At 45.6% G+C, this 72,089-nt stretch overlaps 1 protein-coding gene across 3 annotated transcripts; it reads right to left on the bottom strand.

The window, feature by feature from the left end:
* Positions 1-24,491: 24,491 nt before the first annotated feature.
* Positions 24,492-58,659, bottom strand: AXIN2 (axin 2). 3 transcript variants are annotated; one of them, XR_015297515.1, is made up of 12 exons: positions 58,467-58,659; positions 52,119-53,041; positions 46,777-46,917; positions 40,412-40,514; positions 37,255-37,395; positions 35,414-35,892; positions 31,898-32,080; positions 31,466-31,702; positions 31,250-31,339; positions 29,814-29,914; positions 28,830-28,997; positions 24,492-27,066 (listed from the first exon to the last, which is right to left on the bottom strand). XR_015297515.1 is itself a non-coding variant. In XM_086930943.1 (11 exons), the coding sequence occupies exons 2-11, from the start codon at positions 52,925-52,927 to the stop codon at positions 26,940-26,942; spliced, it is 2,478 nt and encodes an 825-aa protein (XP_086787069.1). In that variant the 5' UTR covers positions 52,928-53,041; positions 57,262-57,568; the 3' UTR covers positions 24,492-26,939. The 3 variants fall into 3 exon arrangements, 2 of the variants coding, with proteins under 2 accessions (XP_086787069.1, XP_086787070.1); XM_086930943.1 differs by lacking the exons at positions 29,814-29,914; positions 58,467-58,659 and adding an exon at positions 57,262-57,568; XM_086930944.1 differs by lacking the exons at positions 29,814-29,914; positions 58,467-58,659 and adding an exon at positions 57,262-57,396 and having other exon boundaries at positions 31,898-32,077.
* Between the last annotated feature and the right edge of the window lie 13,430 nt (positions 58,660-72,089).

The raw sequence follows: 72,089 nt of genomic DNA, 5'->3' as shown, positions 1-72,089 counted from the left end.
CAAAGGGATCTGTGTTACACATAGGGCTCTGGATTACACACTGGGCTCTGGAGTACACACAGGGTTCAGAACTATAAACAGGGCTCTGGGTTACACATTGGGCTCTGAGTTACACACAGGGCTCTGGAGTGCACACATGGCTCTGGAGTACACTCAGAGTTCTGAACTATACACAGGGCTCTGGGTTACACATTGGGCTCTGGAGAAAACACAAGGCGCTGGAATACACACAGGGTTCTGAACTATACACAGGGCTCTGGGTTACACATTGGACTATATATTACACACAGGGCTCTGGGTTACACACAGGGCTCTGGATTACATACAGGGCTCTAGAGTACACACAAGGCTCTGGAGTACACACAGGGCTGTGGAGTGCACACAAGGCTCTGGAGTACACACAGGGTTCTGAACTATACACAGGGCTCTGGGTTACACATTGGGCTCTGGGTTACACATTGGGCTCTGGGTTACACACAGGGCTCTTGGCTGCACACTGGGCTCTGGAGTACACACAGGGTTCTGAACTATACATAGGGCTCTGGGTTACACATTGGGCTCTGGAGAAAACACATGGCGCTGGAATACACACAGGGTTCTGAACTATACACAGGGCTCTGGGTTACACATTGGGCTCTGGAGAAAACACAAGGCGCTGGAATACACACAGGGTTCTGAACTATACACAGGGCTCTGGGTTACACATTGGACTATATATTACACACAGGGCTCTGGGTTACACACAGGGCTCTGGATTACATACAGGGCTCTAGAGTACACACAAGGCTCTGGAGTACACACAGGGCTGTGGAGTGCACACAAGGCTCTGGAGTACACACAGGGTTCTGAACTATACACAGGGCTCTGGGTTACACATTGGGCTCTGGGTTACACATTGGGCTCTGGGTTACACACAGGGCTCTTGGCTGCACACTGGGCTCTGGAGTACACACAGGGTTCTGAACTATACACAGGGCTCTGGGTTACACATTGGGCTCTGGAGAAAACACAAGGCGCTGGAATACACACAGGGTTCTGAACTATACACAGGGCTCTGGGTTACACATTGGGCTCTGGATTACACACAGGGCTCTGGGTTACACAGAGGGCTCTGGATTACACAAAGGGATCTGTGTTACACATAGGGCTCTGGATTACACACTGGGCTCTGGAGTACACACAGGGTTCGGAACTATAAACAGGGCTCTGGGATACACATTGGGCTCTGAGTTACACACAGGGCTCTGGAGTACACTCAGAGTTCTGAACTATACACAGGGCTCTGGGTTACACATTGGGCTCTGGAGAAAACACAAGGCGCTGGAATACACACAGGGTTCTGAACTATACACAGGGCTCTGGGTTACACATTGGACTAGATATTACACACAGGGCTCTGGGTTACACACAGGGCTCTGGATTACATACAGGGCTCTAGAGTACACACAAGGCTCTGGAGTACGCACGGGGCTGTGGAGTGCACACAAGGCTCTGGAGTACACACAGGGTTCTGAACTATACACAGGGCTCTGGGTTACACATTGGGCTCTGGGTTACACACGGGGCTCTGGGTTACACACAGGGCTGTGGAGTACACACAAGGCTCTGGAGAACACACAGGGCTCTGGATTACACACAGGGCTCTGTATTACACACAGGGCTCTGGAGTACACACAATGCTCAGGAGTACACGCAGGACTCTGGATTATACACTGGGCTCTGGATTACACACAGGACTCTGGATTACACCCAGGGCTCTGGATCACACACAGGGCTCTGTAGTTTGGGAGCTGTGACTTTTGCGGGTCTGTACAGGAGTTCACCCAAAGCAAGGCTGACATGAGGGACATTTAAGAACATCGGTTTACTTTAGCCCCTTGGTCTTTTAGAGCGAGGACACATAAGATATGAAACATACATTAAATGTGAAAAAGCCACACACACACACAAACAAATCGAAACCATAGCTTCCCCGCAGACAAAAGGGATTGAGGCATGTCCATTTATAGGGCATTACGCTCACATCACAACATGAAGCGCTACAATATAAAAACTTCGAAATCAAGGCTGATGGGAATTGGGACCCCCAGACACTGCACGTCCACTGGTTGCTGCCTGAATGGTACCAGAGCAAGGACAGAAGCGAGAAACATCAGAAGGCCAGGTCTGCAGGGACTGAGAGAGCTGGCCGCTTTGGAATCTGTGTCCAGAACAGATCACTTCCATTGCAAATATGATGGTGTGAGGCTGTTACTCTGACATCTACTATTGACACGAGGCTGGGAGAGGAAAGTGGTAGCTGATGCTGCATTGCTACGGGACTCGGAGACCCGGTTTGCTGAATGAAGCACGCCATAAATAAAGCAAGGACACCACAAAAAAGATGGCTCGCACTTCTAGCCGCTGCTGCTGCCGTTGAGTGGCTGGGGCCAGCGTGACAGAATCCAGAAGTGACTTACAAGGGTCAGCTGGGAGATAATGCACATGGGCTTAATTTTTAAGTTAGACTGCATGATTTTCACATTCACTGCCACACTCAAGCGAAAATTCAATGCCCATCCAGGACTTACGTGGGGACATGACCATGACATCATTGAACATATATTGCGGGATGTACCCTCTCCTTCCTCACCCCAGTCTCCCCACTATGATCCCCCGAATATATGCCCATGGCTACATTCTATGTCGACCTGAACCACAACACTACTCTCCCCCTGGATACTCAATCCTCAGAAAAAAACAGATCTTATACAATAGGGGGGGGGGGGTGGCCTGGCCATAATCTTCAAAAGCGAACTTCAGCTCTCCCTTGTTAGCCACTCTGGCCACTCCACCTTCGAATACCTTGAAGCTGAACTTAAAATTCAAGATACCCACCCTATTCATTTACATGAAGGGGAGAGGATCGCCCTCCTGGTGATCCTCTACCTTTTGTTGATGGACTTTCTGACTTGGTGATACAAGCCTCAATATCCATCTAAAGAAATCTTTTCCTTGGAGACCTCAACCTCCACTTGAATGACCTCACTGATCCCACTACCACCCACTTCACCAACCTTCTCGAGATCAACGACCTCAAACAAATATGTCAGTCCCCCACCCACACCAAAGGAGCCATCCTTGACGCTTCCATCATTATCAACAATGACTTGACATTCCTCACCAACATTATCCCCATTGACTGGTCCGACCACCACCTCATATTGTTCACCATTGCTATCACATCCCCTCCCCTCCCCACCAAACAAATTAAAACCATGAAATGGACCAGAAATCTAAAATGTATCCCTTCCGATGAGCTTGAATCCAAACTCCAAGCGCTCCTCATTCCTCCCTCACAAAACGCAAATGAGCTTACTGAGCACTTTAATAAAGCTGTCACGGATATTCCTAGACCAATTGGCACTCCTAAACGTAAAAGTCTAAGAAACATCCCTTCCAAATCATGGTTTAACCTAGAACTTAACAATGAAAGACATTCATTTAGAGTGATGGAAAGAACCTATCCCTCCCACTCCAACCTGACACTCCTCAGATCAGCTAGATCTTCATATAAAAAACAAATTTTTAATGAAAAAGCATCCTTCTTCTGTACACAACTCGATCGGGCCAAAAACAGACCTAGAGAACTGTTCAACATTATCCATCATCAAACCTCCTCTGCTCCCCCTAACCCGACAGCCTCTGCCGCTAGATGTAAAGAAATTGCCCTCTTATTCTCTGAAAAAATCACCAAAATAGATCAATCCTTTCCCGCAACGCTGATCCCAACCAACCCTCTACTTACTCCTGACATCTCCTCTAAATCACACTCCACACTCCTGACACCCCCTGTCCCCCTCGCACTCTCCCACTTCACTTCTCCCTAAGCCATCCTCACACATTCCTTCTCATATTACCACCCTAAACCAGCCCTCACACCCTTCCACCACTACTACTCTCATACCCATGACCCAAACATAACGATAAAAAAACAATGCCTCCTGGCAAAATGTCCTCCCTGTAATTGAACGTGAAGTCCACAGCATCATTGCTAAACTAAAACCATCCCCTCATACCAAAGACCCCATTCCTTCTAACCTTGTCCAAGACCTAAAGCACATCATTGTCCCATCCTGGACCACAATCATCATCACCTCCCTTGACACTGGAAATGTCCCTAGCTCCCTTCAACTGGGTCAAATCTCCCCCATTATTAAAACACTAATGCTGATCCTAATGATTTAAACAATCTCCGCCCCATCACAAACCTCCCCCTTCTTTCTAAGGCCCTCAAAAAATGTGTCTTGCTCCAATTAGACAAACACATCGAAAAATTCAACCTTCTGGACCCCTTACAATCTGGCTTCAGAAAAGGCTTCAGCACTGAAACTGCCATACTAAACATTGTTGACGACATCCACCACTCCCTTGATAATGGTGAGACATGTCTACTTATCCTCCTTGATCTCTCTGCAGCTTTTGACACTGTTAACCACTTTGCCCTACTTAATGTTCTCAAAGATCGTTCCGGCCTCAATGGTACTACCCACAAATGGTTTGTCTCATATCTTCAACATCGAACCCAGCAAATTAAAATTCAAGACTGTCTATCTAACCCCACTCCAGTCTCCCTAGGAGTCCCTCAGGGATCTATTCTCTTGCCCTCTTTCTTTAACCTCTTTATGGAACCCCTCACCCTCATTCTTAAACAAGCTGGAATCAACTACCACCTTTATGCTGACGACACCCAACTCTACTATAAGATCAAAACCCACTCCAATATCATTCACCTTAATAACACCCTCACTAAAATCCAATCCTAGTTCCACCTTAGTCATCTCAAACTCAACCCCCAAAAAACTGAAATCATTCTCTTCGCCCCTAAAAATAACCCTCTCCCCATTCAAACCTGGATCTCTGACCTCAATGCCCTCAACTGCTCTCTCTCATTGTCCAACTCAGTTCAGGACATCTAGCAACTACCTAGCTGTTATTAAGAGCAAACAACTTATGCTAGAACGCAATTTCATGATTTAGGTAGTGAGCGACAAAATAATTTTGATCACTTAAGATAATATGAAACAGAGGAACAAAACAAGCATTTGCAATGCAATTGGTCTCACCTTTGGGACCTTATATGTAGTTAGCTATGCAGCACATTAGCCTGGGTGCTGACACATCTACTGTTCTTTAACATGGAGGGAAAGTAAGCAAAAAGCTGAGAGACACACCAGGTATGAGAACACATGGAGAAAAATATTGCCTTTCAGCTGGAAATGGTATAGTCCAAAGCTTTGTTTTTAATATAAAATAAGGGCCTTCGGTGATCATATCACTGAAAATACAAGATTTGAAACAAATATTATTGTCTACGGGTGCTCCTGGAAGACAATTTCTATGGACTGGAAACTAGAGAATGCTAAAGTGATTCTGGTATTTTACTGACCTCCTTTTTCTATCAAGACAGTTAAATAGAGGCAGTTGAACAGAAAAAAAGATCCTACGCGGTAGCAGACAAGTCCTAGGGCTGATCTCTACGGCCCACATAGTACATACACATATAAGTATATACTAAAGTATATACAAGAGGTCTAGAATGCTTCACCTAAAAGGCATTGAATGTGCATGAAGAGACTCTTTTAAGATTAGAAAGCTATTTTGTCTCACTACCAAGTAGTTGTTGAAAGAAGTAAGTTTCTCGTAATATTAGCACATGCACAACTTTTTGCAACAAACTGGGAATATGAAAATTATGTTGCTCAAATGAGCAGAGACCACATTGTAAGTCTATGCTATACAAAGGAAGTACAAAAGTGCAGGCTTCTAGAAGAGTTTGAAGCAAAGTATATCCATAGTGAAGTGAATGGAATAGTGAATGGAGTCATATAAAGTCCTTAATCAACAGAATCTGGAAGCCAGTAGTAAAACTGTGAACTTGATATCGAAAGATAGTAAGAACGGGGGGAAACAGTATTTACATCGCGTCTCAAACCACGCTGTGCATAAACAACATGATCCGAACCACAAATGCGTCTTTGCAACGCACTCCTTTACCACGCAAGTCGTTGCAATGACTTGCCGTAAGGAAAGCATTGTTGGACTTATGTTGAACTTTAAGTCCAACACTTTCCCTACTGTTGCGGGGACTGAAGTTTGAATAGTAAATTATTCTGTTCCAAAGTCCAGCGCTTTCCCCGAGGCAAGTCATTCTAACGACTTGCGTGGTAATGGAATTCATTGTAAAGACGGATTTGTGGTTCGGGCTGCGTTGTTAAAGCAGGTGTGGTAAATGCCTGTGTGGTTCTGACATACAACCTAAGAAAAGTAATGGCAGTAAATTACTCACTCATAGTGCTCAATAAAGAGCAGGTGTTCCTTGGCTTTCCGCAGCTGCTGTGCCTCGTGGGAAAAAGCAGGGTGTGATATTGCATATTGATTAAAGGTCCCTAAACAGTAACATTTGAATTGATTGCCAGTCGGTATTGAAGATTAAAATACTCATGGCCACTCCTCAGGATGCAAAAATGGTTCGGCAAAATTGATTTAGAAATTCTCATTACCAAGCAGAATTTTAATAAATGAAAACCTACTCGTCTGTGGATCCAACGTAGAACCAGACAAAGCATTATAAAGTCCCCAGGCATTTTGGCAATACCCATTGATAGGCAAGCAGCATGCTTTGGTGGACCTTAGGTAACGGTATTACATTTTATAAAATATTATGATGGGGATGGCTTTTAATATGCGGCTTATCTTCATATCTCAACTGTATTTATTTCCTACCCACAAATTTTCTCGAATGTGTCTTAATCACAAAAATCCCGATTCATGCATTGACCTGTCCATCCCGTCTTGTGTTGTGGTCATGTCGATATATGCCTTCTATTGTGAACTCTCCTGTTGATAGAATGGGTTTGTTGGTTGTTACCTTATGTTCCTATTTGATATTTCAGCTGGTTGTTGAAGAGCTGCCACTGTTGATGATGTTCAACTTCAAAGTCTTCAAAGACTTCAGATTACTTGTTCTCCCCTGAGGCGGAAGCCGGGGGCATTTATCTGTGCTTAATCTTGGAATTTATTCTGTGTGAGAGTGTGTGAACCTAAAACCTTACAATTGTGTGTTTGGTGATTTTAATACCGCATGCAGTTACGCTGACCGGTAGTTCTTAAAAACTGTACATATTTTAACTGCCAGATTTTAATTAGTGGACACTGACCACCTGCTTGCTTTGACGAGATCGAGTCGTCACAGGGGTCCCGATCTTCTTTCCCTTTACCGGTGCAGCCGAGCACAGCGCTCTCGCCGGCTGGGTAAAACGGCACCGCCATCTTGGGGGGAGGCAGGGTAGCGTTCCAGCTCCTGGACGCCTCCCGCCCTCCCTCACTACATAAGGAGTCCCGGTAAACCCTTCTCTTAAGATTACTTGTTCTCCCCTGAGGCGGAAGCCGGGGGCATTTATCTGTGCTTAATCTTGGAATTTATTCTGTGTGAGAGTGTGTGAACCTAAAACCTTACAATTGTGTGTTTGGTGATTTTAATACCGCATGCAGTTACGCTGACCGGTAGTTCTTAAAAACTGTACATATTTTAACTGCCAGATTTTAATTAGTGGACACTGACCACCTGCTTGCTTTGACGAGATTGAGTCGTCACAGGGGTCCCTATCTTCTTTCCCTTTACCGGTGCAGCCGAGCACAGCGCTCTCGCCGGCTGGGTAAAACGGAACCGCCATCTTGGGGGGAGGCAGGGTAGCGTTCCAGCTCCTGGACGCCTCCCACCCCCAGCCAGTTATGGATATAAGGAAGGGACCCTCCCGTCCGCGCAGCGGGCGGGCGCAGCGGGCGCGCCGACGGCGCGCCGAAGGCGCGCCTAAGGCAAGCCCGTCTGGTACCATAGGTCTTTACCTATGGTACCTAAAGCTCCGCTTCTACTTTCAACCATTATTGAGCAGCCACCCACCATCTTCAATGCCGCTTTAGTCAATTGCAGATCTCTTCCTGCCCATGCCCATGACGTCTGGCTGTCACTTGATACCTACAAGTGGGATTTGTTGTTTCTCACTGAAACTTGGTTAAAGGACTCCTCTAAACCAGACATTACTTTAGCCACTCCCCCTGGTTACAGCCTCACTGCCATTAACCGTGAAAACTCTAAGACCGGTGGGGGGCTTGCGATTATTGCTAAAGCCCATCTCAAACTCAGTCTTACGAAAATTTCCAATCTGGGCCTTATTGAAGCCGCCCATTTCACTATTATGGATCCTGCTGGTACCATCTGCGCAGGCATACTAGTCTATAACCCCCCGAATGTGACCGCTTCCTCCCTTACTACCTTGCTGCATACCATCGCTGACTTCTCTCTCAAGCATCCCCACTTTACTGTTTTAGGTGATTTTAATATCCATATTGATAAGCCCTCCTGTACACTTGCTTCCTCTCTGCTTGAAACCCTACTTGGACTCACCCTGCCCCAATTAGTGACAGGCCCGACCCATTTAGCAGGTCATACACTTGACCTCATTTTCTCAAATCTCCCTTCCCTATCCACTTTCCCCCCCACTCCCCTGACATGGACCGATCATTTCCTTATTCCTTTTTCTTCTCCCTCCCCCCCCCCCCCTATCCCCCTCTTGCAAGCTAAAGGACGTAAATGGACCAAAATTACCTGTGACTCTATGGAAGATCTTTTTCATTTTCACCTCAATCTGCAACAAGACCTTAATTCTGAAACGGTGAGACTTACCACATCGCTTTCTGAGGCGCTTGACTTGGTCTCCCCCATGGCTCCAGTCACTTCCCACAGATCCCGACCCTCTGCTCCCTGGTTCTCTCCACGGTTGCGAGAGGAGAAGAGTAAGTGTAAGCAGCTAGAACGTAAATGGAGACTGAACTACGACCCCTTAGCCAAATTAGCCTACAAATCGGCCCTGAATAACTTCCACAAACTTAAACGCGCCTCAATGAAAGCCCATTTTTCCAATCTTATTCAGCAGGCTCAGAACTCCTCAAAAACTCTTTTTTCTATTGTAAAAGATTTTGTACATCCCCCTGCTTCAAAAACCCTTTGCACTCCCACTCAAGACCTTTGCAATGGATTGTCTGACTTCTTTCAAGAGAAGATAGTCAAACTGTCCTCCTCTTTTGCAGCGTCCACATCTGATCACTCTGATGATCACCTCGGTTCCCCCCACTGCTCTTTTGACTCTTTTAGTGAGCTCACTCCAGACCTAGCGTTAGCCTTACTACGCAATGTCAAGTCCGGTTCCCCCCTGGACCCAGTCCCGGCCAAAGTTATGGGCACGCTTGCCCCAATACTACTGAATCCTTATCTTTCCATCTGGAATGCCTCCCTGTCAGGTGGCCAATTCCCCTCAGTTTGGAAGCAGGCTAGGCTTGTCCCCTTACTGAAAAAACCTGGTGCCGACCCTTCACTTTTTAGTAATTATCGACCTATTTCGCTTCTGCCAAAACCTGCCAAGATATTGGAGAAAGTGGTACAAAAACAAATGGCACTTTACCTAGAGTCGAACCAGTTGCTACATGATTCTCAATCCGGCTTTAGGACCGGATATAGCACTGAGACTGCGTTGCTTGAAGTCTCTGAAATCATCAGGGAATCAGTGGATAGGGGCGAGGAGGCCATGCTGGTTCTCCTCGACCTATCCGCTGCTTTTGATACTGTATCCCATAAAATACTTATCACCCGCTTACAACAGCTTGGGGTTGGTGGGACGGTGCTTGCCTGGATCACTTCTTTCCTGACCAGTCGCTTCCAAAGGGTTACCATGCACCCTTTTGAATCCGAGGACAAACCCCTTCTGTGCGGAGTACCCCAGGGCTCCGCCTTAAGCCCTCTATTGTTCAACGCTTATGTGGCCCCCCTAGCCAAGGTAATTGAGTCTTGGGGTGTCAGGGTGGTCTCGTATGCTGATGATACTCAGCTTATCTTTTCCTTTCGAGACCATTCTGACTCCCTTTTCTCTAACTTTAGGAATTGCCTTGGTAACATCTGCTCCTGGATGTCCACTAATCATCTTGCCCTGAACACCGATAAAACGGAGGTCCTTTTCTTCAGCAAGAAATCTCCCCCCCCATCTATTCTATGGTGGCCTACTATCTTGAACCCTCCCCCTACGCCAGTACAGGCAGCTCGCAACTTGGGCTACACTTTTGATAATGCCCTGTCTGGTAAGGCTCAAGTTAATAAAGTGGTCGGAGCTTGCTTTTCCAAACTACGTATGATAAAGAAAATCCTCCCTTTTCTCCCTCAATCAGCACGTAAAACTGTGGTCCATGCGCTCATTACCTCCCACTTGGACTACGCCAACAGTCTTTATTCAGGTGCCCCACTTTTCCTTATTGACCGCCTGCAAATTGTGCAAAATGCAGCCGCCCGGCTCATTGGCAATATTCCTGCCCGCACCTCAGTCAGAGCCTTTCGAGAAGAACTTCATTGGCTCCCTATTTTACGACGCATTGATTTCAAGATTCTGACTTTGACATTCCGGGCTATCCATGGTACTGGCCCGTCATATCTGAAACAGCGTCTTAAAATCTCGGTTTCAGCCAGACACCTTAGATCTAACAACCTTCGCCTGTTGACAGTGCCCAGATTTAAGCTCTCTCGGACTGGCGGCAGATCTTTTACCATCACTGCCGCCAAGCTCTGGAACAGCCTCCCTCTTGACCTCAGGTTCTGCGAATCTGAGCCTGTTTTTCGCCGCAAACTCAAGACTTGGTTGTTCACTAAGCAGTAGGACCTGGTTGGGTCAGAACCCTGTATGAGATCTGTTTCTGTTTTCTTCCCCTGGGGACAATTCAGTAATCTTAGCGCCGGGACACTTCCTTCGGAGGTAGCTGTGCGCTCTACAAGCTTCATAAATAAATAAATAAGTCATTGTTGACACTGAGGGCTATTTTAGTGGCGACAGTGACTTGTTTAAATAATCTTGGAACTGAAGGTTCCTGCGGTGAATACCACCTCAATTGTTGGTAGTGTGTTAGCAGGTGCTTATTTGATGTCTTCATATATGAATTTGATTTCTATCTGTATGGTACAACACTTTAAAAGCGTGTATATGGCTGATATCTACCGTTTCAATGGTCGCGCACCTCTTGGGAATAAACAACACTTTACTGTTTTTGGAAACTCTGTGTGGCTAGTGAAGGCCTGTCTGTCTAAGTTACTTCCTCAGAATGATTTGTAATGGTGAATGAGGTCAAGAAAGTATGTCTGTCCAGAGAGGGAAGTTTTTGGGTGCACTATTTCTATGGATGTTGGAGCCAAAGGACTTTGCAATTTATTAAAGTCTCTGGTTGTCTACTACTTCTTTGTAATAGTGTATTTACACTCCTATATGAGGTTTTGGTAAAGTTTTTGATGTGCTGTTAGGTGGAAGTAGTTGTTCGCAAAGTTGTAATTCTCATGAATACTAGGATTACTACTTGCACTTCACAAGGATTTCCTGGCAAAATCACAGCTTTCAACCCCCTTTTAGCTTGGTTAGAGAAAAAAGTCAGCGTTTATTCAATGTCAAAAATACGGTGGAAACCGTTTTAAAGTTAACTCACAAGAAACTGTAGCATCCATTTTCAGTGTGAACTAGAGCTCACCAGGAAACTTTGCCAGTTAGCAAGGTGGAAACTATGGCAGGACATCAACCTAGGTAAAGAAAGAAACTCTGAAGTACAGGCATGCCTGCATTAGGGATTTTGCTAGACATTGTTGACACCGAACTCCAACCATACCCAGTATCTAACTGCATTTTATTCAATCACTTGTGGATTTCATTCATCGTGCCCTACAACAGAAGCCATTAGACTAATCACTTGGCACACTTACGTGTTAGATGTGGGTGTGTGCCATTCTAATTACACAACGATGGCACACAAGTAAAGCTGATCCACTTTACTTCACAGGCTTAGCTTGTATGTGTCACCAGCCAGTTCTGATTCGAATATACAATGAGAAGCAACCATACAGGATTCTGTGGGGATTCAACTGAGAATGTATAGAAAGGAGAAATGGAATGAGAGAGTATGCGGGAAAGCAATCTGGTTAAAGGATTACGACAAATGTGTTCCTTTTACTTCCTCAACTCGTTGGTTAAATGTCTGCTTTACCCTATCGGTTTTGCTGGATTTTATGACCCGTTTGCTTTCGTTTTGTTTAACCATTGTTTTGAGATGGTGTTTTACTGCTACTCCTTATCTAGGTGTTTCAGCCTTGCACTCAAGTGTTCTACCCTAACCGTTCATGTGTAAGCAATGATTTGATAATTATGTGAGGTTTTTTGCTTCGCTGGGCCTTATTTACAGTTTGGCGGATGTGACATTCCATCACAAACGTGACTGTAATCTTACAGGGGTTTCCTCTCTTTTCTGTACCATTTATCTTCCCAGGTCTTCTTTGTTACTAGCCGTCATTTACCCTTTTTACCGCCACCCTATTACCTTCTGCACTTACATTGGTCAAGACGTGGCTCCCTCTGAATGAGGGACTGGGCAGTCGAGATCCCCCTGAGGTAGATTTTTCTATAAGAGTCTTTCTATCCGCTTACAATGGTTGCACCACAAAGAATAAGGTGAAGGACAGGTCTCGTGGATGGGAACCATGTGGCAACTAGACATTGGTGGCCATCCTGAGGGTGGCCGTTGAGTAACAGGTGGGAGGACTGCAGGGTGTGTGGTCAAGAGTGGCATATCAGTCCAGCAGGACACCTGAACATGGGGCGGCCACCTCAACCAGAAGGGCAAGGCAAGTGGGGATTGCTAGCGGGACGATTCACTGCGGGAAAAGGAACTGTGAGTAAGGACTTGGCCACCTCACAAACTGTGGCATCACAGGGAAGCTGAGGGTCACAATTGTACCTAGACAGACCCCACTGTCTCCCAACAACAGCTTGCATGACAGCTTCAGGTTGCTCAGCATGCACAGATGGGAAGGGGATGTTTTCCTCTCACAGACATGGAGGGAGTAGTGAACAGGGGCAGAGAGCAGACTGCTTGAAACCTGGTAAAATGGAAGGGGATGAAGGTGGGCTATTCGATTAATGGTGGGGGTGCGTCCCCCCACAATAGTAACTGCTTCTTGTAACACGAATTTTGATGAAAAGTATCTGAACTCTGAACAGTCACACGGAATAAATTATTATGTGAATTTTAGTTATTTCTTGTAAAATTTCAATCTACAGCAAGGCCTTGAAATTACTCTAGAAATTACCTATCTCAAAAGATGTGTTCCTATTAGTAAACAGGAAATGTTTATTCGGCTTGCATAAGGAAGGGGGTGCAGACTTGTAATGGCAATCTGAACTCAAAAGAGTTGGAGATGCCAATTGAGGAGATGAGATCCAAGGGTGAATCATTCAAGAAAGATTGAGTTGGAAAACGGACTATAACTGAATTTTTGGTAATATTTCACAATTATTTTCATCAGTATGTTTGGTTACTGGTCAAGGTTTACAAAACATACTCTGAATTAGGGTGATCGTTAAACCCGAAATGCGTGTGATTATAACTCAAGTAAACAAATAGATGACCTTTATTATATAAAATAATACTTGACAATACACAAAACAAGTTATCAATCTGTGTTTCTGGTGCTCTTATTTCAGACTGCAGTGGCCCTATTATATGCACATTTGATGTGTTAAGCCCTTTATGAGATGAATTAAGGTGCTCATATGAATATAAAGGTAACTCAAAAATGTAATGTATGTGTAGTATGGATAATATCTTCTTTTAGGGTCTCCTGTGGGAACCTGGTTGAATGGGGTGCTAGAGCCCTAGCACTTTGCTCTTGTAATGAATACAAAGGACTGGGACTATCTCATTGGGAGGAGGCCTGGTCAAGGGGCTTTGCCCAGGGCCTGAAATGCGTGTGATTATAACTCAAGTAAACAAATAGATGACCTTTATTGGCTTGTTAGCCACTCTGGCCACTCCACCTTCGAATACCTTGAAGCTGAACTTAAAGTTCAAGATACCCACCCTATTCATTTACATGAAGGGGAGAGGATCGCCCTCCTGGTGATCCTCTACCTTTTGTTGATGGACTTTCTGACTTGGTGATACAAGCCTCAATATCCATCTAAAGAAATCTTTTCCTTGGAGACCTCAACCTCCACTTGAATGACCTCACTGATCCCACTACCACCCACTTCACCAACCTTCTCGAGATCAACGACCTCAAACAAATATGTCAGTCCCCCACCCACACCAAAGGAGCCATCCTTGACGCTTCCATCATTATCAACAATGACTTGACATTCCTCACCAACATTATCCCCATTGACTGGTCCGACCACCACCTCATATTGTTCACCATTGCTATCACATCCCCTCCCCTCCCCACCAAACAAATTAAAACCATGAAATGGACCAGAAATCTAAAATGTATCCCTTCCGATGAGCTTGAATCCAAACTCCAAGCGCTCCTCATTCCTCCCTCACAAAACGCAAATGAGCTTACTGAGCACTTTAATAAAGCTGTCACGGATATTCCTAGACCAATTGGCACTCCTAAACGTAAAAGTCTAAGAAACATCCCTTCCAAATCATGGTTTAACCTAGAACTTAACAATGAAAGACATTCATTTAGAATGATGGAAAGAACCTATCCCTCCCACTCCAACCTGACACTCCTCAGATCAGCTAGATCTTCATATAAAAAACAAATTTTTAATGAAAAAGCATCCTTCTTCTGTACACAACTCGATCGGGCCAAAAACAGACCTAGAGAACTGTTCAACATTATCCATCATCAAACCTCCTCTGCTCCCCCTAACCCGACAGCCTCTGCCGCTAGATGTAAAGAAATTGCCCTCTTATTCTCTGAAAAAATCACCAAAATAGATCAATCCTTTCCCGCAACGCTGATCCCAACCAACCCTCTACTTACTCCTGACATCTCCTCTAAATCACACTTCACACTCCTGACACCCCCTGTCCCCCTCGCACTCTCCCACTTCACTTCTCCCTAAGCCATCCTCACACATTCCTTCTCATATTACCACCCTAAACCAGCCCTCACACCCTTCCACCACTACTACTCTCATACCCATGACCCAAACATAACGATAAAAAAACAATGCCTCCTGGCAAAATGTCCTCCCTGTAATTGAACGTGAAGTCCACAGCATCATTGCTAAACTAAAACCATCCCCTCATACCAAAGACCCCATTCCTTCTAACCTTGTCCAAGACCTAAAGCACATCATTGTCCCATCCTGGACCACAATCATCATCACCTCCCTTGACACTGGAAATGTCCCTAGCTCCCTTCAACTGGGTCAAATCTCCCCCATTATTAAAACACTAATGCTGATCCTAATGATTTAAACAATCTCCGCCCCATCACAAACCTCCCCCTTCTTTCTAAGGCCCTCGAAAAATGTGTCTTGCTCCAATTAGACAAACACATCGAAAAATTCAACCTTCTGGACCCCTTACAATCTGGCTTCAGAAAAGGCTGCAGCACTGAAACTGCCATACTAAACATTGTTGACGACATCCACCACTCCCTAGATAATGGTGAGACATGTCTACTTATCCTCCTTGATCTCTCTGCAGCTTTTGACACTGTTAACCACTTTGCCCTACTTAATGTTCTCAAAGATCGTTCCGGCCTCAATGGTACTACCCACAAATGGTTTGTCTCATATCTTCAACATCGAACCCAGCAAATTAAAATTCAAGACTGTCTATCTAACCCCACTCCAGTCTCCCTAGGAGTCCCTCAGGGATCTATTCTCTTGCCCTCTTTCTTTAACCTCTTTATGGAACCCCTCACCCTCATTCTTAAACAAGCTGGAATCAACTACCACCTTTATGCTGACGACACCCAACTCTACTATAAGATCAAAACCCACTCCAATATCATTCACCTTAATAACACCCTCACTAAAATCCAATCCTAGTTCCACCTTAGTCATCTCAAACTCAACCCCCAAAAAACTGAAATCATTCTCTTCGCCCCTAAAAATAACCCTCTCCCCATTCAAACCTGGATCTCTGACCTCAATGCCCTCAACTGCTCTCTCTCATTGTCCAACTCAGTTCAGGACATCTAGCAACTACCTAGCTGTTATTAAGAGCAAACAACTTATGCTAGAACGCAATTTCATGGTTTAGGTAGTGAGCGACAAAATAATTTTGATCACTTAAGATAATATGAAACAGAGGAACAAAACAAGCATTTGCAATGCAATTGGTCTCACCTTTGGGACCTTATATGTAGTTAGCTATGCAGCACATTAGCCTGGGTGCTGACACATCTACTGTTCTTTAACATGGAGGGAAAGTAAGCAAAAAGCTGAGAGACACACCAGGTATGAGAACACATGGAGAAAAATATTGCCTTTCAGCTGGAAATGTTATAGTCCAAAGCTTTGTTTTTAATATAAAATAAGGGCCTTCGGTGGTCATATCACTGAAAATACAAGATTTGAAAAAAATATTATTGTCTACGGGTGCTCCTGGAAGACAATTTCTATGGACTGGAAACTAGAAAATGCTAAAGTGATTCTGGTATTTTACTGACCTCCTTTTTCTATCAAGACAGTTAAATAGAGGCAGTTGAACAGAAAAAAAGATCCTAAGCGGTAGCAGACAAGTCCTAGGGCTGATCTCTACGGCCCACATAGTACATACACATATAAGTATATACTAAAGTATATACAAGAGGTCTAGAATGCTTCACCTAAAAGGCATTGAATGTGCATGAAGAGACTCTTTTAAGATTAGAAAGCTATTTTGTCTCACTACCAAGTAGTTGTTGAAAGAAGTAAGTTTCTCGTAATATTAGCACATGCACAACTTTTTGCAACAAACTGGGAATATGAAAATTATGTTGCTCAAATGAGCAGAGACCACATTGTAAGTCTATGCTATACAAAGGAAGTACAAAAGTGCAGGCTTCTAGAAGAGTTTGAAGCAAAGTATATCCATAGTGAAGTGAATGGAATAGTGAATGGAGTCATATAAAGTCCTTAATCAACAGAATCTGGAAGCCAGTAGTAAAACTGTGAACATGATATCGAAAGATAGTAAGAACGGGGGGAAACAGTATTTACATCGCGTCTCAAACCACGCTGTGCATAAACAACATGATCCGAACCACAAATGCGTCTTTGCAACGCACTCCTTTACCACGCAAGTCGTTACAATGACTTGCCGTAAGGAAAGCATTGTTGGACTTATGTTGAACTTTAAGTCCAACACTTTCCCTACTGTTGCGGGGACTGAAGTTTGAATAGTAAATTATTCTGTTCCAAAGTCCAGCGCTTTCCCCAAGGCAAGTCATTCTAACGACTTGCGTGGTAATGGAATTCATTGTAAAGACGCATTTGTGGTTCGGGCTGCGTTGTTAAAGCAGGTGTGGTAAATGCCTGTGTGGTTCTGACATACAACCTAAGAAAAGTAATGGCAGTAAAGTACTCGCTCATAGTGCTCAATAAAGAGCAGGTGTTCCTTGGCTTTCCGCAGCTGCTGTGCCTCGTGGGAAAAAGCAGGGTGTGATATTGCATATTGATTAAAGGTCCCTAAACAGTAACATTTGAATTGATTGCCAGTCGGTATTGAAGATTAAAATACTCATGGCCACTCCTCAGGATGCAAAAATGGTTCGGCAAAATTGATTTAGAAATTCTCATTACCAAGCAGAATTTTAATAAATGAAAACCTACTCGTCTGTGGATCCAACGTAGAACCAGACAAAGCATTATAAAGTCCCCAGGCATTTTGGCAATACCCATTGATAGGCAAGCAGCATGCTTTGGTGGACCTTAGGTAACGGTATTACATTTTATAAAATATTATGATGGGGATGGCTTTTGATATGCGGCTTATCTTCATATCTCAACTGTATTTATTTCCTACCCACAAATTTTCTCGAATGTGTCTTAATCACAAAAATCCCGATTCATGCATTGACCTGTCCATCCCGTCTTGTGTTGTGGTCATGTCGATATATGCCTTCTATTGTGAACTCTCCTGTTGATAGAATGGGTTTGTTGGTAGTTACCTTATGTTCCTATTTGATATTTCAGCTGGTTGTTGAAGAGCTGCCACTGTTGATGATGTTCAACTTCAAAGTCATTGTTGACACTGAGGGCTATTTTAGTGGCGACGGTGACTTGTTTAAATAATCTTGGAACTGAAGGTTCCTGCGGTGAATACCACCTCAATTGTTGGTAGTGTGTTAGCAGGTGCTTATTTGATGTGTTCATATATGAATTTGATTTCTATCTGTATGGTACAACACTTTAAAAGCGTGTATATGGCTGATATCTACTGTTTCAATGGCCGCGCACCTCTGGGGAATAAACAACACTTTACTGTTTTTGGAAACTCTGTGTGGCTAGTGAAGGCCTGTCTGTCTAAGTTACTTCCTCAGAATGATTTGTAATGGTGAATGAGGTCAAGAAAGTATGTCTGTCCAGAGAGGGAAGTTTTTGGGTGCACTATTTCTATGGATGTTGGAGCCAAAGGACTTTGCAATTTATTAAAGTCTCTGGTTGTCTACTACTTCTTTGTAATAGTGTATTTACACTCCTATATGAGGTTTTGGTAAAGTTTTTGATGTGTTGTTAGGTGGAAGTAGTTGTTCGCAAAGTTGTAATTCTCATGAATACTAGGATTACTACTTGCACTTCACAAGGATTTCCTGGCAAAATCACAGCTTTCAACCCCCTTTTAGCTTGGTTAGAGAAAAAAGTCAGCGTTTATTCAATGTCAAAAATACGGTGGAAACCGTTTTAAAGTTAACTCACAAGAAACTGTAGCATCCATTTTCAGTGTGAACTAGAGCTCACCAGGAAACTTTGCCAGTTAGCAAGGTGGAAACTATGGCAGGACATCAACCTAGGTAAAGAAAGAAACTCTGAAGTACAGGCATGCCTGCATTAGGGATTTTGCTAGACATTGTTGACACCGAACTCCAAACATACCCAGTATCTAACTGCATTTTATTCAATCACTTGTGGATTTCATTCATCGTGCCCTACAACAGAAGCCATTAGACTAATCACTTGGCACACTTACGTGTTAGATGTGGGTGTGTGCCATTCTAATTACACAACGATGGCACACAAGTAAAGCTGATCCACTTTACTTCACAGGCTTAGCTTGTATGTGTCACCAGCCAGTTCTGATTCGAATATACAATGAGAAGCAACCATACAGGATTCTGTGGGGATTCAACTGAGAATGTATAGAAAGGAGAAATGGAATGAGAGAGTATGCGGGAAAGCAATCTGGTTAAAGGATTACGACAAATGTGTTCCTTTTACTTCCTCAACTCGTTGGTTAAATGTCTGCTTTACCCTATCGGTTTTGATGGATTTTATGACCCGTTTGCTTTCGTTTTGTTTAACCATTGTTTTGAGATGGTGTTTTACTGCTACTCCTTATCTAGGTGTTTCAGCCTTGCACTCAAGTGTTCTACCCTAACCGTTCATGTGTAAGCAATGATTTGATAATTATGTGAGGTTTTTTGCTTCGCTGGGCCTTATTTACAGTTTGGCGGATGTGACATTCCATCACAAACGTGACTGTAATCTTACAGGGGTTTCCTCTCTTTTCTGTACCATTTATCTTCCCAGGTCTTCTTTGTTACTAGCCGTCATTTACCCTTTTTACCGCCACCCTATTACCTTCTGCACTTACATTGGTCAAGACGTGGCTCCCTCTGAATGAGGGACTGGGCAGTCGAGATCCCCCTGAAGTAGATTTTTCTATAAGAGTCTTTCTATCCGCTTACAATGGTTGCACCACAAAGAATAAGGTGAAGGACAGGTCTCGTGGATGGGAACCATGTGGCAACTAGACATTGGTGGCCATCCTGAGGGTGGCCGTTGAGTAAAAGGTGGGCGGACTGCAGGGTGTGTGGTCAAGAGTGGCATATCAGTCCAGCAGGACACCTGAACATGGGGCGGGCACCTCAACCAGAAGGGCAAGGCAAGTGGGGATTGCTAGCGGGACGATTCACTGCGGGAAAAGGAACTGTGAGTAAGGACTTGGCCACCTCACAAACTGTGGCATCACAGGGAAGCTGAGGGTCACAATTGTACCTAGACAGACCCCACTGTCTCCCAACAACAGCTTGCATGACAGCTTCAGGTTGCTCAGCATGCACAGATGGGAAGGGGATGTTTTCCTCTCACAGACATGGAGGGAGTAGTGAACAGGGGCAGAGAGCAGACTGCTTGAAACCTGGTAAAATGGAAGGGGATGAAGGTGGGCTATTCGATTAATGGTGGGGGTGCGTCCCCCACAATAGTAACTGCTTCTTGAAACACGAATTTTGATGAAAAGTATCTGAACTCTGAACAGTCACACGGAATAAATGATTATGTGAATTTTAGTTATTTCTTGTAAAATTTCAATCTACAGCAAGGCCTTGAAATTACTCTAGAAATTACCTATCTCAAAAGATGTGTTCCTATTACGCATTAGCAGTAAACAGGAAATGTTTATTCGGCTTGCATAAGGAAGGGGGTGCAGACTTGTAATGGCAATTTGAACTCAAAAGAGTTGGAGATGCCAATTGAGGAGATGAGATCCAAGGGTGAATCATTCAAGAAAGATTGAGTTGGAAAACGGACTATAACTGAATTTTTGGTAATATTTCACAATTATTTTCATCAGTATGTTTGGTTACTGGTCAAGGTTTACAAAACATACTCTGAATTAGGGTGATCGTTAAACCCGAAATGCGTGTGATTATAACTCAAGTAAACAAATAGATGACCTTTATTATATAAAATAATACTTGACAATACACAAAACAAGTTATCAATCTGTGTTTCTGGTGCTCTTATTTCAGACTGCAGTGGCCCTATTATATGCACATTTGATGTGTTAAGCCCTTTATGAGATGAATTAAGGTGCTCATATGAATATAAAGGTAACTCAAAAATTTAATGTATGTGTAGTATGGATAATATCTTCTTTTAGGGTCTCCTATGGGAACCTGGTTGAATGGGGTGCTAGAGCCCTAGCACTTTGCTCTTGTAATGAATACAAAGGACTGGGACTATTTCATTGGGAGGAGGCCTGGTCAAGGGGCTTTGCCCAGGGCCTGTTCTGGCAACAAGAAAGTTCGATCTTGCCCTTTGCTAAGGGGTAGCGGTGGTGTTTCAGAACATCCTGTGGTCTACTCTCTGTGGCAGTCATCGGGCACCTTCACTTCTGCTCCAAGTTTGGTAAATAATGTACTGGCAGAGAAACTGTCCAGTTCACAATGTCCAGGCTCAGGCAGGTTTGTGTGGAATTTGTCTGGGCTTGCTGGCAAAGGATGCATTTTGTAGGTTCTTACAATAGATAAAGAAACATTCTCACCATACCAATGTAGCCACAAGACACTCTGAGCAGAGCTCTTCCTTAAGAAGGAAATGTATCTACATGGAAAACCTAGATGGTGGAATAATGCACAGCAGGTTAATCCAGAACAGATTCACATTGCAAAATATATCTATACGAATCACTCGATCGCCACAGCCATCCACTATTACCGATCATCTACTGATGGGAACTACAGTCTTTGTAGATTTTATGGAGACTACATGTGATGATCAGGCTCCCATACTCTTTTTCTCTTGAGCAGAAACAGTTCCATGTAGCTCCACCCTTATATTTGCCTAAGTAGTGCTGCTCTGCTCCGACTTCCATTTGCCATGTAGCCTGTGATGGAGCATCAGCTTTCATTACTTTTGTTCCTCTTACCAGTTACCTCCTATATGCATTGTGTTGCTGGAATCTTTGTCCTCTGGATTCCCTCCCTGTTACCCGCCCTTCTGGGTACTTTTTGGATGCCCTCTAGCCTTTGAGTGGAACAATAAATAAGGATTTGTTCCTGAACTGCCTGAGGTTTTTATTGCGACAGTGTGCATTACATAGCCCTTGGGTGGTGAGAAACGGAGCGCAAAAGTTCCCTAGATCTTTTGAGCCTACATTGCTGAGCCTGGACTTCACGTGGGCTGTTTTAACTCTGCACAGTCCACTTGTAGACTCTACATAGCTCCGCCGCTGTGTGATACGTGGCAGAGTGATTTCTCTAGAGCACCAAGCTTTGTCAGATGTCATTTCAGTGAGCAGGTGTGGTATGTCCACCGTATTCAATTTTACCTAGACCTAGGACTGTGAAATTTGAAGGAATAGTCTTCCACGCTTTGAGTGTGGCCCCGAGTTGCAATCCTATAGGTATGTGGCTTGTGTGAAATCCTTGAAGAATCAAGTATGGTTCGTGGCGACCATCTTCGTGGTATCAAATGGCTACTTACCAGTTTTCTGGATTTACATGCTGTGCATTATTCCACAGTTGGGTCCAGTTTTTTTATCCATAGATCATAAAACATGCGACTATGCGGTTGGAAAATGCACATCTAGGCACTCGGCGCTTTCAGTTGGAGATGAAGAATAACTCCCTACTGATTTTCCACGTGATGTCACCACTCATTTGCATAAATGGATAGCCACGTAGTATACAAAGTATGCCTTCCAAAAGACCACAGTGCCAAGGATTACAAGGCCTGCATCGAATTTCATCTGATTGATCTGATGGTTAGGCAAAAACAACAGTAGGCACACTAAGCGATGATGCAGACGCAGCAAAAGTACACCTCGTTCAGAGACATCAGCCGATCCACCGAGGTAGAGGTGGTCAACTCGGAGGAGAATCTCGCACAAAGAGGAGGCTCTGACACCAAGAAAGGAGTCATCAACTTAAAAGACTAAAGGCCTCATTTACAAGGCCATTGCGCTGTCGTTGTGTCTCTTTTTTTGATCCATCGGCGGTGCAGTGTGCCTGCTCATATTTACAAGACCACGTAAAGTCACCCTGCATGACTTTACATGGCCTTGTAAATATGGGCCCCTTTCAAATATTACTCTGCGTGAAAGGGGCTTCCACGGGTGTTGCTGTGGGTGCTCACGCAACATCCATGAAACCTGACACCATCCCAGATTTACAACGTTTTGTGAAGCTGGGAATGCATCAGAATCCTATGCCTCCAGTGACGCAATGAGGAGAAATACTTTTATTTCTCCTCCTTTTCCCTCTTTCTATGCAGCATGCATATAAAGAGGAAATTTGCATTCATTATTGTTTTTGTGCAGGAAGGTGTCCCTTGTTTCACAAAAACAATCATCCGTACAACACAGGCATCCTTGCAACATGACGCAAGGCTGCCTGCCCAGGGCTTTTAAAATGACAGCTCGGTGCAGCAAAATGGCTTGCGACGCTGCATCATTTTTTTGTAAATGAGGCCCTGAATGTGGCGTCAAAGACACCAAAGTAGACGAAGTCTAGGATGTGCCAGCAGGTAAGCACGTGCATGCTGCGGCCAAGCCATCGAAATTGGACTCAAAATCCCCAAAGACTCCCTACGCCAAAAAATTCGACATTCAAAGGGCAGCAAAAATAAATAGAGCCCCATAGGTCTAAGACCAAGGACACCAAAGGATGCAAACTCTCAGAGGCTTCTCCTACCTAGAAGGACATCAACTCTGACTAGAGGCAAAAATAGCAGCCACCGTACAAAAATGTCCTCAGAGGATCGCCACCAGAGACCAGACTCGAGGTTCTGAAGACTACTGCCTCAAATTCCACAGTGACAATTCTAGGAAAATAGAATCATGGTAGACACACTACAACTGCAGGTTTATGCTGCAAAAATGGACCAAGTGAAATGCTTAAAGCTTCGAATATGAAATAATAGCAGCCATCTTAGAGGGATACAGAATGTGTGAAATGCTTCGAGCCTCCAGTACAGGCAAGCTTGCTAGGGTTATATGGATTGTATGAAATGCTTGGTTCATCGAGTATAGACTTTGGGGGCCATCTTAAAGGTAGAATGGTTGTGTGAAATACTTGGGAGCATCCAGAATCGCCCATGTAGGCCATCTGAGAGATATATGTATGATGTGTAATGCTTAAAGCATCCATTATGGACTGTGGAGAGCATCTTAAAGGTATAGAGATTTTGTGAGATGCCTGCAGCATCCAGTATGGACCGTGGAGGGCATTTGAAAGGTGAAGTGATTTTGATAAATGCTTGCAGCATTCAGTATGGACCCTGGTGGCCAATCTAAAGATATATAAATTGTGTGAAACGCGTAAAGTATTCAGTATGGATGCTGCCAGGCATCGCAGAAGTATGTAGTTTGTGAAGTCATTTTGTTCAATGGTAATTTACACAATTTGCAGGTTACGCATTAGGACTAATGACCTGTAAATGAATCAGAAAATGTGCATAGTTTGTGTGGGCATACATAGATTAATGCGTTTTTCCCTAACTTTGTGAAAAAGTGTGGAAACTTTGAACAGGAAAAAACCCTCAAGTTCCTAGAATTTGAATCACGTTTGACAAAGTACGATGGATAAAAAGAAACGCCCATCATTAGCAAACAGTACATCAGAACAAACGCCCATCATTAGCAAACAGTACATTAGAACACGGGTGCTAACAACTGACAGATCACGATCTCAATCAAAAGACACAATTGTAATTTGAAAAATATAAAATTTTAATAAAGGCTACATCTCTTCATAATTACAATAATTATTGTACCAAGTAATTTTCTTTAAATGAAACTCTTTATATAATGTATAATTTACAGTATAAGTAGAGCAAATGCCATAGCAAAAGTCATGAGTACAAGACTTGTAATAAAAGGCATAATATATATTTATACATAGACCCCCTTCAAAAATCAAGGGACGTTTTGAACCCTGAATATAGGGTGACACACGGTGTAATTCCCACCATGCAGGCACAGGTACTGTACTGATTTCACCAAAACACTAGAGATAGTGTATTAATAATATTTTCTCCCACCAGATGATATGTACATATTATATACATGGCAGCAACGGCAAATGTGCAGAAACATTTTTCACAAAACCCAGATACAGAAAGGCCATGGTCTTATATTTTGGGGTAGTTTTAGTGGTGCTTTTTTGTGGGGTAGTTTTAGTGGCGAATGATTTTCTTTGAATTGTAAAACACCCCAAAAGTTAAATAAAAGAAATTAAAATAGGAAGGGCAGGGCCAAAATATATGGATACGTGATAACATTTCGTACCAATATTTCAGCTTCGCAGTGGAGTTTCTTAATCACAACATTAACACACGCCTCACCAGAATTCTGCAAAAAGGCTGCTCTTTTTTTACTTTCTTAAACATTAAACTTGTAAGCCATGGGCACAACATTCTTTTTTAAAGTATTATGGCAGGGATGCTAGGTAAGCGGAGACATAGCAGGCTGGTGAAGTTGCCATTGCTGTCCCAATGAACACATCGGTGAAAGAGCAAGCACAATAACCTTAAAGTTTACTGGCATCAACACAACATCCTGGTGCATATGCCAGAATATTTAGCAAGTTGTGATACCACAGGCATAATAATAACATTGAGTGGTTTTGCCATAAATATACCATTTCTCCATCAATATGACATTACTCCCGCCAAAACGCTAAGCAAGCTGGGACAAGGAAGCACGGTGCAGGTTAAATCATTTAAAACATCAATTTAAGGAGCAGAAATCGTCAGAATACAAGGCACGCTGTGAAGCTGCAGGCACGTTACACCTTGACTTTACTATAGGAAGAACCAACGATGGTTCGTGAACCATTAACACTGAAAGAAATGCTATGGTCCGCACCCTTGCCTTGTCAAAGTCTGCTTAGCCATCTGGGCAGGAAACAGGATTTGTTCAGGTGAAGTTTAAAAAAAATGTTTTTTTTAAAAGTGCAGGGGTTTATTACGTTGCATTCATGCGGGTAGTCCAATCCTGCACATACCTATGTTTTACAACTCAACTATCACTCTATTTCTAAAGGCTTCTTGACGCGCCGGGGTTGAATGGCACAGACTGCGCAATGCCAGGTAAGAGATGGGGAGAAGGCACGCAACATGGACGCCACATGAAAACAAGTGTACATACATACCACAGTATATGCCCAAAGGAAGGACACAAAAGCCCAATGGTGGTCAAGAACATACACTTTGCATTAAGACCTCTGTGCAAAGGTGAACCCTAAAGCAAAAACAGTGCTGCACTGATTCCTAGAAAAGTCTGGTCCCCAGGCCCCAGATTCCAGGAGTGGGTCTTCTGATCACACACATATGGTCTCTGGTCGTGGTGGCCTCTTTTGTTCAGTGGAAGTTGTTGGTCTTCTTTAGGTGGTTTATACTGAGGGGCTTAGTTTTACAGTAAAGGTGATATATCTCATTGCTCCCTTGACGAACAAACCATATCTGATATGGGAGTTGTTGGTATCATACAAGGGGCCAGGGCGAAAACAAACCATTCCTTAACAAATTTAGAGCATACATGAAAATGCAACAGGCTACCACAACAGAGACACCCCAGATGCATGAGGTCAGAAAGCGCCATATTACTTTCTGCAAACAATGGTGGCCCAGTGCAGCTCATCTCGTGTCCTATGCTAAAAACGATAAAACACCCAAAGTTAACACTCAATACATAACAGTGGAACATGAAATCACTCTTCTCTTTCGGATTCTCTTCATCACTTGCACACACTTTCTTTTCAACTGGTAAAGCAGCATGTCCGTACTCTGGACTTGAGGGGAACTGAGTGTTCAATAAATATAAGGATTTTTGTTCAGATCAGATATGCACATTTTCTCTCGTCTCCGTAAATAATTTTCAGATCCTCCGGAAGTCATATATTATGTATGTAAGTCTTTCACGTGTGGTCTGCATCTTCAATAGTCCAAAGTGGTCATATTTTAAATAAATAGATAGAAGTCTTCCCTCATCTCTGTACATAGCTCTTGGGTGTCGAATGCCATTCCACAAGTTTATAAGGCTGTCTCAGTTTTTCATTGGCTCCTCAACCCCTCCCTCCCGCCACCCAAAAAACATTCTTCATTGGTTCGATTTCCTTCAAAAGTTCAACGCTCTCCTCTAGTGTCCCCCTAAAAGCACTAATCAATCCGTTCCACTTTCCCAAGGATTCGCCCTTCGTACATGGGCAGCATGGAGTCATCCTCCCAGATTTCTTCAAATACTGCCCCACAGTCAAATTCGTTGCTAGGCTTCTTAAAGTAATACCTGAAATACACAAATTGAAAAATTGGTCAAGGACTGGTACTGGCCATGTCTCTTACATTCATCTCTTTCAACTGAATGCTGCCTTTGGAATGGTGAGAACTCATCCATGACTCCATACCTTCCCGGTTAGTCAGAAAAGGGTCAGATACGCCAGTGAGTACTTTGGAGGAGTCTGTTCATGTTTTAAAGAAACTTGGAGAAAAGATGACACAAAGTCTTGTCAGCTGGGTTCGGACTGCTTAATGGAGAAACTGACTTAAGGCAACTCCATTTCGCATTCGAATCTAACAGGATTCGAGCAAACAGGGCTCACAGCAGTAAATACTCAGAAAACAATCAAAGGAATGATTTGCTAAAATTTTGAGAATTTTTTAAAAACCACCCACCCAAACCCCGTATGGGCACCAGCATTGTTCCCCTGTCAAGCCCAATGAGATCGCAAGAGGAAATATTGCAGAATCCTGCAAGAATTTTTAAATATAACACTGGAGCCCAGCACCCATGAAATAACCAAGGTAGGAGTCACTGGAGGGCATCTCTCTGGTTATGGCAAAATAATCAGCCTTATTGGCAAAAACGGCTAATCCTGCAGAGTGGATGTGAAATTCATAATGATACAATAAGCAGTAAAAATGCACTAGAGTGTAGCAGATCTTTTAAACTGTGGTCGCAATTTGCAACATTTTGCAATCTCCACCACCTCCGATCAAACAGAAAAGACTTGAGCCTGACCGCTCAGTTTTGGTCTAAAAGTCCCTCCTGTTTCCAATTTGCAGTCTTCCTTCAAAGGCAGACTGCTTCAACACAACTGAAGGGCTTCCATTACACAGCTCCCATAGTGTGTCATCTTTTGTACCATACACCCCACAATCCTCCTCCCCCGCCCCCGTACCAAACCTGCTCAGTAATTCAAACACCCACATTTAAAAAGAAAACTATCTTCTATAAAATTAGCAGCTTCCCCTGGCTATCAACAAAAAGGATCACTTATCTAAAATGAGAAAGAAATACTATTTTTCCTTTTTCTGGTTTCCACCCGTTAGCACAAGAGACTCAACATAGTGGTGGCTATAATAGGACAAGATTTTCCCAATCACTCTTCACAAGGGCATTGGTGCACTCACCACTGACTCGGTTCTAGAAATTGAGAAAGGCGATGCAGAAACAGGACTGTGTGTGCTGTTCAAAATAGCTCTCAAAAGATACAGGACCTAATGGGTGGCCCGCAGATTGCTATGCATAACGTGTTATCTTGCCTTTTTGGGTGTACAACGGTGTTGACATATGCTTGCCAATGTGGGTGGGGTGGGTAAGTCTGTGTACAGTTGTCATTGTGTTTTCCTTTGTTATGTATACGAATGGTATCCACGGATGACTGCACACCTGGTAATCTTTTAATAGTTTGTCTATATGTGGATTTTGTCGGGCTCTTGCCCCTGTGGTGTTCTCAAAACTTAATAAAATATGTTTTTTTGTTTTTTCAAAAAGTTACAGGACTACTACTAAACGGCATAGCGATGTAAAAAGAGAATTGGGAGGTTCACAACAGATAAGAGTGGAATAGTTGAGGGGGAACTGGATGGCTCACATCTCTCATCAAGATTTACCCCCTGGCCCATGAGTTAGAGCCTGGCCCAGGAAGTCAGTGACCTCACTTGCAAACTGATTTAGCACTGACTCGGATTGGACAGCTCGCCCCAGAAAAGACACAAAGAGGAGCGCTACATAAATGCCACTACAATACATAAGCACAGAAATCTCACCTGTAACTGCCCTTTTTGCTCAGCTGCGCTTTGAAATGCCCAAGCGTCAGACTCTGGGTCTTCAGAAGCCTCCGGTATGGGATTTCTTCTCCACAAAAGAAGTAGGTGACGACCAGCTCGCTGGGTGGGGGGCCTGGGGCCGCCGAGGGCTTCTTTGGATCCTTGTGGCTGTAAAAGAACAATACTGAAGCATCAGTGCACGTGTCACCAGGCCATAACCGCCATTACAGACAAAACACTAATTCACATAAAAAGGCCGTATTTTTTCCGTGTACACGCTGTGATGTGAACCATACAAAGGGCTCGAAAAGTTTTTCTTTAGGGAGTAAATTATGAGATCCTGAACAGACTCCAGATGAAATGATTAGAAGGCTATAGCTCTGTGGCCAGGGTGAACTGCTAAACCCTTTGGCCCAGTGCTCAAGGATAGATACCACTGGCTCCATGCCCATTCAACCTCTGTCCTCTCTGCTGAGAATGCCATTCCGAGGGTAATGTTCATATGAAGTGCCCCTTTGCCCAACCTGAGCTGGTATAACATGGCCCACATACTTCATAAGAGCTGCTGGATAATAAGGCAAGGAAGTCTGATCAAGGTCAAGCTGGACAAATTCAAACAAGCAACTCAGACATGAAAGGTCAAAACATGAATCCATGTAAGCCACATCCACCATTCCCCGGGACGAACATTGGTGGGAACTTTATTCTTTGTCAAATTCGCCTTCTAACATTCTAAACTATACACATTCTTGCAAATGATGGTTTGGAAACATGCAGACACAGAGATCATGTTGACAAAACGCATGGACTTGACCCCTCTAAACAAAAGATGGGTGGGTCCCGTTCCCTCACCAACCGGTCTCAAAGCCACAGACTAACTTAGAGCTTTGGAAGGCAGCTTGGTTAAGGCAGGTCTTTTCCAAACAGGGGAACACGGGACCCGGTGGGTGCATACAACAAGGTGAGTTTTTTTCAGTGTAGTACCTGCGAGGTCTGCCTGGCAGGCAATAAGGGGGATGCCCAAGCCCTCCACTGAAAACCTCTATCTTGCATGGCCGCAATGCTGAAGCCCGGCTTTTCTGGAACTGAAAACAAAAGGCCTTGTTACTACCCAGGGTGAACAACCTGCTCCTGTCATCATTTTTGTGCACCAGTCTGATACACTCTTAAAAAAACGACTCCATCCGAAACAATGAGCTTCTCGTAAGTTCCCTTCAAGAGCAAGGCTCTTTGCCGGACGTGCGCATGCCTAAAGACATCAAGAGACTTCCACAACAAGACCAGAGCCCCTGAAAGGCCAGCCAGGCAGGAGAAGAGACAGCAGCAAAGCCTATGGCTCTCGCCTATGCCACAGACCCTTCCGCCCTTTCAGTGTTTCTGGTCTCCTGCAGAAGAGTGGCTTCTGCTAATAAATGTATTCTATAGTAAATAATAGGGGATTGGTGCTTTAAGGCGGGAACGGTGCGGTGCTTGTCGGATTTCACTTGGGTGTTTTTACATACACATGCTGACAAAAACACATACACTTGTTTGTTTGAAAGGTCTTAAAAAGGGTCATTTAAAAAAACATATATTGAGTTTTAATTACCCCTCACAAGCAGCACTTACTGCGTCTCCTCCTCAAGCCCCCCTTCTCACAAAATGTTTAAGCAACGTGATTGTTGGGAAATCCAAAGTCGTCCTCCTGCCCCCCATCTTACTGACCAAGCTACGCCCCTAGTCTCCTGTCTTCTCCACAGCTGAACGGTCTACAGGGAAATCTCCCCATTTACAGAGGCCCGTCTTCCTAGGACTTTTAATGGGGGAGGGGGTGCGTTGGAAGATTCTGAACTTCATCTAAGGCTCCCGTCGGAAGCCACTCGGTGCTTCCACGGCTTAATTATCTCTCGCTAATTTGCTCTAAGTTCTTATGGAGTCGCCCCGTGCAGAAGGTGGAGGACGCTGCCAGCAAAGACAGCTGATGGACTCAGGGGGTCAGCCAATTAAAAGTAAGAAAACCCCAGTCAGGCGGCTGAGTAAAGACTTCAAAACACAACTCTGGATAAAGAGTGCATGCTAGCAAAACTTTAATTATTTAGACAGCAATTCGGCCTTTCAGTGTAAAGAATCCTCATTACAGAACGCGTTGGACAATTGAGGCCTCTCAAAAATGGCCGCCTGTCGGAACTGAGGGCGAGCTCATACCCGGGAAAGAAAATAACAAACATTTGCGTTTAGTTCTCCACCCAAATAAGCTCATTTGTTAACGGTTTGGAGTGTGAGTGAAGGGGCATGGTTTAATATAGTAGCTAACCCCCTGCGTGGACAGAAGACTCCCCGAATCTCCTCAGCTACCTCCAGCCCCCATCTCCTCTCAAATGGAAGAGGCTGCTCTTCCTCCCGCCCTCTCAAACACTTTCCTGGTCAATAAAGGTACTTACTCTTCCGGAAGGCTGACCCCGGAGAAAGAGGCACTTCCGACCTGAACAGCAGGGTGGGTCCGATCTCTCGGCATATTAGACGCGGAGCACCTGAACGAGAGAAGACATGATCGGTGGTTAGGATTAGGGCCATCTTTTTGGGGACAGTGGACACGTTCTTTCGCAGAAGCCCTCTCGTGCTTTCAGGTAAATGACTACCTAACGAACATGAATTACCATTGCTTTGGGGGCTTGGACACCTCAGTTAGCCTCCGGCACGCTTCCTCCAGTTGGGCCAGTGTGTTTGGGGGCGGAAGCGGGGGCATAGCAGGATCCTGAACAAAGGGGTGAGCAGGCTGGGCCGTCCGGGCGTGCCCGTTGCTTCCCGACTGATGGTGCCGGGTCGCGCGCTCACAGGATGGTGCCAGGCCCCGCGTAGAGTCGGAGCCGTAAGCTTTCTTAGCATTTGGTACACTGAAGAACAAAAACAGAAAAGAGATCATTGTAAATAAATGAAAAGCGGGTCAACTTGATAGATTTCAAATGCCTCCAAAGCGACGTGCCTCCGCCAATGCAAGAACCCCGGGCAAAAAAAAAAAAAGAATCAAATTCTCTGCAATTGTACAAGAATATGAGGAGAACATATGTAAAGTCGATTGTGCCGCCTACCTGTGGGCTTTGTGTTTGTTTTGCCTTTCGCTCTCCAGCATCCACTGCCAGACGTTCTGGGATCGGTCAGCCTCGTTGCCTGGAAGGGACAGGCCGGGTGATACTGCAGGACACCCTTCACTCCCCAGTTGGCGCTCCGCTGCAACCTTCCCGTTCCTCTTGGAGAGGGTACTGCTCCTGCTGCTGTGAGGAAAGAAGGAAACAAACACAGGTTCTTAAGTTACAAAGAACAGGTGCTCCAGCACACGCAACCCCCAAGCCAGCAAGCCACAAACGCCACCTTTATACAAACACATCAGACCTGAAACTCCCTGCCTGGGGTCTCTACAGGTTTAGGGTCGTAAAGTTGGGTTTTCTTTTTGTGAGGATGGGATGTCAACAAATGAGCCTCATTTTGAGGCAGGGAATGTTAGAAGGGGGTCAGCTGGTTGCAGCAGCAGGGACCTCCCCTCTCAAGGGGTGCTGCAGGGTTGCTGTGCTTTACGTGTGCCCCTCTGGTTGTTGCTGTGGCCCATGAACAGGCTCCGCAATGGCGTAAGGGGTACAGAATACATAGACTAAGACTGAAGCCCCTGGGTAGGTATGAGGTAGCTGCAAGGGTCAAGCTCGCCTACCATTCCCTCCTGGCCTGGACTGTTATGCGATAATGCCGCTTGGCACAGAATTACTTTGTTTGCGTCATGGCATGGTTGATTGCCTTCCATGGCATACCACAGCGATGCATGCCTATGTGAAGCTAAGCTTGGGCATCTCTCTGTGTACCTGGGCATGTGAGGTCGATTCTGGCAAGGATGGCGGTCCATGGGCACATAAGGCTCTGCATGGGAATGTGAGGTAGTAGCTCCCCATGAGGTGTAATATTAAACGAGTACCCGGGCAAAGAAGTCGGTATCTGGGGACATTAGTGCACACAAAGCTAGTATTAAAGGACCAAACGAGTTTGTGCCGAAATAATTAGATAGTATCTCAGGTGAGATTAGGTCATTTGTTAAAATAACTTTTTAAAAGTCTGGCACTGCTGGCTGTTGTGGAGCATATCACAGCATTCCTGGGCTTACAGCATCACCAAACGCATCACTTGAAATATGGGAGGTTGACATTAATGCGTGTTTCATGGCACTGCTTTATGTTAACGGCTGATTGGTGTCTTCAGTCCACCCTGGAGATCACCAAGATATCGCTGGGATAAGAGGTACAATGTATAACATTTAATGGCATTACTGGCTATGCTGTAGTATGATCATATAGTAGTAATATTATTGTATATTACTTAATAACATATTTCTTTTATCTCCAAGTGCTCCAAATACTATATGTTATTCCTACCCATTTAATGGTACTCAGTTTATTGAGATCAGAAGGAAGATATGCTGAGGGGCCTGGACTAGGATTCAGACTTGTGACCTGCAGGCCACATCAGAAGTCAGCAATCCAGCGCGACTGTCCCTAAGGGTGGAGGGGCCCTGCCCCCTAACAACTTTTTTCCAAACGTATAGTGTCTTTCAAGCTAAACAAAGGTCACCCTGAGAGACACTCTTCATGTTCAGGTCAGGCAGCGAGGAGCAATGCCTTCCAATACATGTGCAGGTTGACTTTGCCAGGCTGAAGATGTCACAGCCCTGTGGGTGTTAGCTCCTCAGCTATGCAAAGTGCTTGGTGGTCTTCCCGCTCATGATGATGGTGGGTGCCGCTGAGAGCCTCGGACCTGGGCGTTTCAGTTTTAATCCCTGAAGTGCCCAGGACCGAGTGCCCAACAGTAACACTCATGACAGTGTGGGGTCAGCAGTCTCATTGACTGTCATCACACTCTGTGATGAGTATTGATGGTAGTGCCTGGACATGCAAGGCTGCATCTCTGGGTACTTGAATGTGAACCTGGGCAGATGAAGTGGTGCCTGACATGATTCTGGTAGACATGCATATACGGTGGGCTGTATCTGCCCGTGTGTTGAATAAGAAAGCTAAAAGTGGCTACTTGATGTTCTGGGTGCAGAATTAGTAACATTCCAAATCTTTTCAAGCTAGCGTGTGATTGATAATTCATGCAAACGTTTTGTTGATGTGTTGTCTCAACTTCCATGGTTTACTGTCTGAGGTCTAGGAAAGATAGTAAATGTTGGTGGCTCAAGGTGTGCATTGATGTGATGCCCCAGAGCCGCAGAGGTGAAAGTACAGGAGTTTTTAAGCGAACACAAGTGAATAAAAAATTCAGAGTTTGAGATCTCAATATTTCGGTCAATGATTGCGCCTGTTCCTAGGGACCCTTCCACCCTGCCCATTATATTGTGTAAACAAAGAAAGTCTATGAAGAAAAAAATAATCGGATATAGAATATACGCACAAAGCTTATAAAGTACAGCACTAGATCTGAGAAAGCATGCGCCCGACACACAGAACGTCTACACTCATGGGAAGATGAGCCATGATCACAGCACTGTCAAGCTTAAGACATGTGGTCTGAAACTCGGAGATTCCTACATATTACTGAAGTAAACGCATAGTAGGGTTTGGAAAAATAGATTATTAGTGCTGAGCAAAATACCCTCTTCAACTGTGCAACTAAGGGACAAGTTATTAAGCTGTTTGTGCATGTACACACTGTGCGTTAAAATGGGCAGGCCAAATTTCCAGGCTCTTAAGACCATTATTTTTTCCTTCACTGCACTATGTCCCTGAAAGGCTTTAATCAGCTATGTAATGGATCAGGATACTACCTTCATGAGAAGGGTGCACAATTGCATTACATCGCCGAATATGCGGACTAGAATATGCATCTCTATTCAAACACACAGCCAAGCAATGTGTTAATAAGGGACGCATACATTGGTATAGCACCAGTCACACTGTTGATTGTTCATCAGAAGAGGTAAACATAGTTTGTCACGCATGCGATACAACGCATGCCATTACAACACAGTCATTACAACGGCTGCGTTGTTACATCGCATACCATTACAACACAAGTTACAACGACTTGCTGTAGGCGGCAGAAGGCGTTGGACTTAAAATCCAACACCTTCCCTACTATTGTGCAGACTGAAGTTGCAATAGTAAATTATACTATTCTAAAATCCAGTGCCCCCCCCCCACAGCAAGCCGTTGTAATGACTTTCGTTGTAATGGTATGCGATGTAACAACGCGGTCGGTGTGATGACCGCGTGGTAATTGCATGCGTTGTAAACGCATGCGATGTAACATGGCCTATTCATCAGAAGATGTTCCCGGGAAGGGGGGGGGGGGGGGGGGCAGCCCTACCTTCCGTACAGTGTAGTCACACACCAATGAACATAGCAACTTAAACCACAGCATAAAATTACCTGCATAAAAAGATTTTGAAGGCACGCATCATGTCTGCTGTGCGCCTTAGCACAGCAGGCATGATCCCTAACATATGGAACCAATGAAAACTGGGGAGCATGCGTCTCGTCCCCCCTCCCTCATCATATGACGATGACTATATTTATGAGGTTGTCACTACACACGTGCATGGAATAGGTAAGAGAGGTTCTTCTTACCCAAAGAGTTCTGTAGGTCCCGGGGCTACTTCCATGCCTTTGGGGTGGCCTTTGCTCTTTAAGTAGCCGCAATAGTCCGTGCTGCTGGCGCAGAAGCATTGGGCACGCCGGGCAGCGTCTGCCTCCAGCTGTTCCTTCGTTCTGGGGCTATTATGATGGTGGATGTAGTGATGGTGCACATGCTTTGTGGTCTGCTTGGTAATAAATCCCTTAGTTAGCACTGGGCAGGGGGCGAACACAGGCAGTGGCTTCACCCCTCGGGGGAATTCAGGGGACCGAGAACGAGGGCTGTGTCGAGCCACCCCTGGTGACTGACAGCCCGGAGTCTTTAACACACGAGACAAGTGGTCGTCCAAGATAGCTTGTGGGTCTTCTTCGTAGCTGCCGGAGGGGATGAGGGCAAGAGGATGCTGCACTGGCAAAGTTTCCCGACTGTCCAGGGTGATGAGAGGTAAGTCAGAATCTTCCTTCTCTTCTTCCTAGAGGAGAAGGACATTGTTATGGATGTGGCATGCTAAGAAAATAGTCTTAACATATTAAAATGGGCATGTTAACATAAAATGAACACATTGTGCTCATGCGTCCAAGCATGGGCCAACTGAGACACAAGGACAACCACATAAAGCGTAAGTCACAAAGAATCCATCTTTAGGAACAAGGGTATCAATAACAACCTCTACACTGCTATCAAACTGTAAACTCCCAACAACAGGTATAACCTATAGATGACCGGAAAGTCATGCTATAAAGTAACCTCTGAAACGCACTCAAAGAGGAAAATTACAAATACTCTTTGTATTCAATGAAGAAGCTCATTGAAATAACCATCAGCATTTACTGTGACATCTCTATGAATTCATAGACCAGGCCATCAGAACAGCCAGAGATAACTAACATTCCATTACAAGGACATTTCAATCATCATCAATCTTGTCAAGCTGGATCATAAAATTACAGAGAGGAGCCTGTCATGCTCTCAGTGCATCAAAGTAAAATGGGAAGCACAAGTTGAGATCATGCATCTCTGACGACACCACAGGGTTGACCCTTGTCCACACCACACGTCAGCCCATAAGCAGCCTTCTGCAGAGGGCGGGAAAGGGGTGTAAACTACAGAAACTAAAGTGAGTTCCTACGGCTATTAACTTTCTGTTCCTGCTGATGCCTTAATAATCCTAGGAGACCAGGCGTAGTGAAAAGCAGTGCCATGGGTTCCAAAGGTCATGCAATAAATACCAACTACTAACCCTGGCTATCACCAAGAGATGTCTAGAGACACAAAGGGGTGGAAACAGAATACCAGGATCCACCTTTCAAGTGAAAAATTGAGTAACAGGAACATCAGGAGCAACTATAAGCATCTAAGGCTTCTAAGAATCATTAAACCCAGGCTAAATACGGAAAGCATACCTATTGGCTCATGTGAAACAGGATCAGCATGAAACACATCAGCACCGCCACAAAACAATGGACAGAGATGCATGCATTGCTCCTCATTTACCATCAACTCGAAGAACTGATCTACTTCTGATGCATGCACAACTTGGGAACTGGGTGATCAATGTCTGGCCCGCCATCAATACCAACAGGTACAGGGAAAGAAAACTGCAACATGCCATCAAAGTGAATCCAAGTGCACAAGCCAAGGCAGTGTGCCACCAACAACCTGGAACCAGAAGCCCAGAGGGCTACATCAAATCCACTAGCAGGAATATGATGTCAACCGTTCACCGACGACCAGAAAATTGGGGGCGAGGGAAACTGCAGCCCACTTTCAAAACTCAATTAACACCTGACAATGCTCTAGACTGAACGTAGCCATGTTGGGTTAACCTTCCTACCTCTTTGATCTGCTGCAAGCGCTCCTCAAGGCAGTCCATCGTCTCCTTCTCCTGCTTCAGTCGCTCAAGGCGGGAGATGAGCTCTGCAGCAAAGGCGGCCGGTTCCACAGGGGTCATCTCCTTGGGCAAGCGACTGGTCCTCTACGCGGAAGGGAGACACAAGAGAGGAGCCATGCATTAACGGTACAACTGAGAGAGCAGAGGAAGAAGCAAACACATGAGTCGGAGTCTCAGCGACTAAGCGAGCCAAGCCAGCGCGTAACAGATGAAGCAGAGAGAGAGCACAGCCGGGCATGGCCAGCACCAGGTTTTTATCCTCCGCGTCCTGTGGCCTCATGGAGCGACATCCTCCCTGCCGGCACTCGCCTTCGGCGGGAGCAGTTGGTCGCACTCCGTGCAGCGCCACTTGTTCCCTCTGTAGTACAACCAGCCCATCAGTAGCTTACTCTGAAGTCGAGGATCTTCAAAGACTGTTGTCAGACATCAAAAAAAAAACTCCAGAGGTGGGGAGGGAGGGTGACTAACTCAAGGAATAAAAAGGCGCCTATAAACAGTAAGGAGCTTGAAAATTAAAAAAAAAATAAGGCTGGGGAAAGAAAAAGAAGTCAAACAGCTCTAGATCAGAGAAGAAGTGGTAATTTATTTTCTGGCTACACACAGGGCACCTTTGAGGTAGTGTTGTCTCTTTGTCCTAGATCTTCCTCCTACCCTTCCGCGCTATCTCTTTGTACCAAGAAAAAAAAATGAAAAAAGCTGCTGCGGGCTGTAGTGATACACTGCTGAGCCAGGCTGCCTGCAGCAGAGCTATCAAGGGAAAAAGGGAGCATTTCCAAATCGAGAATGGAATATGAAAGGGGGCAGCGAAACATCTTGGTATGAGGTGGCAGAAAAGGCAGAATTGCCTATCACGTAGGTGCCTGCCCCCTCCAGCCACACACCGCACACCTCGACTTCCACAAGAGTGTGAAAAGCACAAGCCGCCACTGGGTCAGCCATGGCACATCAGCCCGGCGGACAGGCGAGGCAGGGCCTGCTTTCCGCTCTCTGGCAACCGCTTGGCTCCAGAAGTGATGCGGAGGGGAGAGAACAGCGAGGACGGGCGCCCGGCAGGAAGCCGTCAGCCGAACACAGGCCGGCTCTATTCAGAGCATGATCAAAGCACCAGCCGAGGGAGAAAGTCGATTTCCACGCCCCGGGACAAAATAATGTAATTTACAAGCCGGGTCTATAGAACATTCATTAAAAGAAGGAGGGGGATGAGAACAAGAAAGGGGGGGACGAGCAGGCGGGAAATGTTATCCAACACTCCTGGTTGCTCAGGACAACTGTGGTCAGGGTGGGCCGCGCTGGACAAGGGAGTGCGTTGAGTCGGGGCCTCGTTACAGTCATTAATTAGGAACTCAAGTACGCACATTTTAGGGTCACACGAAAACACCACTTCCCCACACAGCCAAGATGGCAAAGGGCCACTGTTTCGCCCCCTTCCACTCATTCAGTTTAAAGAGCCGCACTGAACACTGCCTCAGAAATCACGAGTCACTGTGGCCAATGGGTTAGCGGTGCATTTTTACAATAGAACCTAATACTGCCATCTTGTGATTTGTGGAAACCTAACGCCACCCCATTAGTGCCTTGACTGGCTTTTACAGCAACTTTTCAGTGGTTACATGTTGTGTGCGTGAGAACTGTGTGTTTGGTCTTCCATGCCGGGACACTCTTAAGTAGCTGTGCGCTTTAAAAGTCTCCGATTGACTAATTACCCAGAATAAAATGACTGCTTTCAAAACAAGAGTTATTTTAATCTAAAAAAACGGGATGGTAGTGTGAAGGAGAGGCATTGTTTAGATTGTGTTCCCCACGACGTTGCCCAGGAAGCCGAGATCTCGTGGAATTTCTTGGCCTCTGCACATTTCCTGTATCATTTTATTTGGTGACTTGGTGACTAGGCGGCCAGCAACCACTTTCCCTACGTGCAAGTGCCCCTATTAAGGGGGAACAGCCCCACACAAATCAAGGGACCTACCTTCCCAGGCAGCATCCAGAAAATGAAAGTGATTTTTCTTTTAATACTAATGCACTCAAAAATATCTTCTGCAACAAGGGTTCGTAGAAGCGCCTGGTCACCCTCATCCACCAACCTTACAGCAACATTCTTGGGGCCAATGGTTCGCTATCAGGAGAATTACGGTTGTCAGGTGCTAGGCTACCACTGCCAATTACATTTCAACGTTAAATAAATCACCTATGTTGATTACAAAATTAAGAAACCTGATTGGGGGCGGTGGGTAAGACACAATAGTTCACTGCAAGCATAAAATGCACACTTTAAAGGTGTTCTTGCACTTTCTTGTGCTGCTTCTATTCCAGTAATGTCAGAGAGCATATTTTATCACAAAATGAAGGCAACTACAGACTAAGTTAATTTGCCTTTCATTGGCACATCTCCCCTTGATTTCCAGGTCTTTTTGAGAAACATTAATTGTCTCGGCTACTGGATAGCTGAAATATTCCAGAGATGTCTTCACAACAGTTTCCAAACTTTTGGAAATTTGTTGCGAATCAGTCTTCCCAGTGAGGATAGGAATTGGAGAAAAATTGGAGTAATGACATCCCCATCGCCCAGATCAGGGATTGATTGCCAAACAGCGACCATTCCCCAATCAGTTGTTACTGATGAAAAAACTGCCTCAAAATAGGAACTTGTGCATCACCTTTTGAAACCCCACAGTAACCTGTGGCTACTTTTAAAAACAATAAAACACAACAGATCACTTCTAAGGCAGTAATGGAAGAAAGCAAAGAAACCACTTTGAATGTGGGGTCTACATACTGGTATACTTAGATGTACTATGCTGTTTTGCCTGAAAATGCATTGCTTTGCCCCTGAAAAGGTAAGCATAAGTGTCTGGAAAAATGGGTAAACCCTTCCTCCTGAAGTCCAGCGAAAGGCATTGCCACACCAGTATCAACATTTTGCACTCATTTTAATTGTTACATGATAATGGTAAGGGCAGATATGAACATAGAAATCTAGGAACTCTTTACAGATCCTTTGTAGACTCTGCATCAGCATAACGGACTAGAAACAATTACAGTTGCAACCAGACCGATATGACTTTTAGATTTAGCGATCCCCAACCACGAGTTTTCGACTTACTGGAAAATGAGGTAGAGACACTTGGCCGTTGGCCTTCACACTGCGCTGCATTGCTCGTTGGATGTGTTTCCGGCTGCCGAGTCGATGAGGTGGCATTTCATCTCTGAAACATTAAAGAAACAGCATGTCAAGCCAAACTCTACCTAATTCCATTCAATAAGTGGCTCCACCTCACAGTTATCCTTATTTTAGTGGCTGTCTAACCACTTACTCTACACAGTTCCTGAATCATCCAAAGTATTGTGTGCTAAAACCTGCTGCTGGATGCTTGGGATTTTAGTGGGTGAAAGTGCCGCTTTGGAGGAACAGGAGATGGCTTACGAATTAACTCATGACTAGGGTACAATACCACTCCCTAACCAACAGACCACATCTCCATCCTTGGATAACTTGCTCACTGGCCACCAAGTGGTTCACTGCCATGACTGCCACCCAATGGCCAGGTAAACCTACCCAAAAGATGGATATTTCTGCAAAAGTTAAGTCCATCCTCGCCAAAATGGTTGAAAACAGCCCTTGACACTACGATCATATCCAGTAATATAGTGTTAGAAAGGTATAGATTTAGGACAACAAAGTCTTCCTTAGTCCTTCACAATCCCTTTGGGGTGACAAGCAAGAAAAGGCTGTGGATGATGTATTGCAAGTGTAAAAATCAGAAGAGTGGGCGAGATAACCTGCAAAGCTGTCCTTGGCTTGGAATTATTTGTCCAATTAGCCTTATACAGAGTAATACCCCATTGCACTTAACCAGGTTCTTTAGGTCAAGTCGATCTTTAGCACTGAGACCTAATGGATTTTCATTTATTTTCTGACAAACCTATATGGATCAAACTAGAGCTGAATATGAACCCTGGCAGGCCTACCGAAGAATTGGCCTGATCTTCAGTTTACCAAACGGGAACACAAGAGTGTACCAAGTTAATGCAAAGTTGATATGGGGCCAGCTGACCATCTCAGAACTAGCGATCTAAATGATAGATTCCTCGTCTTCTGCAAGGAGAGTTCCGTACCCTAAACATTGTTTGCAAATACTAACTTGACACAGTCCAAAAAGTGCAAGTATCAGCTACTGCAAGGCTATGACATCATGCTATGCAGTAGTAGAGACGCTGATGCAACCTAATTACCATTGATGCCAACATTTGCTTCCACTTTGAGGGGTGCAGTGTTTCTGGCTACGTGAGAAAAGGAGGTTTGTAGAGCGCAGCTCATGTGCCAAGAGAAGAAGGGTGAAACCTATAAGTCCACCTCACTGGGACACTGAACATGGACTTCCCATAAAAAATTTGATGCATTTTGGGATCCACAGACTTGGTTTGTTAAATCAACTAGGCTAACGTGACTAGGTGAAATGTTACACTGATTGGTAGAAGAGGGCAACACTTCACCCACTATGTAGGGCAAGGCTCCTTGGATGGATATATTTTTTCCCACTTAAAAAGCCCTATAATAAACCCAACTGATGGGTGACCAATTCAGTTCCTGTAAAGTTAGCTCCATACCAGTTTTGTGAGGTTACCCATGAGAAACGCACATATCGTTACTCAAAACAATACCTCATTTACACGGTCACGGACGACCTGACCAGGTCCCAGCACCTGGGACCTACGTTAGACATCCATAGCATACACCATATGCAGAAAGTAGCTTTAAAACATCCAATGTCCTGCGCAGGCAAATCGTCGATTGTAATCAACAAACAAACGAAAATATCAGGCAGAACATTAAATAGCTTGACAAACAAGCTAGCCTGTGCGGAAACTACACCCCACACATCAAACATTCGTTATTCCAATTACAACACATTGCGACGGGGGTCAGCCCGCAATTTCCCAGCATCCTCTCTTGATTTTTTTTCTGTAGTGCACGTCTGTGAAGCTAGGAACAAAAAAGAAAAACACACGAGCAAGGAGCTGCCGCAGAATCGAGGCGCCCACAGATGACGCGCCTCATCAGACGAGAGCCGTCTGGCGCGCGGCCCACACGTTACTGGGCGCACTGGGGTGAACTCAGCTGCCACTGCGGCCGAGCCAATTACCTCGGCCTTTTGACTCAGGCAGGGCCCGGCCCTACCTGCGTGAAGTTGCACGCGGCTTTGAAGCATCAGACGCCCGCGCGCGCGCAGCCACTCCCGGCCTAATTTGGCAGCGGGTCTATAAGCGCGCGCCGCTCGCTCTGATCTCGCCAACATCAAAAGCGTGGTTTGTGAGATAAGGTAATGTTTGAAGTTCACTCAGCGCGGTCCCCTGGGCCCCAGCTAAATCCATAAATAAGACGCACAAGAGGGGGCCCGAGTTAAAATCAACCCTCCCTCAATCCCGCCTTTATCAAGAAACGGGGATGCAGCTTGCACGCAGTTTTATGGACATTAGAAAGATCCAAAAATCAAATTGATCTCTAGAGGGGGGCTGAAGGTCTTTTATGTTTTTTGGCAACTGCAGTGCCGTGGCCACGGCGAAGGACCCTGCAGTTTTCCTACTTTATGCAGTTGCAGTTTGGGTCTCATAAGAGCAAAGGGTTTACAACTATCCTGGAGAACAACACACATCTTGGGTTTCCACATCTCTGGGAGATAGATGGGTGTACCTAGAGACAGGTCACCCTTGCATCTTTAAAACAAGCATCTAGGACAATGCAGAGGGCGCTACTGGCCTTGCCTGCACAACAGTCCCTTAGCAATGTATTACAAAATAGCAGCGTATTTAATGTTTGTATTTTTAAAGAGTTCGCCTAGCATAGTCAACAGAAAAGTCAATATTCAACTAATAGCCAATGCCATACCCTACACCTCCTAACTACTCTCTTAAGACAAGCTGCTTAAGCTATGGGTTCACCTGTTTCATGGGGCGGGGGGACGCAACTCGGAATCACACCAGGCGTGGAGGGAGCACACCCTTTTTGCTACAGATGGGTCTGCTCTTGGTTTCTCATGAGAGGGAGCCTAGTGCCCTTAAATCCTTCCAACTCCCAACTACGTAACACAGCAGGCCTCTATGATGTCTGGGGGTCAGTCCTGTTCTCCCTGAAAGTTATATGACTATATATAGTCATATGACTTGTGACCTCCCGCCTGGCCAACTCCCTTTCCTTCTATCTGATCACCTTACCTCACCTCCTCATGACCCTCAGTTCTCTTGCATGTTTTCTTTTGTATACTTAAGTGAGGCTTCCTGCCAAACTGTAACCACTATTTTTTATTAATCATAATGTCTAGCAATTTGTTTTTACTCTCTTATCTAGATGTCATGTATCCTATGTGGACTTGCTCTTTTATTATTCCATTGTCTGTGCTTATACACACTGTAACTGTATGGAAACACCTTGTAAAGCGCTCTGATACTCCTGGGTCCAGCCAGCGCTATATAAAACTTCTTAAATAAATAAATAAATAAATAATGGACTTTGTTTTACGTAAGAGGGATAATCAAAACACAGTGTAACTTGATTACACTCCTACAGTCTGTTCAAACAGACCACAAAAAATGGGGCGGCTGTCTGATGTCTACTGGACAAAGGATATGAAGCCAAGGTTGGTGTTTCAACTATTACACATTGGGATACATGTGAACCAGGCAGTAGGGCCTACTGTTATTTCAAACAAAAAAGACTGGCTACCTTTTTTCCTGGCCTATTCTTATGTAATTGTTATCTACTTAATAAAGCTTATTAAACATAAAAAAAGACTGGCTACCTTACAGATTGTGCAGCAATGGCGTAACCTGGACTGATGTACATATGTGAAATCAACACCCTGGGGGGGATTTCACAAATCAATCCCCATGATTAGCAGATGTACTTGTGTTGTGGAGAACAACCTTTGGGTGATGAACACAAGTGACACACCGTGGACTTCCCTGGAAGTCTACCTTTCAGAAATGCGGGTATGCATGCAGTAATCCCCCGGGATCTTGGTACGAGCTAAAACAAAATAGAAGTCTTTAGTCCTGGTGGCTTATCTTCACGTTCATTCATAGGGGCATGTGCTGAAAACGTTGCAGCAGGACCCTAGAGTCCTCTTAAAGGGGAAGAACCTTTATCTCCATCAAAGCATCGACGGCGAGGTGCAGCCATCGGTACCATGGAAGTACTGAGGGAGTAAGCACTCCAGAGGGTTAGACCAGCCACACATTTTTGTAGATTGCAATTTTGGGGATTTTGTGCACCACTCTCTATACCTTTTGTTCCGGACTAAATAAAATGTTGACGTAGTAAACTACCCTATCCAACAGCAATTCCTTAAGGAGAAAACCACAAACTGCAAACAGTTTTCCGCTCAAAAAACATCTCTCAGCTAATCAGCCAGGCGTTCACAAGTTTCCCAAGACTGGCGTAGCCTTTTGTGAACACGCACATACAAAGCACTAGGTCCCTTTCTTTTTGTGCTTTAAGAGATCTACCACTGACTGGTTACAGGGACTTTCAAGGCAGTCTGCTACTCCCTTGTCTAGTGTAATTTACCCTCGAACTAACAATAGCATGAAAATGATTTGGTTAAACCTCCCATGCACTGCACTTCAGGTTTTCGAAGGATGCACTCAACCGCCACAGGCCGCCATTGGTCAGGCTGCGAAGAGGGCTCCTAATCCTGGGCCTGCGAATCCGAAGTGACCCCAAAGTGGCCCAGAAATGACTAACCCCCGCAAATGTGCTGTTGACACATGATCACATGGGAGTCGGGCCAGCCAGGGCCCCAGTATGAGTCAGCCGGCTTTCAAGCAGGGCCAATACTGTCCAATAAACTGTGTGCGCTTGGGACAGGCAGAACACTTTCTTCCGCCACGGTATCAGTTCGAAAAAACGCACATGTGCCGGCCAAACATCTGCATTCTCTATTTATTCTTCTGCTAGAGTCTGTGGGTTTGCTGGAATGAAAAGCCGTGCCTTTGATCTGAATTAGGATCTGAACATCGTGCAACAACTTCAGTTGCCTCAAGAGAGGAGGGAAATCGTTTGAACCTCCGCGTGTTATGCAACTTCATGAAAAAGTACAGAGAAAAGAAATAGCCCATCCCCTGCAAGGCCTAGTTAATGGACACGTTTTTGGGTTTGGAAGTATGAATTTCTGGCATTCCTACATTTTGCAATATCCGTCATCTGGTCTCAGTTTCGTTGCCAGGGGGCTGACATCCAGACACAAACCAACACATGATACAAGATGGCGGCCACCACCAGAGGCCGTCATCCATAGGGGCCATGTAGAGTCTGCCGGGTTCCCAAAAGCAGACAAGTGGAGTTATTAATTTATTAATTAAACCAGATGTGGCAACATGGCTGATAATCATTACTTCCTGTACACCCCCTCGCACTGAACACCTCGCCCTTCGGCGTTCAAAGAAAATGTCTAGCTGTCTTGATATAAATGCCTAATCTTTTGCAGGACTTGTTGTCCCCACCCCCCCTTGCCACCCCCACCCCTCCAAATTAGGATTTTCTGGAGCGTCTTCAGACACAATCTTAGGTCAAGACAGCAGGGGTGGTATTGTGAGCGTATCACACACTACACCAGAGGCACTCTAATGCTTTTAATATGACAATACATTGCCTCTAATGCTTTTGATATGACACTACATACCAGTGGCGCTCTAAATCGTGAGATACGACATGGAACATGTGATAGGCTGACGCCTTTTAAAGATGTCTTTGGCTGAGAGGCGCATCTTAAGTGTTCCGTTGGGATATTTCGCGCTTTTGCTTGGACCCTCAGAGCCTTAAACTGTTTTTCTTAAATAAAATATTGAAAATATAGATCTTGTGCTGTCTGTTTAGGGCCACATTCTTTGATAAAAGACTGCAGCTCAGTGTCATGCCCGTTACTTTACTGTTTTCCCCCACTCGCCTCGCCACCAACATTCTAAGTGCTACATAAACATCCTTATATTCCTGCTAACCAGGACCCAGCTCAGAATCATCATGTCTCAGTGTGAATACGTTAGTGCCAGCAGAAGGGAACAGTGTGCCCATCTAAGGGAAATCAAATGACTGGTGCACCCATTGAAGACAGCTGGTTGCAGTCAAAATGAAAACTCACTGGAGAAATTTTTTTTTAACCTAGGTTTGAGAAGGCTGGGGTTCTTGAAGGCCCAGAGCTGACTAAGGTGGATAGGACTGCACGAAAGATAATTAGCATGTGGGGCGGTGATGCTGATCTATGACCAACCCTTTGGGGTTTCACAGCCATGAGCCCAACAAACAGTCTTCCCATTTCCTGATGAGCCAGTCCATTTCCAAACTAAAAGCCTTACTTGAGAAAGGTATATGGTTGAGAAGGGTATAAAAAACACATATTGACATGTGAGGCCTGGGTTTGGCCACCCTCACTGGAGGATGCACCACTTAGCAGCCAATGAGGTGCCAATACTTACACACTGCTGTCCGTCATGGACATGGAGTCATCCGTCATGGCATCACTGGAGATCTCGCTGTCGTTCGTGCTTGTGGCTGGTGCAAAGACATGGCCAGAGTTCACATGGTATGGATTCACTGGGTCATTTCTTTTGAAGGACCTTGAAGGAAGGAGGAGAACACGTCAGAAAACCATATGCCACTGAAGCTTCCCTGGGAGGCAAAACACAACTCAACAAAGTTCAATAACAGAGAGGCCGCTCACTGGTCCCCATTCTGATAGCCTCCCTGCGGCCCTCGCTTCCCCCAGCGTCTCTATCCAAACCTCTCAATAGCTAGGGAGTCACAAAATGGCCACCTCTTGCTTGATGTCTATTCCTGTGCACTCCCATGACCTCAAACCCCTTATCTCAATGTCACATCAAACCCACCCATTACCTCGCCGTGTCTCCTCAAACGCCCAAACTAGCAGGAACTGACATCACAACAGCAAATCTGTCCATTGGAAGTCAAGTCATAGTCAATGGGGCGGTCATGTCAATTAGGTGGTCAGCCACTGTAGGTTAAATGTCATCAACTTTGCAGATTATACCACAACAGGGTTTCTGAATGTGGTGCTACAGGGGGAGTCCCCCATATGTACATCCACAATACCCCTGTGGTGCAATGGCAGATGCTAGGCTTGGTTGTGGAATTTTAAACAGACCTCAAACTGTCCAAAACTAATCAAACTGTAAAGATTAAAGGGCTGTGATTGGTTTCGCTGCTTTCCTGTTCCTCGGTCAGGAGAGAAAGGATAGTAAATAAGTGAGGAGCAGGCTGATCCCTGGCGGTGCACCAATCGTAAACGCCTTCCCCCCGAAAATCTACAGTGGTAATTTATATTTTTGACACAAGAATCCTAAAGCAACCAGATTGTCTTACTAGCGAACTAATGTCTTAATGACTGGTCTGCATCTCTTGTAACTCTGATAGGAACCCACTAAGGCTACGATCATGCTACGTCATTGACTCCATAAATATAGTTTATCACCATGTGCTGACCTGATTCGTCTCCAGGCAAAAAAAAAAAAAAAAAACAAGGACAGCCTCAAATATGAGGGAGAAAAGATGGCTAACAGGGCGTGGCAGTGAAAAGCTGGGTACCCAAATAGGGTCAGTGAGGAAGGCACAAGATGAGCGGACATGCCCAGTCCTTTGTAAGTGGATACCAACTATTTTGTGTAATTGAGTGTGGTTGTGGGTTGTGAAACTCGAACACCTAACACTGGTTTCCTTAGGGATCTGAGGGGCTGTGAATTTATCTGTATTAAGGCAGCACCTACATTTTTTTAAGCGAACACCTAATTTATTGGGAGAAAGCAGCAGTGTCTAGCTACATAAAATGAGTGCGGGCCATGCCTTGCCTGCCCACTCCTATTTATTGGCATACTTTGCCCAGGAAGGTTCGTTGGGGGCAGGCAAATTACACATAACATAGCCATAATATATTACCAATGTGAACGGGGACAACCCCCCCTTTCATATCACTAACCCCTCCCCATCCTCGCAGCTGCCCGATGGCCACATGGCCTGTGTAAAGCTGGTAAGAAGGCCCAGCATGCATAGCGCCGATAGCTATGTGGCAATCTGTGTGAAGCTGGGTTCTTAGAAATGCTGTACACACTACTGACCGGTTATTAGTAGCCATGTATAACAAGAGAACTGACTGCAAGTGCCAAGAAGTTAAGTGCTGTTGGTTGAAAAGGTGGAACCTATTATTTGGGGCATAAAGCCATTCGTCAGCACAACCATGTGCAGTATATCACACCTGCCAAGTGTCACCGTACTATTAAAGGGGAAGTGTTAGCCCGAGACTAGTTACGTCTGGGGTTTTGTAACTTCGCGTCTTGCGCGCGGACTCAGAAATCCTGGCACTTGTATGGAAGTCTCCTGCACCTGGTCGCCGACAGGTGTCTGTTTACAGCTGCCTCGGCGTGGCGCAGTGCGCCGTGTCCCGCGATGCGTTGTCGGGTGTACCCCTTGCCTCTGGGTTGCCCACTTCCGGCCTCTCTGGGAGGGCGCTGGGTCCCTCCGAGTGCGTCTCTCTGCCAGTGAAAACAGAAGGCTTTTGCAAAGGGGGCTTACGCAGAGAAATGGAGAGGCGGATGAGAAAGGGCTCTCGGTGAGATCAGTCCTGGGGGCTCTGCTACTGCAGCATGACCCAGTGCGCAGGCCTGGCCTCGTCCGAGGGGTGCTTGGGGGCATAAGACGGGTAGCACGCGTACCCCCCCCCCCCCCCCCCCGGCCTGGCCTGACATTTCAAAGCATCGAGTGTGATGCTCACTACATCCCAGTAGGGCACCGTCTATCCAAGGCCAGAAAGTTTATAGTCTTAGCGGCTCACCAGAGGCGTCGCGCCTGGAAGGCAAGTATGGGCCTCAAAGCACTGCGTCCTGCTGCGGCAATGCTACTTCTGAAAGGCCTGTAGGGCCCGGGCAGTCACGCGCGCGCGCCTTTGCATGGCAGGGGAAGAGTCCTGTTCAACGACAGCCCTCGAGACCTTCAAAGGACGCGAGGCCGGACACGTAGGCCCCGAAGGAGGACTAATGCTTCAAGCCGAGGCCTTGCTGGGAGGGGTCGGGACCATCCAACTCTTCCCAGAAAATTGGGCGTTCCCGGACAAGATGAAAACCTAACCACAAACAGACAAGGCATGAATAACAAAAATGCATCCCTGCCAAGTGTACACGACAACTTCATAAAACAAGAACAGGTCACAGAAATGATACTGCTTCCACATTAGGAGCACGTGTTCGGACGTGGGGGCAGGAGCATGTCCCTGCATCTTTACAGGGCGGAGTCAACCTCAAAACGCTAACAGGGCTTTTCGCAGCAACATCGAACCTCGGGGTTCATATTTTGTAATCTGCCCCGCCATGTTACCCAACAACAGCAAAAAAAGTACTAGTGGTCGGCCCAAAGGGGATGAAAAGCTAAGTCAGTCCAGCTGAACACATGACATTCAGCTAGCCGATATATTTACAGTATCTCCATTAATTAGCGCGTTCATTATTAACATTATAATCACCGCATTTCAAAAAATATCAGCCGCAATAAATAAATGATTAAATAAAGTAAGCAAAGTACAAGGAAACTCGCACAAAAAAAAGGCTCCTTCGGTGTGATAGCGCCCTCTGCGTGAATCAGGCGGGAGGACGCTACTGCAAGACGACAGGTGGAAAGAAACATGGACATGCAACTCCAATTTTCATGTGTCATGAACAGTTTCTCGATCCTTGTAGCTGGTCCATGACGACCCATACAATTTAGTATCAATGGCCCTAAACCGCACCAGCCAGCATAGCATTTATTCTACAGAAAGTGCAAGAACAATGTGCACCAGGATAGAAAACTGTCCAGGAAAAATACAGTTCATCGAAGTGATAAAGCCTGAAGCAGACAGAGCGGATAAGGGATGCAGAGAGAGCAAGGGCTGATCTGGAGACCAATCACATGCCATTAAAATCAAAGAAGGTAGCAGGCTGGAATGGCTAGGCAACTAATAGAAAAGTCCCAGCTGAACATGGTGCACGCTACGGTTACTTCTCGAACGACCCGACACCCATATCCACTCTCATGGAGCTACAGCTCACATCCACCGCACTCTGCCAGGGTCCCAGCTTCCTGGAAAATGCTGATTTCTAAGTTATCTCCAGAAGAGAGCGATTGGACTGGAAAGCTCCAATCTCGACTTCCTCGCCTATGTGATCCTGGACAACTCTCTCTCCACGCTTTATTTGTAGTTTGAACCGCAAACATTTCGCTGCATTATGCATCAAAGCTGTGACTCGCTTACACAGCATTACATCCTGAAGCTGACGGCAGAAAATTAATTCAGCCGGGGGCGGCGGCAGGTGGGGATTCAGAGCGTCAGAAGTTTGCAAATTGCATCAATGCATCTTAAAAGCTCCTACCCAGGTGGCACCGTAACTTTTTTTCTAACACGGGTCGAAAGGTGCATACACATGTGGATTTGCGCCCACAAACTAATGCTAATTGTGTCTTGCAAATGGGCTCCGCGGGCACTGCGCACCGGTGGATGGTAGGGGGCGCAGCATCGCGGATGCGCTCCTAGGACCTCTGAAGGGACAGGAAGCGCTCGGAGCCAGCAGCGGGCCATGTGCGAGCGCGCGCAGGAGGCCGCGTGCTCAATAATGTGATGCTGTCCGGGAGGGGGTGGATGAGGAGGGAGTAATGGGACGCAGATGAGCCCCACCTCTGACTGTATCAAATCAAAGCCAGCAGGAAACCAGCGCAGCCCAGCTGCACCCTGAGATCACAGGCAGCACTGCAAGCAAACAGGATTGTCTAACATTACAAATGAATCCACTTGAACCCCTCCCCCCTCCCAAGCTGCCGACATGAAAGCGAGCAGGAGTTTTTGGTCACGGTTGTCTAAAAGTGAAAAAAAAACTTCAGAAAACTAGCTCAAACCCTTTAAATCAGAGCTGTGAACTACTGTCAACGACAAAACATATTTTTTAAAAGTTTCACTGGTCGACAAAGGGTCACATTTTGATAATCAGTTGAAGCTATGGCCATGCAATTGACAATCAACTACAGCAGGTGTTTCTTTTTTCCCCCAGAGGTGGTGAATCGGGGTGTTGCGTGTCCCCATTACCCCAATGCTAGATATTTTAAAGTGTGTGCAGTGACGCCTGGATAACTCTTCGTTGAGGGGTCATTCCTTGCCCTCTCCCCACCCAAGGAGCTCAACAACCACGCACAGGAGCTTCCCAGACCCATCCACCCTGCACACGCCTCTGCCAGTGCCACCCATCTCAAACCGTATCCGGCGTCCCTGCGGCTCCCTCGGTTTGAATGTTCCCTGGTGCCTGCCAAGGGCCTTTCAAAATAAGGCAACTTTTTATCCCCCGAAGAAAGGGGCTCTCTCCCTATTCTCTGCTCCTTATGTCAAAACAAACAAAAATGGTTCTCTTCCCGCCTGCACTCTAATATCGCCATATGAGGCCACTCAGGTGCCCGAAGCACCTTCCTGCTAGACTCCTGTACTCCTGCGTACGGCTATTTGCTTCGGGACTGGATTTTCTCTCATGCCCCCTCTTCTGCCCCCACACCCTTTCCTTCCGCACACACTGCACCGCACTGCATTGGACCCATGCCCTGCACTGGCCACAGCCTCCCAGACTGTCTTCCCTGTCTCTTCACCCCTGTGGCGATGCGTGCTCCACACACACCAGACACTCACTGCTACCCACCCCGGTGAGCTGCGCAGTGACGAGACACCACATAACAGGTTACACCACAAACATAAACAGCAGATGGACACCTGCAAAGAAAGCATGCCAGTCAAGCTCACCTGTAGCCGCTCTCCAGCGCCTCGGCCGCCCTCAGCTCGGCGGTGGCCCTCAGCGCCTTGCTGGACAGGCCCAGGGCCGAGGGCAGGCTCCGGTTCCGCAGCTCCACGCAGCTCCACTCCTCCTCCTCGTTCAGGGTGGGCAGGTAGCCGCAGACCACCTTGAGGCGGCCCAGCTCGGCGCTGTGCGCGTAGGCGGGGTTCTCGCCGCCGCTGCGCACGTACTCGAGGTAGATGTCGGAGGTGAGGAACATCTGGTAGGCATTGTCCTCCATGGCGGTCTGCACCTCGGTCTGCGCCTGGTCGAAGGTGGTGGAGTCGATGGCGGCCCTCTTGACGCTGTCCTTGATGAAGGTCTTGGTGGCCGGCTTCAGCTGCTTGGAGACCACGCTGTGGTGCTCCACGTACCGCTTGTAGATGGCCTTGGCCACCCGCCACGTCTTGGCATCCTTGATGTCCATCTGCCGGAAACCATTGCAGGCGAACCAGAAGTCTAAGCTGTCCACGCACTTCTCCCGCTCCAGGAAGGACCGGTAGAGCTGGGCGCCATCCTGGTCGCTCAGCAACGAGTGCAGGGACTTGGTCCACCTGGAGAGGGGCGAATCCGGGCAGGCGCTGCCCTCGGGCTCCCCCAGGCCGTCCTCATTCCTGCGGGGCGTGGAGGAGAGCGGCGTGGCCTTGGCGACGCCGCCTTGGCTTCTGCTGGCTGGGCATGGCGTCTCCTCGCCCCCTGGCACCGGGGGGCGCGGGGCGTCCTCGCGGAAGCTGCTGCTGGGATCTGAGAGGTGCGTGCCCAGCACAGCACTAATCATGGCTCTCGCCAGTCCTTTATTGTGCGCTCTGTTTTTCAAGTTCCACAGTGAGCTGGCCCCCGCCTCTCCCTCCCCTCCTCAAGTCAGCAGGGATCCTCCGGAGCCTTCTCCGCTCTGAAAGAAGAAGAGAAAAAAAGAAAGTATTGATCTAATCCAAACCAGATCCGCCCCAACATCAAAGGCAAAACGTAAACAGGCTTTTCAAGTCTTCACAAGTCAAATAAAAGCAAGCCAAGCCATCTACAATGCAAATCAGCGGTTATCTGATGAGGCTGCGCGCAGGTGAGGCTCACTCCGGCGAGGGGAAGGCAGAGGGGCGCTTTCACCAGCGGGAGCGCGAGGAACTGGGGTTCCATGAGGGGAAAATGCAATTACATCCCAAACCCACACTGCCCCACCTCTTCGCGTTACCACATCCACAATCCCAGCTATAACTTGGATCAGCCGTGTGTTTTACAGGTGAAACCAATTTGGGAACATTCCCTCTCCTTCCCTCGCCCTGCCTTTCTTCTCTGCAGATTATCTCAAGGCAAAGTACAAAAAAAGTGCCTCCCGGGGCATCTGTTTCCCATTCCCCCTCCCTCCCAAACACACTTCTCTCCGTTTATTACTTCAGTATGGGGTGGGGGGAGATTGCGATCGCACAAAAGAGGAACAACGCAGCTGAATGGGGAAAGCTGTGCAGACTGTGCATTGAAAAAGACAAGTAAATGAGGGGGAAATAAAACCACATTTAGAGGCAGAGTACCGGGGTTTCCATCTTTCCATGAAGTGCTTTACTCTAGTTCAAGTTATTTAATGGTGGTAAGTGAGAAACATTGCTTTGGAGGCCCCCAGATATGCACAACTCAGGCATACAGTCCTGTCAGTAGAGCCAGGACGGCCATCGCCCACCTGGGCTACCCGGGTCTATCTGCAGCAGACAGGGAAGGGCGACGGGGTGACCCAGGACAGGAGATGGGAGGCGCCAGGAGTGAACCACCGAGGGGGGTGTGACCGGGAACTGAATGCTGGATGCTGACACCAACAGGTGCAAGAGCATCCTGCGCGCAATCTCCCAAACAAGCAGGTGTACACACGATGCATCTCGAGACCCGCGCATCTCGGATAGGCACCGCTACAGCATGCCCTGCGCGTGCCATACACGTACAATGCTAGGCGGAGATCGGGCGGGTGTATACACACGCGTGAAGGTCTACAAGCGTCTATAGGCGGTACACGGGCAGCCATAAAGGCAACCCCTGGTATAATGCAAACTTTGTGCAACTGACATCCTTCCATCACTGATGGTAAAGGGCGCGAGGCAGTGATGCGTACTAGAGGCTGGCATGACGTATACACAGTGCATGGAAATGAGCCCACACAGTATACATGCGGTGCTCACCTCACCCAACACGCTTAGATGGGGGTCAGAGATCTGGAAGGAACGGAAGCCCCGGCTACCCACACACAGGTGCACCTCGTACGCGGACATGTAGAGGGAGCCCGACGCAACGAACACAGACACATCTCACATGCATGCATGCCCACGGGGGCGAGACGAGCACGGGCACACCGAGAGAGCAGAGTGAGCGCAGACACCCGGAACGAGCAGCGGGGACCCAGACACGCGCGGGTGCAGCGCGTGGGGGAATGTAACATGCACAGCGCAGGGATCGGTACAGAAGGGGGCAGTGCGGGACAGCAATACATAGATACTGGATGGCAGAGACATCAGATGCAGAGGCAGATGGACGGCACGGGCGCCGTGCTGGCCACACACATGACACGCACAGAGACACTGGTGGGAGGCAGTGCTGGACACACGTACACACTACATCCCAACACATCGTTAACACGAGCAGCTCCACGGATAAAGCGGCTATGCAGACGTGTCGGAGGCCTAAGCCGATATCTCCGGTATCTTCAACTCTGAGGCAAAATAACTGGTCCAGGCAACCCACCGCCTCGATACCAGGATGAACCCGTAGGTGGCAGCGGAGCGCGTGTCCTAGCACAAGGGATACTCCTGGCACATCTAAACCCTGTTCCCTGCTAGCGCCGCACAGGGGCCCCAAAACACTGCCGAAGAACGAGTGCATGCCATCTAGGAAACTTGCGCATCTTGTTTGCGGATGGTGGGCGTCCGCACTCACTGTGGAGCCTGTGACATGTTCATGACCACACTTGGACCCACAGCAAGAGAGAGGCAGGCAAGCAGTGACACAAGAAGATAGAAGTGGTGAAAAATAACCCACAAAAGTGAAATCGAAAGGCAGGGCGTCAGGTCATGCAAGGTGGAATCAACACTAGGCAGCGGCCCGGTAATCGGCAACGCAGGCATTGAGCCCGGCCGGCGGGGGCTCCACGGATCCCTTCTGGACCCGACGTTCCTTCATTTGTACACACGAAGTACTGCCTTTTTTAGGCAATTTGGAAGTTCGTGGAATAGTTGGTTGTTACACGCAGCGCATGAAGCCGGGTTCCAGCCTCTTCCCGAGCGCTCCCAACTTTACCGAAAAGGACGGGAAACCTGAGAGAAATGAAGTGATATGGACAGACCTCCTCAGCGAGAAATCAGGATTGCAACAATTCACTTCACAGTGTCCCCGTTTAAAAGTTTCGCCAGACACTCGGAGAAATACATGCCTTACAAGTTTATTTTGCTCGACACTCATAGGTACAGCCTACATTCATACAGGGTGCCAAAAGGGCAAGGCGTTATTTTTTTGGGGGTTGACACGTTAGCTCTCGAGATAAAGCGTATTGCAAGCTACTCGGCTGCTTCAGGGCACTATGGCACAAGAGATGCAGTGATCGGGCAGGCAGAAGTTACACTATTCCTCCAATAGGCGCCTTAACCAACGAGTCGTCTTCTCTGTTGACACTCTTTGGAGACCCCGTGCACCTCGGAGCCAGAATGCCCACCCTTGCTCACTCGCGGTGCCCCTCGGAGTCCCAATGCCCACCCTTGCTCACTCGCTGTGCCCCTCGGAGTCCCAATGCCCACACTTGCCCACTCGCTGTGCCCCTCGGAGCCCCAATGCCCACCCTTGCTCAATCGCTGTGCCCCTCCAGGTCAACGGGGGACCACTGAATGCAGGGGCTGGAGTGCCAGGAGTGCAGCCCACACAGTACTATGGGAGCCTCGTCTTCTGCCCCAACCCCAACAGCGGCGCATCACAGCAATGTGTGCAGCGCCAGTCAACTCCTGCTAACAGCCAGACCGGCAATTCACAGACTGCAGTGCCGCTTGATTAATACATGTTACTTCAGGAGACTCGTGCCAAAATCAGAAAGATGAAAGTCCGAGTTGGCCCTGCAGGAAGGTGCAGCCTACGGGGTTTACCCGGATCTCTGCCGCGACCCACTAGTCTATCATTCCAGCTCTTCTTCGTAGGCATGCCGAGTCCCAAACCTAGGTAGGGTTTAAGCGACTGTCAACGTGAACCCAAAGACTGCCATGGAGGCTGGATACCCCGCTGCATGTTAACTATCAGGACTCGCCGGAAGAGTACTCCCGCCCCCACTCCCCCCAAAATCACAGAAGAATTCCCATAATAACCCATAATACCCCGAAACATCCGCGTGACTTCAATGGAGTCATTCCATGGGGCAGCCTCGCCCGTTCTATACTACCCTGAAACATGCAAGGGACGGCAACGGAGGCTCACTCCATACTAGTGTCACCCATAGTCACTCTGCATGCTCCCGTCTCACCCGAAACCCCTACGATTCAAGGGTCTCGCTACATAGTACACTCTCGCCCCAAACTACTCGCCATGGCACACTCTCGCGCTTAGAAACTAGGAAGAACCCAAGGGTGTCTCGCTCCATAGTAGGCTCACCCACCCTTCGCCACTATGAAGAAATCAAAAGAGTTCAGTCTCGCTCTATGGTACCGTTTCACCCAGAACTGCTCTCGGAGTCTCGGTGGTACACCTTCGCCCTCGGTCCCTCTGACGAATGATAGAACTTCGTTGGAGCCTCACCACACGGTAGGGTCTCACTCACAACCAACAAGCAGAATCCAAGGGGCGTCGCTGGGGTACCCGTCAAGAATACGGTCTCACTCTTAAGCACCGCATGGCTCTTCTAAAGGGTCTCCGAACAAGCACCCAGGGCTAGCATCAGAAACCGTACCGATAAGAAAAGTCTCCCCAATGAGCGTGGTCTCAGTCCAAGGAGTACCGTGAGGCCCACGCACAACCTTAACACCCAATACTTGCAAGTGAGTCGCAAACCTCACAATCTGCCCCCCCCCCCCCCCAACGCCACCCAAAGCCCCCAACCTTGTGACGGCCGCCCCCAGTTCCCAGTGGGGCCTGCCATGTGCAGGCCAGGGTCAGAATTACCTTAAAATGTCCACGCCTTTTCATCTCCTCTGCAGACACCACCAAAAGCGCACAAGAGGGTCCCAAAATCAAATAAAACGAAGCCAGCACATCTCACGGGGTTCAGGTACAAAAAAGCCATTCACAGGGAGCCAGCAACAAAGTCAACATCCTTAAAAAGTCAGCACAAAAATACGGGGTGAGTGCGTGTGGAAAGAAATCTGCGTTTCAATATCAGGGTCTGCAGAACGCCCCCTTCCAAAAAAATGTAGCGTCTCCAGCAGCCTGGGTTCTCTCTCCCTCCAAGTCCTGTGCAACAACTGGCCCCTCTCCCAGTCTGCAGTGCCTCTTAGAGATCACAGGAGGTGGGGATAAAGGGAAGGGGGGCGGGAGGGAGGGGAGGAGGAGGGAGGGGGGTTGGAAGGCTCTCTTACACATCCCACCTTTGAAAAAAAAATGTAAGGAAACGGCCAGCTTTGACCAGCAGGACTTAAATCAACTATTACGTTGAGGGGAAACAAGCATTGTCTCCACAACTACAAAACCAAAAAAAGCCTTTTGACCGCAAACTTCAAAGGGCAGAGTAGTTACTGCATCTCTTGCAAGACACAAAATATATGTTTGCAGACAGGCCTGCAACTCAACCACTGAAACAACACGGATTCACCCTCCCTAAAACAAGGTGCTCCCCTTGACAATCACTTTTGACAAGTAAACAAACTAACACATGAAACTGATGTACCGCTCTTAATGTCACAGCCACCGGACAGCGAGCGTGTTCCTGCGCCCTGCACTGCGCAGGAGGGAGCGCCTGGGGTTGCAGTGAAGCCCCCTTCGAACCCCTTAGAGAAGGCAGTCAGTCGTAGTAAACACTTCCGATAATGCCATTCAAAACACACCTCTTGCCACCCTGCCCTGCCAGCAAACGCGCATAGCTGCTTTGCAAAGTAAACTGTCAGCTGGCTACAACCCAGTGTTGGGGGCGACAAGACTCTGTTCACACTAACACAACATCGATACGTACACAGATGTACCCAGCCATACAATGTGAGCACAAATATTTGCCGCCTGTATCATATGATTAACAAAAACACAACCGTTGCAGTCAGCGCTAACAAACCCCCATTTATTCCCGCACTTGGACTCGGCGCAGCTTTCCTTCCGAACTTCAAAGGCGGCAGATCAGAGAGAGGCCCGTCAGCAGGGTTTCCAGGCATGCAACGTACCCCGGCTGCAGGAGTTGGCTTCTCGGCTGATGCGGGGGGACCCCGGAATCCGATCCACGGGGTAGGAAGGGGTGTGCCGGGCTCCCACTGACTTCAGAGCCCCCAGCTCGCCCCCTTCCTGCTGCCAGAGCAGGTCCTGGAGTAAGCAGTTCATTCCATGCACCCGAATGTCCTCCAGGCTCTTCCAGCACACACTGAGCTCAGGGTTTAACTCTGCAAACATCAAAGGCGCAGGCCCTGGCAGGGGCGTAGTGAGCGAGTCGCAGGAACGCTTCCAGGAAAAATCAACCTCTAGAACACTCTCAGCGAAGAAGGGCTCATTTCTTGTAATAAGAGGGTTGCTTTCGATCCGAGATGATTTAGGATTTTCGCTCGCCGTTTCTTGTGCTGGGAAGCGGGAAGGGGCGCGGGCGCAAAGAGAGCCTATAGCGGCGGCTTCGCAGCTGCCAGGACCTGATCAAAGCCCGTCAGTCTGCAGCCAACTCCCTGGGGCTCTGGAACGTCAGGGCGCTAGTGATCCAGCCGCTCCAATCAGAAACCTTCTCTGGCCTTAAAGGCGCAGGCTGCGCTTCCCAGGCAGATGCTTGCCAGGAAGGGCCTCCGTCAGCGGGAGCTCCTCAAACGGCATTCTTTCTCTCGTGAACCTAATACATCTGCCCTGCTAACTTCAATGCGTATTTTTTTTTTTACTTTGCTTTAGGTAAAATACATTATATTTGTTACGAATTGTATATAAACAACACTGTTAAACTGGACTGACTTCATCCAGGGGTTGGGCGTGGGGGCTGGTGTCGCTCTCAATAAGTGTTTACCGTTGCAAGCAAACAATGATGTTTTATTAATCACCTTGTTTAAATTAACCTGTGCTTAATTAACGGCATGCACATTCAATAGGTCACCTGTTGCATGGATCACCTGCCCTCCAGCCCCAGCACAAGATTCAAATGTGAGCCTTTATAAACTGAACATCTTACTCTTTTATTTTGCAGTGCAATCCTCGGTCACAAGTCATGCACTAAAATGTGTGCGTTTTTTATTCTGACCTCAATCCAATACCTATGTACGTACAGTGAAAAAGCGTTCCGCCTTATTTCCTGCCTCATATTCTGAAACACCACCCCTACGTAGAAAGCCATTTAGCATCCATGTAATTTATTTTTTAAGGGATGCTTCCAGTTTAAGGGATATTTGAGCTCATTGTATCAATGTCTTAGATGTTTTTTAGACTCATACATTTTCTTCACAATTATCTTCTGAAAAAGCAGATTAAGCTGTTGACCCCGACTCATACGCACCCATCTCTACTCATGTAGCACCCTAACTCAACACAGTACAAGTGACCTGTTTCTAATGTAAAAATGGTGTTTCCACTTGTACAGTACATCATCTACAAGGGGGGGGGGTGTACTCAAATGGCATATTGTGATGCTAAAGTGGTGCGCCCTCCCAGAGCGGCCCGTGCAGGCAAGGGTGGGAAATTGGGGGGGGTTGTCGACAGATGACGATGAGGTAAAGTTAAATAAAAAAAGAAAACCACGTACTTTGCGCTAGCTGCATCTCCGAGTCAGCAATGCAGTGTGCGCAAGTTAAGTAGTTTTCTTTTTTTAAATTTAATTTTACATCGTCGTCGTTTGTCGACTCCCCCCACACTGCCTCCCTGCTTCACCGCTCTTACCTGCACGGGCTGCTCCTGGTGCCCTCTAGGATCATCTTTCAGGCCAGCTGAGAGTAACAACCCCACAAACCTAACTTAAGAGCACTGTTCAACCGGAACACCTTTAAGACCAACCTGAAAAGGTAAACAACCTTTACAATGCAACTTTTACAACGCAGTGCCTTTACGACGCAACTTTTACAACACAAACCATTACAACGCATTGCGCTGGGGGGCGCTCTAGGATAGGGAATAGGTTTAATTTACTATTCAACACCTTCCCTACTATCCACGGGGACTGGAGTTGGAATAGTAAATTTAACTATTCACTATCCAGCGCCCCAAAGCACTATGCATTGTAAAGGCATGCAATGTAAAAACCGCGTTGTAAAGGCATGCGTGGTAAAAGCATGCGTTGTAACGTCATACATCCACCTGAAAAATGTCCTTTTCAATAAATCTTTACTCCATGCACCGGCGCCCTATGGGCATGAGGAAAGCACTACCTCCTCCCTTGACCATGACCTGTTAATCTAAGGCCTGTCCACCCCTCAATTGGCTTTATCTGTAGCTTTCAGCCTGTCCAACCTAAGGGCTACTTCTAGATTAACAATAACGTTCTTCAGTGTCATCTTAGGGATTTTGGGGCCATGAGCAAGACATATTTTAGGGGCCACTATTTTGAATAACTTTGGACTAGTTTACCCATTTTGTGCAAATTCAAGGCCACCTAATGCCAAATAATACTTAATCATATGCTAAACTTTCATTAAAAGGGTCACACAAAAACAGCTCAAATACGTCTTGCATGGAGCTCAAACTTCCTTGAGATAATTCCGAGGAGTAGAGAGAGACAGAGGTTGCATAGAAGAGGGAGCGAGGTTAGGATAGGATAATAAGAGAGAAAGTTCACTTTCCCAGGGAGCCCCTTGAATGCTGGGGGTCCTCAGCCATCGCCCTCTTTGTCCATGCCTTGAAACGTCTCCAGTTTTAAGTGTAGTAGCACATGTGAATTCTAAAGGTGGACTAAGTCCAGGAGACAAAATCACCCAAACTAGCTCATAACTCAGTAACCTTAAGGGAAGGGTCAGTGGAGAAGCCAGTATCAGAATTTGCAGTGAGACTGCATGTGCCTGTTAAAGGCGCAGTAGAGGTCGGGGTGAGCAACCAGTTGATTTTCACTGTGGTATGTTCTCGACATGGTACCTTTCAAAAGCACTTGCGTTTAATGTCTAACGAGTACTGGTGGTTGCAGTTGGTGGACACCACCAATATTTTTGGGCACCATGACTATTTCCATCATCAGATGTTGACCCAGAGTAACAGCGAAAGGCACACAAGGGAGAAAGATGGGAAAACAGTGACAAATGGAGAGGACAGGGATGAAAAAGAACCCTCTAGAGGTAAAGAGGAACTGTAGTGTGATGGAAGAACACAGTGATCAGCCTACAGGGCCAGACTGGGAACTGAAACCGGCCCTGGCAAACTGCTCGGCCAGACCCCCTAGAGGGTAGGAAGGGGTGCGGCCGAGCTGTTTGCAGGTCCGGTTTTGGCCGATTTTGTTACAGGGGGCCAATATTGCCGGCCCCTGGAAACAGAAACGGCCCCCAAGGGGCCTAAAACTGGCCCCCAACCAGGCAGCCCACCGGAGAAACGCCAGATGCCCGCTATGATCAGTCCGGCCCTGTCAGCATATATCTAAAGGGGAAGGAAGGAGTTGACTCGTAAACATACATAAGGCCACAAATGTAAGACATATCCCACTTGTCCGATCCTACACCCCCAAACAATATAACATAGAACGTTTGTTTTACTTGTACAAAAACTACCATCTTTGCAAAGCACCAAGCAAAAGTACCCCCTTTATAAATAATATATATATATATAACGTGCCAATATATATTATATATATTGGCACATATATATATATATATATATATATATATATATATATATATATATATATATATATATTTTTTTTTTTTTGAGATGTCATCAGTGATGTCATCAGTGATGTCACTGACCATGTCATGAATGATGTAATATGTGACATGATCAGCAGTGGATTGCGGGTGCGCGATATATAGTTAGTGCAACTAACTATATATGCGAATTTCAATGGTTTTGTGTGAGTAAAATAAGGTTTTGTAAATGCTAATTCCTAACTATATATGGTCTATAACCTATGGTTTTTTCAGTGAATTTTCAAGGTTTTGTAAATGCTAATTCCTAACTATATATGGTCTATAACCTATGGGTTTTTCCGTGAATTTCAATGGTTTTTAATAGCAAATATCAAAAGCTGTAAAATGTATTCTTCTTTTAAAGGAAAAATATATTTTATATGTATTTAACATAATTTCTTTATGTATATAAATGTTTTGAGGGAACGAATTTATCAACTATCATGCTGAAGAAGAGTGTGGGGAAATAAAAACAAAGAGGAGGACTAAGAGGAAAGAACAATCAGTTCAAAAATACAATTGCTTTAAAGCATGAAGTGCTTTTCCACACATTTACATTTAAATAACCCATATTAGAACATACAAAATATCTACAGAGGAGACGGTGTACATTGAATTTTAGACTCTTCATTGGTACCTACATGTTGGTACTTACATCACCCACACAACACAACCGCTCTATTCAGAGCTACCCTACCTCAAAGCACTCTAAAATATTATTTTACTGTTTCCCTTGGTTTTCCCCTTGTTACGCTTTCCGGAACGCTACCCGGTGCGCGGACCGGGCGCTAACCGTGCGAATTTTTTTAAAAAAAAGGTTTGTTTTTATTGCATATATGGGCCTCCTCAGCCACCCTCAGAAAACCTAGGGGGTCAGGATATGTCTCCCGTGCCCCCTTATACCCATTCCCAACATTGTTGATCCTCCATCTTGTGACTAAATTCGTCCGAAACACAAGATGGCGGACTCCCGTTACGCTACCGGTGAGCTACCCGGTTCGCATACCGGGTAGCGCTTCCACCGCGAAAAATCGAAAAAAAATGTATTTTATTTTTTTGCCCCGTGGGCCCTTTAATAGCCCCCACATCAATCCTAGGGGGTCAGGAGGGGTCTACCTTGCCCCTTTCATTCATTTCCCCCTTTGTTTATTCCCACCTCTTGTCTCTCGATCCTACCGAGAGACAAGATGGCGGCCGCTCCGGACTGTTTAGAATGTTGAGAGTCACCGGAGAGCCAATCCGCTTCTCCTCGCAAAGTTCCGTTACGCGTCTGGTACGCGAACCGGGGCGCTAACCGGGACGCTGTCACAGATATATATATTTTTTCGAACGTTGATTTCTCAAAATATACTGGAGCACATATCTTGAGACATAGCAAAGGCACATCGGGCAAACAGTCTCTACAATTTTGCCAAATTTCATAGAAATCCATTCAGCCGTTCGAGCTAAAAGTGAGTCCAACCGCCCTATGGAAAACTCAATGTTAAAAACATGTTTTGGGACCCCCCTTTTTTCTCGGCCCCCGCTTGACGAAACCCCCCCAAACTTTCAGGGGATGCTCAGAAACAAAATGTGCAATTTTCCTGAAAATGTCAGCCAATTCCGTTTATCAACGCCAAAGTTATTCAACATAGAATTTTCAGAAATCCCTATTCAAAAAAATCCTAACTATATATACCTACTGGCGACCGCCAGTAGGTAATATATATACATATATATATATATATATATATATAACATTTCTATGGAAAAATGAAACCCCTCATTTTGTTCCTTTGCAAATTAAATGTTTTAAGTGTTAACAGTTTATTCCAATCAAGATGACTTCAGGTGTGCCATACTTTTGTCATAAGTAAGACTGTTAGCGCTCTAGTTGTTCTTTAGAACACTCTGGGACATTCTGTCACTGGGCTATAGTTGGGCTACATCTGGCTGATATTTGGGCTACATTTGGTTTTTGTTGTCTCCGGTGGCCATCTTTGGGCTACATTGGGCTACATTTGGGCTCTAACATATATATAGCCCAATGTAGCCCAATATATATTTTTCAAAGTTAATTTTCGTAAAAACCACTGGAGCATATATCTTGAGACATAGCAAAGGCACATCGGGCTACCAGTCCCTACAATTTTGCCAAGTTTTGTGGAAATCCATTCAGCCGTTCGAGCTAAAAGTGAGTCCAACCGCCCTATGGAAAACTCAATGTTAAAAACACGTTTTGGGACCCCCCTTTTTTCTCGGTCCCCGCTTGACGAGACCCCCCCCCCAAACTTTCAGGGGACGCTCAGAAACAAAATGTGCCATTTTCCTGAAAATTTCAGCCAATTCCGTCCATCAACGCCAAAGTTATTCAACATAGAATTTTCAGAAATCCCTATTCAAAAAAATCCTAACTATCTATGCCTACTGGCGACCGCCAGTAGGTAATATATATATATATATATATATATATATATATATATATATATATATATATATATATATATATATATATATATATAACCTCCACAGCGGTTCCTTCACGGGAGTTTGCGCAGCGCTCACGTATGTGCGGTATCCTGCGGCAGAACCAAGCCGCTATTAATTGCCACAACTTCTCCCAGCAGGGAAAACAACGGGTCGCACAGCCAACCTGGATTCAAACAGTAATCCTTTTTTTCATTCAAAGGGCAACAGGCGCAGAGATCGAGATCTCTGCGCCTGTTGCCCTTTGAATGAAAAAAATAAAAAGGATTACTGTTTGAATCCAGGTTGGCTGTGCGACCCGTTGTTTTCCCTGCTGGGAGAAGTTGTGGCAAATATATATGTATATATATATATATATATATATATATCGGCACGTTGTGTAATTTATAAGTTCAGCTACCTCAGTATGTGGAAAGTTCACATTATTTACAATAGGCAAAATAACTTTTAAATGTTCCTCACATATTTCTATATGGGATAATATCTTAATTACAATTTGTACTTACATTAATTGCTATGGTTTTATTGAAGTAATACAGTAAAAAAAATTGAATATGAAATAAATATCTACTTCATCATTACTTTTGTGTGGAGCTCACACAGTCAGAAGGCATCTTCAGGGCACTTGGAAAAACATAATATGATAGCAAACCTCTGATCCCTGTATCTGGTGCGCTTATGAAAATATACACCTTAAACTATACATTTAAAATCCTATTTAATATATATTGCAACATTTTTGTCTCATATAGTAAGGTTCTGAAAGCCCTTCTTGTGATGAAGTGACATACTGTCTCATTGTTTATGCTAATTATGCCCTACATATGTTTCTAGGGCCTGTTTCTTTCTCTTATGGTTCAAGGGAGGGCACAACTCGTGTACCCAGTGCTGCTTAGTTGGTGCTACACAAAATGAGTGTCTTCCTCATTGTTCAAGAGTTGGGGGTTCATTAGTTGTTGGGTCTTTTCCATGCACCATTGGGAAAGTGAGACAGGGCATCCCTTAAGCAGCCCTTGCTGTTTCGCCTTGATGGAGCAGCTCAGGTGACCTTGGCCCCATCAATAATTTAGTGAACCAGCTCCCAAGTGGAAGAAAGAGGCATGAGGTGGAATCAGTTCTAGGAATTCTTGGTATTCAGCTACTTTGGCATGAGACAGTGCTGACCGAGGGCTCCATAGAAAAGCTTTGGCCCCTGTATTTTTTTTCTTCAAATTTAGCACTAACTACATTTCCCCAATGTGGCAATTGCACATTCAACAGATCAGCAGTAGCAAAAGACACAAATAACCTAAGGCTGCAGGCAACAGAACTGTAGCTGTGGCATAGGGTTAAGCAGGGATTTCACTTTATTGACGCATTATTATGTAGGCTTCCCTCTTTCTGTTGGGTGTGGGTTTGTTGTGTGGAATGCAAGCATGCTCTTAAAACGATGCATAGTTCTGTAGGAATAATTCAGCAGAGGAAAATTAATAAAATGCGCTTTCAGTGGTGTTGCTCGCAGTGCTGCTAAACATCTCACACATGTTAGGTATTAAAACAGGCTAGAGGAATGCACTTTGCTTGTGTACACAAGGTTTCCATTTGTATGCATCCCGAAGACCTTTTTTTCAGTAAACCTTTTTATGTGCCGACTAGTTCCAGGCCCAAAAATTAAATGGGAAGTTCTTATTTATTATTATTATTATGTTTTTAAACTGTCATCATAAAACTAAACTGCAAACATGTGACTTCTAAATGTCAGTGCTTGTGTTTCCCATGGAAATAAGGAATAACTTTTTTTCAAAATGGGTTTACAGATTGCTGTGTGTTGAAGTAATTCATCACACAGGCCGGATACTAGGCCGGCCTTCGCAAAATGGCGCTAGCAGGAAGAAGCGTATGTGCAGTTACCTGCCTGTGCGTGGTCCTTGATATGCGCAGCGACTACATGAAAGACCTCTTAAGCGCCCGTCTCTTATTCTTAAATACTTCACTAGCCAGAAATATGTGTAAAATATTTCGGTGAGTTAATGTGTACGCTTTACAGTCATTGTGGTTGGTAAAACTGAAGCGACAGTGGGGTGACCGATAATAAGACCACGCATTTGCCGGTGTTAGTGCTATTTAGAGCAAAACATACTCCTAACCACAACGGGCAATGTAAAAACACATTTTTATGTTGTTATTATCTATCTTGTTATATGAAATCCTTCCTGTGAGAAACATATGCTAATCGTTATTCTCAATACAGAGGACGTTTCAAGGACCCCCTTAAAGAGCATTGTGGGTAATTTCTCAGGTCACTCTGGCTATGTCTGTGGAGGATGGAAGTGCTTTTGCCATTTCTTGCCTGCAGGTGGCAGCATCTTCAGCCTGGATTTGAGAGCTCATGGTCTTAAGACAGTTTAGTAAAGAACTTCTTTACGAGCACTGTGGATCAGAGGGCGAAGGGTCTGCTGCAGTGTTCTGTTGGAAATTTGGGGGTCACAGGTGCAATGGCATGTAAAAGGCGACCAAAGAGATCTCTTTACTATACCATCATTTTATCTGACCTGCTGATAGAACAGGAAGCGTTCGAGGGGACATTAAATTATAAGCACTTTCCCTCCAATATAATTATTATTTTGATTGGGGAAAAAAATGGTGCCGCCCTTAATGTGTAATTCTCATGTAATGTAGTTAAGAGATATGTTATTATTAATAGCATTACTTAATCACATTTTACATTCTCAGCTTTGCCATCTAAATCTATTTCCACAGCGGCACAAATAACACGTTTGTGATTTATGTTCTCTCCGTTATTACATGACCGTGGTCAAAATCAAATAATAAAAAAGATTGAGAAAAGAGTAGTACATGCTCTAGAATATATTTTACCAAAACCTTTCTAAACCACCCTCTCTCTAGTAATAAACAAAGATCCTTATCACTGAACTCCTTGGCACATAACATTTATTAACAGCATTTTAATAAGCCAGATGTCTTCAGTATATGGCATTCTTTCCCCGTTCACAGCTCTCGATCAAATCCCTGCAGACATGCATCCTCATTTTGCACCTGGCTCCAGACAGGGTCCTCTCTACATATTCCCCCCCCCCCCCCCCCCCCCGCCCATGTCTACATCAAATGGTATTAAAATGCCACATTTTCAAGCCACTGTATAACTTTGATCTTGTCAGTCCAACCTGATAACGCCATACCACCGGACAAGGTGACCAAGGCTGGTCAACTAAAATAGACTCACCACGGTCCACACAATCTGGGGACAGGACGCTTTGTGCATAAGACTCCTCTGTTCTGTCTTCATAGCATCAAAACAGAAATTCTGACACTAAATTCGTCTATTCCAACAAACATTTCTACTACACCTGACAATTGCCATATAGTGTTTTTTTCTCATTACCTAAGTCATTTTTACCACACACTGATTCCACTCTCTCATTCCGTAACCTTAGCTTTATCTTTTGAACACTGTTGACGTGGTCTTCGGGTAGCATGAGCGCTATATAACAATTACAAATAAAAATAAAGAGTAATTGATGATTCAAGCTATTGAAATTCAGCACATCATTCCAATTTCTGCAGCATTTGGATTGTATTTGAACAGCAGGTGTCTATCCCGTCTTTTAGTATTTGTTCAGTACTGTGTAATTGATGCATGGTTGAGATTTTCTCTGTTGTGTATAGCGCTGTTCTTCTTATTGGTAGACATTACAATACCTAACACCCTGCTGCATAGGAAGTGAATGTCGGTCGCTTAGGTAGAATAAGCTTCCTCCATGCTGCATAGCTTTCAATTTGGGCATCACCGAATCAAGATGACATCTTGAGTAGGAGTCACCATGAAGAAGGCACATATGAATATTTGTGGGTACTTAGGTAAGTTCTATGTTGCTGTTTGGGATGAATTCACCTAGCCAAGCCGTCTGTTTTCTCCCAAAGGCTAGTCCCACTTTTCTACATCTAATCACTGTCGAATAACTGTCCCCATTTTTTCTCACACATGCCTTTTATGTGTCATGTCTGGTCTGTCAATATAGAATTCTATTCAAATCCATTGCCAAGCAGAGGAATATGACATATTATGTGTGTGTGCATATGTGTATATGTATGTATGCATGCATACCTTGCATAAAGTAATTCTCAAACTGGGTTGTTAGTATTGAAACTGTCCTGATCCCTATAATCAAAAAGCCAAAGCAAGATTTTGTTTTGGAAAAGAGAAAAACAAATGACCCCCAAACCATGGTGTGGGGGTCATTTTGCAGCTTTTACAGTCCCTTACCAACATGTTTTACCTGGAGGTGATGGACAGTGAAAACTAGCCATTTGATCGCCCACTCTAAATTGGATGGGTGTTCGTTTCCGATGGCACTTACTCCATCGGACTGTCAAAGGAGTATATCAGTTACGAAGACGGAGTAGACCCGGTCTCTGACATAATGAAAGTTCGTCCGCCTCTAAATGAGGCGGGCAGACAGTCTAAATCTGGCTACAAGTCACACATACTCTCATTAGAATCTGTGGAAATCAGTACCCATTGTCACTGCCCATGTCTTGTACCACAAAGGACATTAAGATACAAAAATGTGTGAACAAATCGCAGTTCGCAAAAAACAATAAAAATGTTCCCATCTTTCTAATGTATTCATGATTCTAGTGTTGAGCAAAAGACAAGTCAGCCATTTGTTCCCTAACGTGACAAGTGAGGTATCTAGAGCTCTAGAATATGCTTACCTCACTTCCAGGGGACAACAGATGCATTTATATGTAGTTCATGAAAACGCACCATGTCTGTTTCCTGCCGAGCTGCGTACCAGCTAGCCACTAAGGAAGCCACAACCTGTTGGACATGGGGCATACCAAAGCCCCCTGCAGCCCTTGCAGCACAGGGGAGCTCCCAATCCTTCAGGGGGCCCCAAACTCCTTGGAGAACACCCATTCTGCTCAAGGGCAATTAATACCTGTCAGAAATGACAGACTTAGCGCCTCCTCATCACATTCTGCAGAGGGACCCCATTGATTTGCCTTGCACCACTGTGTTGGATACCACAATCTATTGCTATAGCAGAGGATGATGGAGCATTTTAATGCCCTGCCAAACTCAGGAAGAGGCACAACAGATGCTGATTGCGCTGCTATAATGATTCATTAGAATCCTATCCTCGATAGCCTGTGCTACTACGGGCGTGTAGGGGCAACATCAAAATTCAGGTCTCGGTTGTTATCCTCTGTCCGTCTCTTCTGGTCCGTGATCTTACTTTTGTGAAGGTACCAAACACTAACGTAGACCTGTGCTCTCCTGACATGGATCCTAGTCCCACCCTTTCCCTCTCCTTCATCTAATACTGATCCCTTAAGAATGCAGTGCTAGACCCGACCCCTTGCAGAACTGTAACCTAGTCATAATTCTTCTAAACAAAGCCCCAATCTAGCCACTGCAATTCTAGCCCAGATCATTTCCACACTTCATCACCACCCCTCAGGTCAAACAACCATACCAGGCCCATCACTGTGGTACCCTCGATACAATAAATAAATAATACTGACAGGCATTTTTTCCTAACTGTGCGCCCAATAACAATTTGAGATTAAGCAAGTCAAACTTTGTTGCACATGGCAGATTTAAGCCCCACAAAAGGACATTGAATGAAGTTAAATGTGCTTAATACTAGCCATACCCTAAAACTCACCCAAACCCTACAACTTTTAATAAAAAAATATAAAGCAGGCCTTTTAACTGGGCATTCACATCTCTCCTTGAAAACCTTGAGGACCATCACCCGCAATAGAGGAGAAATGCTCATTCATACCAGGAAGCAGAGCCTCATACTTCCATAGTTCCACAGGGAACTCCATCAACTCGTCAAGGCAATGGCGATAGCAACAAATATAGCCACAGGCAATAAGTCTGGCTTTTTTAAATGCAAGTGCAAAAGTACAGGCTTTGTCAATGCTTCTTTCTAACGCATTGTTTTGTTAAAAAGAACAGAAAAAAATCAAAACGGTGGAGGAAAAGCAGCATGTATCTTAGGATATCTAAAAACTGTACATTCAATTTAACATCTCATCTTTATAAACGGAATACGTTTTTTCAAATATTTCTCACTCATGCAACTACTATCAGAATTTAAAAAGCATGTTGTATGTGATCCAGCTTAAAAAGAACACAAAGGACTAGTTGCAGGTCCTTATCCACATGGCTGCTGCGGGGATTTTTGCGCTGTGCTGCAAATCGCGCTTTTGCTGCAGATATGACGAGCTCAGCTCGTCATCAGCACACGACACCCGTGGGTGATGACGAGCTGAGCTCGTCATCAGCATCGAAAGGGTTAATAGAACATAGCAGCTGTCTGAGGCCTCGAAAAGGAAGTGTCGGAATTCAAAGGAAAATGCTTACCAAGGCCTAATACACTTTGCCACAGGAATCAGAATTGAAACAAATGCCATTGGTGCTCTGCAGCAGCCCAGGAAGCACATTTATGGGCCTCTAGGAGAAGAGACCTCTCATTTTAGGCATGATAAATAAACCTTCTCTAACTATCGTCCTATTTCATTAATCAATTATGATTGTAAGATATGTGCTAAAATCCTTTCCCCTCGACTCGAAAATATTATTCCTCTATTTGGCAAAACGGATCAAACCAGTTTTGTTAGGGGCAGATTGGCTGTGGACAATGCTTGCATGTTTGCTAATGTTATCTCCTTTGGGAGGAAGTGCAAGTCTCCACTTGCTGCATTGTCCTTGGATGCTGAAAAGGCTTTTGATTGTATAAACTGGCAATTTATGTTTAATACACTTCAATGGTTTGGTTTTAGTCCAAATTTTATTTCTTTGGTTAAACTGTTATATACTTCTCCTCGTGCTAGTATTTTTGTGAATAATCGTTTCTCTAAATGCTTCCCTTTATATAGGGGTACTCGCCAGGGTTGTCCCCTTTCACCCTTGCTATTTGTTTTATGTCTTTAACCCTTTCTCGAGCGCATTCGTGTTAATACACTCATTTCGGGCTTTATACATAATTCTACAGAAACTAAATTGTCAGCATATGCTGATTACATTTTGGTATACATGTCCAATCCCAATACCTCTCTCCCTCCCTTTCTGGATGAAGTTCAGTTGCATTCCAGTATTTCTGAGTATAAATTGAACTTTTCTAAAACTGAAGTTTTACCCTTGAATTCTCTCTGCTATCAATTTATGTTTAATAATACTAATTTTACCTGGTGTCCCTCAAAAATTTAATATCTTGGTATTTGGTCCTCCTATACCATATCTACCACAATTACCTATACATTTAATGCATTAATTACCAAAATACAATCACTCCTTCTTTCTTGGTCTCCTCTTCATTTGTCATGGTGGGGTAGATTAGATACTATTAAAATGATGATTGTGCCCCATGTTCTTTATACATTATCCATGCTACCTTTTCGGATCCCTGTTTCATATTTTTCACAAATTAATTCTACTTGTACAAAACGTCTGTGGAATAACAAACATCCCCGAATTGCTCTTATGAAACTGAAACGTCCCAAAACAGAAGGCGGTGTGCACTT

This window comes from Lissotriton vulgaris, chromosome 7, assembly GCF_964263255.1.
Source record: "Lissotriton vulgaris chromosome 7, aLisVul1.2, whole genome shotgun sequence".
Classification (NCBI taxonomy): domain Eukaryota; kingdom Metazoa; phylum Chordata; class Amphibia; order Caudata; family Salamandridae; genus Lissotriton; species Lissotriton vulgaris.
Note: the sequence above shows the minus strand (reverse complement) of the source record. Positions and strands in the feature narration are given on the sequence as shown.

What these genes read in the sequence shown, in the direction of transcription:
- AXIN2 (XM_086930943.1), bottom strand. Translation starts at nt 52,927, where the DNA reads ATGATTAGTGCTGTGCTGGGCACGCACCTCTCAGATCCCAGCAGCAGC. An exon ending in GCTTGCAGCAGATCAAAGAG is followed by an intron (nt 35,893 to 37,254) that starts GTAGGAAGGTTA and finishes CTTCTCCTCTAG; the next exon opens with GAAGAAGAGAAGGAAGATTC. An exon ending in AACAAACACAAAGCCCACAG is followed by an intron (nt 31,703 to 31,897) that starts GTAGGCGGCACA and finishes TTTGTTCTTCAG; the next exon opens with TGTACCAAATGCTAAGAAAG.